Genomic DNA, 71,556 nt, shown 5'->3' on the forward strand with positions numbered 1-71,556 from the left:
CTGCCCTCCGGGACCATTTCCTTTCAGACTGGATTCTCACTGAAACCGTGCATGGCCCCTACAGATTCATGGCTGGGGACCACCCACCAGTCCACTGCCTGGGTCCCACCCCAATGCCCCAACTTTGGGGTGTCCGGTCTAAGAGCAGGGAAAGGGAGTGAAAATTAGCCAGACTTTCTACTTCCCCCCCTCCCCCCCAGCCTGGATATAAGAAATGAATCCTCTCTCCTCAAGCTCAGGAACTCTCCCAAGGAGAGTGTGTGTATGTCTTAAGCTCTTAGCAAGAGGACAGAAGGTAGGGCTGCCCGGGATCCCCGGTATTCTTCTGGGCCTGAGTGCCCTTCCGAGATGCAGCCATCCTCCTCACAATTACTGCCATCAAGCCCAGGGCTTATGGATTCCCAGGGGGAAGGGAGGGTCCTATCCCCAAACACCTCTATGGTTCACACATGTGTCTCCAACCACATCAGCCAGAAATATGCAAATCCTTCCAGCTACAAGTCAGGCGTGCTGCTTTTCACAGGGATCAAGACCCCAGCTCAACAGGGGACTTGGGCATGTCCTTCCCTTCCATAATTTCCAGGGTCACCGCCTATAAAATATCTTCTAGGACTGGGAAGCTGCCTCCAGCTCCACAGGCCGCTGACTCTGTAGCCTCTGTGGAGGAGGATGGTCACAGAATCCGTAGTTCTCACTGAGTCCCCTCACCTGCAGCCTAAATGCAAGTCCCTCTAAAGATCACAAAAAGGGACAGCCACAGAGGTCACCCCATCATCACGGGTCCCTCTCACACACAGCAGGATAGGTACCACCTTCCCAAAGGTAAGGTTCTGCCTCATCGCCCTGACACGATGCCAGAGATCCCGCCATTGGGAATTTCTTTTAATTAAAGTATTCTCCTCTCCCGATTCAATGAAAATGCCCCTGGGAGGGTTAATAGAGCAAGCCTTTATCAACCCTTAAAAACCTAAGGCAAATTAGTTGATCTTTTTTTTCAACTAAAGTAGTTGAAAAAAGTAGTAATTCACTCTGGTCTGTATACAAAGTAGTAATTCACTCTGGTCTGTATACAAAAGACCCCAGTGGTCGGGGAGGCAGCTCCACTCCTGAGAGTTGGCAGCAAAGACGCTGAGTCTGAGGGGGACACGGGGGCAGGTGACAGGAGCAAGGACCCTGGGAGGCAGTGAAGGGGCTAAAGACAGATCCCTCCAAGAACCTGGGAGTAGGCCAGGGGAGTCTGTGGAATCATGCCATCCCAGGGCCCTCAGTTGTCAGGGCCCTGAAGTCATAGACCCCTAAGGCCACCCAAGGACCTATGAGGTGACAGGCAGTGGCTGGGGACCCACCCAGACCCACTAAGGGAGCAAGGGTTCCTCCTTCCGGGCCCAGCCCTAGCCAAGGGTGACAAGGCCTCAGGCACATCGGAGGTCATCTGGAAAGCAGGGTCGGCACACCCCTGAGACATTTCCATCTCAAACCAGGGCTCCTTGATCCCCAGCAAGAATCTTCCGTCAAATCTAAGGCCGTTAAGCCTAAAGCCAATTAGAGCCGAGTCAGAGGGCAGACCAGGAGCAAGTGGGTATGCTGAGGGGGTGATAAGGACACTCCACTCCTCTGTATCCACCCTGTTCTCACCTCTGGCCCCAGGCCCCACCTAGGGTGTCAGAGGGAATTAAAATACCCTTACAATCCCAGACCAAGGGTTTCTGTGCCCCTTAGGAGGTCAGCACAGGGCCTAGGGTCACTGCAGCAGAGCCCCTCAGAGCAGTTAGGGACCAAGGCACTGCTCAGCCTGGAAGGAAGAGGCTGCTGAAGAAACCCGGGTACACCATCATCACATCCATACGAAGGCCCAGCCCTGGAGAACCCCAGGCCCCATGAACAGAGACCAGCCTCGAGGACACAAGACCTCTGTTCCACTAGGGAATGTGTCACCAAGGCCAGCTGTAGAATGGATTTGTCTGGACAGATACCCAATTGCCCAAAGAGCTGAATTAAACACAGGCCAGCTCTGGAGGCAAAAGAATGAACCAAATGACTTCTCACGACCCCAGTTCTAAGACTCTAGAAGATTCTCCGACACTTCACCCAGGGACCTGGCCCCTCGCCAGTGTAACTGGAGTAACTGTCCCCTCAAGAGAAGAGGGTTAATCAAGCATGTGCTTCAGGAACACCCTGAAATGGGGTGGGGTCTTCAACTCCAACAGAGTGACCCCCTCTGCTATGACCCACCATTGGACCGGCAGCCACGTGAGTCTTGAAGGATTATTTATCTTCTTGGTTTGACCATTAAAATCCCACTCCCCTGGGTCACATGGAAAGCCTTAACAGATATCACCATAGTTACCACATAATATCTTGGCAAGAAAGTCCACTCAACTCTGCACTCCTCGGGATGGCCAATGTATCTTGTTCATCACTGGGTCCACAACACCTAGCCCTGTGGCTGGCACGCCACAGATGCTTAACAGACACTTAACTAGCAAATGAACAAATAAATAGTTGCTGCCATTAGGCACTGGGAAGGAAGCCAGGTTGGTGGGGCCGTGGGGGGAGCATAAGAGAAAGGAAAATAGAGATGAATAGAGGAGTCAGCTGGGTGAGCCGCTATTTCATGATTTTGCCAAAAGCTAAGAGTAACCTGTCAAGAACTATCAGGGAAAGAAAAACCTGAGTGATGGCCCATTGGCCAGTGAAGCCTCCAGGCAGGCAATCATCCGATAGAGTCTGGAGGATGGTACCCCTGGGAGGTGCCAGGGAGGCAGAACTCGGGTCACTGCCCAACTATTCCAAGGTCACGGGCCAAAGGTCACATTACCCAGTCCACCTCACTTTACCCAGATGTCCTATCTTAAAAGCGCTTCTGCAGGCTACTTCCTCGGCCAGTGTGTGGGACAGAGAGCTCCTGAGGGTGGACCTGGGGAGCAGCCAGATGGGACCAGTGCGGTCACTCTGTTAAGAAGCACACTGACCCCTGAGGACTTTGTGGAAGGCCACCTGGTTTCCACACTTCGTTTCACCCAGACACATGCATGCAGAAGTTTTCCTTTGAGCATCACACGGAGAGCTGTATTTTGAAATTAATAAACAGGTCAGACACTGAGTCAGTAGCCAGAAGTAGGACAGGAAGTGGAAAATGTCTCCCACTTCCCGCCAGGTGTCTGGGGGCTCAGGGCCTCCCCTCCCCATTTCCATGACGTCATGGTGGCCCCGAAGGGCAAATGGGGCACCCTTTGAAGCTCTCCCGCAGAAGCCACATCCTCTGCAAAGAGGAGTTAAAAATACTGAGTTCGAGATAGCATCGCCCCAGGCCACGTGCCTGGGCCAGGCTGGCTGGGCCGTTACACCGCCACCGACCGCAGGTGCGACAGGAAGAGGGGAGCTAAGAGGGGCTGGCAGGCACCCAGCGGCGCTCGGGGGAGGTGCCGCATGCCCCGCGGCACAGAGGCCTCCCCGCCTCCGCCCCTGCTCTGAACCAAGCCCTAAGATCAAACCTTGACCACACCTGTTTAAATATTTGCTTAATACGGGGCAGGCCCTCAAAAGCTTCTGTCCAGCCCACCTTCCCCCGAGGTACAGGGGGCCACATATGCTTGGGCTGGCTGGTTCTCCGAGGAAGACCCTTACTTCAGGACGCGGCTGAAGTGCCGGGTGACGGTCCTGACAGACATCTGCCTCTCGGAGACCAGGAGACCAGGAGCCCAGGACCCAGGAGCCCAAGGGGCAAGAAAGGGTCCACGAACTCAGACCAGAACCCAAGAGGCAGAAAACGCGCCGAGTTTGCACGTCCCGCTCAGTGGTAGTATCCCCCGCCGCTCAGCTGGGGGCAGCAGCGCTCCACCAAAAAAGGCCTCTTCCCTTAGTCCGTTTATTCTGGGCAAGGAAAGCCCCCAGAACTTGGGGAAATCTCCTTCAGAGGAAGATAAAAGGGCAGGTGACTTTCCTTCCGCGAACAGAGCCCCTGCCCTTCGCCAGGCTCTGCACGGGGCTCCAGAGCTTTGGTGATCCTAGCACCTCCCATAGAGGAAAGTGGGGCCCCAGGTCAGGCCCCGCAAGCGGCAGGGGGCACCACCCGCCAACATCATCAGGCTCACCCACACAGAGTGCTGAGGGGGAGCCCGGGGCCGGGGAGGACAGGGCCGGGGGAGCTAGGGGGAGCCTTAGGAGAGAGGTGTGCACTCAGAATGGAGATCCTGGGCTAGCACCCAGGGTCCTCTGCTAGTACCCAGGGTCCTCTGCTGCCCTGGCCTTGTGCCCTGGGCAGGTCACTAACTGCCTGAAGCCTCAGTTTCCCAATGAGATCAGTGCTCTCTCCTAGGGTAGTTTAAGAACCAGGACTATCTTTCACGTTGCATTCCTGCCACGTGCCAGACCTTGTGCCAGGCTGTGAGATTGTCTCTGTACAACTGGATGATTCCACACAGATGAAGTTCAAGTTTAGGCAAAACTAATCACCCGTGATAGAAATGAGAACGGTGGGGTAAAAGGATTGACTGGAAGAGTGCATGAGGGGAGTTTTAGGGTGATGGAAATTACCTATCTCGATCTGGGTGATGGTTATGTGGGTGTACACTCATGTCAAAATGCGTCAAACTGAACACCTAAGACTTGTGCGTTTTATTGTATGTAAATTTGATCTCAATAAAGTACTGTTCCTATTAAATACAGTCTTGGTCCTTAAGGAGCTAACAGTCCAGTATGTGGGCATGAAAGATAAGATAAGCGTCTATTACTGTACTTGTATGATGGAGGTTTCGGTTATCAGATTTGGGGACGAGTCCTCAGCAGGAGTCAGGAGAACCAGTGGTTATCTGTAAGTATCTCACCACCCCTCACTGGTCTTTGACATTTGAGCCCCAATTTTTCATCAATCATGTGGATAAAATATAAAGTTGCCTCCCCATTTCTTGATGCCGTCAAAGGGATAAGGGTGTACATGCTTAGTAAACACACATGTTCAGAGAAATACCTGAGAAGAGGGACTGTGAGCCCACATGCTGATTGTCAGGGTGGCCCACCACGCTGACCAAGGCCAGCCCCTGGCCAGCTCCAGGCTCCCAGGCCCCACTAGTGTATGCTGTTTCCCACAGCAGCGAATCCTCTCCCTTCACCATGGCCCCAGGAACTTCTCACTACACCAGCAGGCCTATTTTCTTGTTCCCTCCATGGCTCCCAGCTTCCAGGAGAGCTTGATGGAGAGCCTGCCAGAGACAATGGCAAGGCTGCGGTCCCGTTTCTGACAACAGACACCACTCCTAGCCTCAGAGCACTCTAGGGCTCCCCAATCACCCACCCCAAATACTTTTGGTTCTTATCTCCCCTCTCACCTTCTGGGGCCTCTCTGCCCTCAGAAAGGTCACCAGGAGGCCCCGCAGGACACAAGGTCTAAAAGCATAAGGCAGACCTCTGCAGCACCCTCCCATGGGCTAGCTTCTCCGGGTGACCATCTTCTTGCAGGCCAGAACACCCTAAGGGGCTCCGGTGGGGAGCCTTTGGGAAGAGCCCGGTCTTCCTGTTTGCTCTGGAAATGGGAGCATGTTTCCATTCCAGAGGCAATAGTGTCCATGGGAGAGATCCCCCCCTTTCAAAATCCCAATGATGGAGAAGAGTGCCCATCCACCCTTTCCCTAAACCACCCAAGCACAATTCAGCCAAGGAGGAGAAAAGAAAATATTAGGGGAAACGCCCATAAATGCAAGACAAGGCTGGCAGGACTTAAGAGAATTTAAGTAGATGAATGTGGTTTAGAGTGGTGAGCAACTGTCTCCATTTCGTGCTTCCAGCCTTGATTGAGGGAAACTGGGTTAACCTTAAAAAGGACGTCTCTCCAAAGGAGACCTCAAGACACTATTTTTAGCAAGCTCAAGGGTGTCCTCACTTCTCCTGGCTCACCCGTTATTCCAGTGATTTACCAAGCAACATGGCGGGGCAGCATCCTTATCTAGGATCTTTTCTGCACACTGGCCTCTTCTGACACCAAAGCAAACATCTCCTCTGATCTTTATGGTAAACCTAAGCAGGAGGCAGAGTACATCTCCCCCTTTCACACGGGAGGAAGCAGGTAAAGTAGCTTGATTGCGATCACAGAGCACTAGGCCCGCAGCAGCACTAAACTCAAACCCCCTAGTTTTGCACGAAGCACTGTGGATGCCCAGTACCACCTGGTTCCAGATGCTGCCATCAGAAAGCGCGGGAAAGGCCTGGGGTCCCTGGACTTCCCCAAGGCCTGTCTTGTATTACGCCTGGATGTCCCTTCCCTCTACTGTGACTGTTTGCTCCTACTTGATCCCCACTTTAGGATTGGACTAGAAGGCAAAGCAGAGGCCTGCACCTTTAGTTAGTCCCCTGAGGCAATACTTTTCTGCACATGCAGACTCCACAACTCACTCATATGGCAACACGAGTAAGCAAAGTGATAACTAGGCTAGCCGGGCCCTCAGCTCTCTCAAGGGTCAGATCACAGCCTAAATGTCACCATCTCAGAGAGGGCTTTCCTGACCAGTGCTTCTCAGGAGCTCCCTCCCCGGCTCCATTTACAACTACCGCAGTCTCCCCCATAGAACAAGATTCTATTTATGTGCTCATATGGCTCTCCCCAGCTAGGACTTAGGGCTGAGAAAGGGAGGCACCTGATCTCTTCTGATCACCTCTGTTTCATACCTGACACAGAGAAGACATTCAGATATTTTTTAACTAAATAATGGAGTCATAGAAAGAAGGCACTCTCCCTCCAGATGTGTCTAAGTAATAGCCTGAAACTGGATTGGGGGAAAATGTTGCTAATTGTTGAAGCTGAGTGTTGGGCATCTGGGAGTTTATTTTACTAGTCTTATGTGCGCACATGCGTGTGTGTGTGTGTGTGTGAGAGAGAGAGAGAGAGAGAACATTTCAATAATAAAAAGTTAAAAGCAAAGCGGTTCATCCCTGTTACTTTAAAAAGCAGAGCAAGGGACGCCTGGGTGGCTCAGTTGGTTGGGCAGCTGCCTTCGGCTCAGGTCATGGTCCCAGCGTCCTGGGATCGAGTCCCACATTGGGCTCCTTGTTCTGTGGGGAGCCTGCTTCTCCCTCTGCCTCTGCCTGCCACTCTGTCTGCCTGTGCTCGCTCTCTCTCTGACAAATAAATAAATAAAATCTTAAAAAAAATAAATAAATAAATAAAAATAAAAAGCAGAGCAAGCCTGAACAGCTAGCTGACCCAATGAGGACTCCTAGCAAAGTCTCCTCTCCTCTAGGGAAAGAGGAAGGCCCACCCTGGCCACGGTAGTCCTGAGGCCCAAAGCTGAGGAAGAAAAATCAGTGTGTGAGAATGGTCCTCAGCATTTCTGATCACTGCCACGAGAGTACTGACACATTTGTGGAGCAATTACATTAACAAGGTACTCTCACGTACATTTTGCTGGGACATGTCAAGTAGTAGTATCCCTGTGCTTACTATTTTATTATTTCTCACAGCCAAAGCCTAATCCAAATGCTTTGGAATAAGACAGAAATAAGATTCAGACCCTAACCCTTGCGAACTGAATTTCCATTTCCTCCTCTGTAAAGGAACACCACCTCCCCTCCTCATGGGATTTATAGGGAAACATAAAGAGCAGGAGACCACTTCATGGAAGACACATGGCAGACACTGAGTGCTAGCCTCACTCACTTCTGGACAGTAATGGCCATGTCTTATCTTTTATAATCCCGTGCACTGTGGAGTGCAGTACTTGGGTGCCTATTATTCACTAAGTTTTTTGTTTTTTTTTTTTAAGATTTATTTATTTGAGAGAGAGAGAGCATAAGCGGTGGTGAGGGGCAGAGTAAGAGGGTGAAGCAGACTCCCTGCGGGGCAGGAAGCCCCAAGAAGGGCTGATCCCAGAACCCCAGGCTCAGAGGCAGAGGCCTAACACTGAGCCACCCAGGCGCCCCTATTTACTAAATTTTAGGGGCACAAAAGGTCAATACAGACAATAAATGGCAGAACGGATTCTTAAATCAACACTCGCCAATCAAGCAAAATGCTTTGCAAAACGCTTTCTGCAACACTAGGCTGCCGGGGGCAGGGCTGGAAAATATACCTCTTTTTCATCCCATTGACAGAAGTTTTGCAGTAAGTTTGGACCCTCTTATTAACACAATGTAACCAAATAAAATGTGTTTTATTTTGCTCTTCAGGAGCTTCCTCCCACTCTTTTCTCATCTCCTCATCTAAGAAACCTTGTTCTGGGAAATGCTGCCTTCCCTCACGGGAGAGATCCATTTTTGGTGTTTGATAAATTTTTAAAAAATTAAACATAGTTACAAAGTCATATAGCACTCAACTTTCGTCTAGACACTCCGAGCCTCTGGTAACTGGCCAGTGCTAGCTTTCTTGAGCCTCCACAACCAGGGAACAGGCCTCTACGACCTCGCTGCATATTTTCCAACCATCATAACAAAAGTATTTTGAAGCCTGAGATGAAATGGTATGATCAAAGAGGCCACAGGTAAAAGCTTCGAAGAGAAGAAAACACAAGAGATGGTTTCCACGTGACAGGGTACAGGAAATGTGTGGGCAGGAGGTGCTCCGGACTGGACTTCCCACAGCTGCAGAGAATGGCAGGGAACAGACTACGTAAGGTGGTTGTGGCAAATGACTTCCGGCCCCACAAAAGAACACAGAAAATAAAAATAAACCCACCTCATAAAGGGTGTCGAGCTAGAGGCAGCAGGAAATGCTGCTACTCTGTATACCATAGTACTCAATACCTGCTCGTTCCACATGCTGTATCGAGCACCCATGTGGAAGGTCCACGGAGAGGCATCATTACAACACAGATGGTGGGTATTCAGAAAGATCCAGAAAAAGGAAGAGGCATCTTATGAACAGATTACCTATTCTGGCTCAGTGCCTCTCATCTACCATGTCTTTAGCTACTTCAGCTAAAAAAAACAAAACAAAACCCACCAAAGAATCTAACTCAATTAGGGGAGTGGTATAGGGGGTAATAACATTCCTTTTAAGTTTAAAGGAATAGTTCCACAGCTAATTCTTCTAAATATACAGAGTTCAGAACCACTGAACAAGTCAACAGCAGCCTAAAAACAAATGAGTCACTTGTAATGAGCCTTTAACTAAATTTAAACTCAAACTCCAAAAGCATTCTATAGGCTTTTTGCCCTGCTACAAATGTGAAAACACATAAAAAGATGGTCACTGACTTGAGTAAATTATCTCTAGATAATCCAATAAATGCCCCACATATCTCAAGATCATTGAAAGACATTAACAAAACCTGTATATTAAAGGCTCTGAAAATTGTAATGTCTTCCCTGATAAACTTCTTTAAGATTTATTTGAGTGAGAGAGCAGGGGGAGGGGCAGAGGGAGGGATATGGAGAATAGCAAGTAGACCTCCCACCCCTCACTGAGCACAGAACCTGAATGCAGGGATTGATCCCACAACCCTGAGAACATGACCTGAGCGGAAAAACCCAGAGTCGGGCACTCAACTGACTGAGCCACCCAGGGCACCCTCCTTGATAAAATTCTTGTTCCCAGTTTACAACCCATTTGCCTCAGAGGTCAGACACTCTTTTTATTCAAAATAACCTGTTTAACAATCTAGACTAAAAATAATCTAGAAGCCTCCTGATAAAGCTCTATCTGTATATGATTTAAAGCAAATTATGTTGCACCGTCATAATTTTCATGAATTAGAATTCCTAGGAATTGTGAAATACACCAAAATTTGAGAACCACTGCTCTGGCTCAGTGCTTCTCAAACTTCAATATGCACACCAATCACATGGGACCATGTTAAAAATTCTGCTTCCACAGGGTCTGGGGTGAGGCTTGATAGCCTCCTTCTCAAGTAAGTCCCTGGGTGGTTCTGCTCATCAGTGAACTCCATTTTGAGTAGCAAGAATCCAGACCAGGGTCCTCCAGTCCGGCTGCACATGAGAATCAGCTGGGTAGCTGTACAAAGTATGGATGTCCCCCTCAAAGATCTTCATTTAATCGGTCTGGCATATGACCTGGGCATTGAGATCTCACTTTTAAGTTCCCCCAAGCGATTTTAATGGGCAGCCAAGCTGGAGAACCTCTAGAGCATAACCCATCATCTCCGAAGTCAGCTAAATTTAAATAGGGGAATTCTCAGCATAACTTAGGTCCTATATATAGCACCCAAGATGGAAACAGGGTTGCTAACATGATACATATAAATATGCCTTGACTTCAGCCAGCAGCTCTGTTGCTCTACACAAGCTGTGTTGGGACTTCTGATCTTCACCAAGTGACAAACCTCATCTTCAATTTCTTCGCATATCTAATGAGGATTAGACCCCCAGAGACAGTTGCATTAACAAAATAAGAGAATATTTGTGCAAGTGGTTTGGAGAGGACTGTTTCCTATCAACAAACAGATACACAAGTCTCACTTTTGCACTCGCTGACACTGCATATTACATATTTCACTTTTCACCACCAAAGCAAGTTGAAACACATGTAAATGTGGAAGCACCGGCCCAGTTCAATTCCTAACAAAGTGTTTAATGATGCAGTTCCAGGAATGCATTGTGTCACACGCACAAAACCACCTGTAACAAGTGAAGGATTAGTAAAGGATTACCAGCCTCAGGGAAAAGACAAAGGGCTGTCATTTCCCAGGGTTGTCAGCCCTGCCTTTCGTCATTAAACTCAGATATACTTAATGAAAACATGGAAGTAGATTCACAGTTGCAAGTGATCAACTCCTAAAGAGCTTTGCAGAGGACTGAAGGGAAAGAAGGATTTTAATACCAATAAAGAATAAAAACAAAAACCAAAAAAAGAGAGAGCCAGAGGCACAGGAAGGAGTGGCATGGAGTTTTTTTAATTTGCAAGGCAAAAAGGTTACATTTAATGGGAAGCAGAGGTCATGTTAATAAATGCTCATTACGAAGCTGCTCTAACACAGAAGCAAGGGAAATACTCTGGGCTCTCCATCTACAGTCCCAATCAGAGTCGGTAGGTCAGTATAAATCTGAAGAACACCCATATGTCCAAGTTGCCATCTCAAAAGCTCTCATCCAGGGGAAATCAAAAAGTGAACCTAAAACAAAGAAGCAGAAAGGTAAGAGAGGCATTCAAGGTTTTTAAAAATGTCCTACAATACTATAAAACAAGGTCCTAAATCCTTCAATCTAAATTCTGAACCCACAAAGATAATCATGGGGTTCCCAAATTCTAGACAGTAGTGAAGTCAGGCTAGAACAACCAAAACAAAGCAAATATTTTTCACTGAACATTTTATAATGGTATCCATAAAAATGAATGTTCCAGGGGCGCCTGGGTGGCTCAGTCGTTAGGTGTCTGCCTTCAGCTTGGGTCATGATCCTAGGGTCCTCGGATGGTGCCCCACATCGGGCTGCCTACTCAGTGGGAAGCCTGCTTCTCCCTCTCCCTCTCCCACTCCCCCTGCTTGTGTTCCCTCCCCGCCCCCTCTGTCAAATAAATAAATAAATAAATAAATAAATAAATAAAAATGAATGCTCCAATCTGAATTCCAGGCACATCAAGGCAAAACTTATTAGGAGGTGTAGGCATGGGTTCTAACTCCAGCTCTGTAATTAATAAAGTGCATGACCTTCTATAAGTCACTCCGACCTCTCTAGCTCACAAACTCTTGGAGGTGAGAGGGGCTGCAACTTAGCCTCAAAGGCTTTTCTGGATCAAGAAAGCATACAAAGAACTAAATTTTAGTTGGGAGAGTAGGGGGTAAAAGGAAGAAATCAGGAAAGGAAAAAGTAGAGAAAAATTCCCTATCTTGAATTTAACAAAGGGCCAAAATAGAAGAAATAATTTCATTTTCATTGCAAGATAAGGCTATTTTTGGCAAGAAGAAGGTGGAGGATAACTCCAAGGGAAGCAGCCACATTGCTGCAGGCCACACAAGATTGCGATCTGTGCCTAGTGAGACAGAGCGCTCCCCCAGCAAACCCAGGCTTCCTTTCTAGTCCCTCCAGGAGTGCTGCCGGCCTAGTGCACTACAATACGGGTGCGGCCAGAAAGTGACCCCATAGTCTTAGGGGTGCCAATATTTCCAGCCATCAGCAGCCATTTTTCCTGCCATCTGCCATTAAAAGACTGCAATCTTCTTTGGGTGTCATGATTTGAAAAAAAGATTGGAAAATACGTCCTTTCAGAAGTGCTGGGCTACCCTGGCAGGTAAGAGGGCACCACTGTATTTTGCCTACTAGTTCTGTTGATCTGCAGATTCTAGCAACAGAGCTTAAAGGAAAGATCTTATTAGACTTCTAGCCAGAGTGCTATTATTTTACTAACAACAGTACTCACAGAAATGGTACGGAACTGTAGAATATTCCTACATCAGAATTATGAGAAAAAGAAAGAACAAAAAACAAGGAACAAAAAGCGTTCACAGAGGGCGCCTGGGTGGCTCAGTGGGTTAAGCCTCTGCCTTTGGCTCAGGTCATGATCTCAGGATCCTGGGATCGAGCCCCGCATCAGGCTCTCTGCTCAGCAGGGAGCCTGCTTCCCCCTCTCTCTCTGCCTGCCTCTCTGCCTACTTGTGTTCTCTCTGTGTGTCAAATAAATTAAAAAACAAAACAAAAAACTTAAAAAAAAAGCATTCACAGTGCCAACCAAGAACAAACAGACCTATTAAAACTCACCTACTTACTCCATCAAATTTCTTTTTTTTAAAAGACTCTATTTTTTTAAATTAAGTAATCTCTATAGCTAACACAGGGCTCGAACTCACAACCCAGAGATCAAAAGTTGCATACTCCGTGGATTCAGCTAGCCAGGCATCCCACTCCATCAAATTTCTTAAAGCAAACTCCCTGGCTACAGACTATGTACTACGAGTGCTTCAGTTCTAATGGCCAAGGTGAGAGCAGACACACAGGGCCATTTCAGTGAGAAGCCTTGACAAAGAATTATAAAAGAAATCCTAGTTTAGTACAAAAGTCAAGTTTTGAGCTTCTCGGTATTAAAACAGTTAAACAAATCTCACATACTGGGGCTGGTCGAGTTAGAAGGCAAAATGACTCATGAGATTAAGTCTCTTTGATAGTGGTTTTCAGAAAATTCTACTCAACAAAGACGTGCTGCTCCCTTCTTTTAAGACAAAACTACATTTACCAGATAGTATTCTAAAAGCAGAGGATCTAGGTTTCTTTGAAATGTTAACTCAACAAAACTGGACTATGCAACAGCTCAGAAGAATGCTTCCACTGCAAACCAGGGGATAAAGGTTTCAGGAAACTAATAAAATTGCTTCCCATGAGACCGAGACAAGCAAAATGGGAGACACCTACTGAGAAAAGTTCACATGACTTCTTCAGTCTATTTCACCCATGCAGAAAAGACCATGCCATCTGATCAGTCTGTTCTAATAATCTTAAAAGAAAGCCAGGCACAAAACAAAGTTAAAAACAATTATTCTCTGTATAGATATAAAAGACAACGCCAGACAGGGTCATTTCTATTTGGAATCTGCATTCTTCTCCAGCAGTGTCTCTATTCAGACACCAGCACTAAGCAGATAACACTCAAATACTGATTTTCCTTCAAATCAATTTCATCCTGGATATCCTGGTCACCCAATTAACAATGAAATTAGAGAAAATGTGAATCAAGACCTTTCTGTAGAAATTCTAGGTTCCGAACTCAATCTGAATCATAATTTCAGAAGGCACAGATCATGTGTTTCAAAAGATGGCAGGAGCTTTTTGCACATGAGCTGCTGTGAGCCTCTCATTTTATAGATGAGGAAGCAATAACCTGTAGGTTAACAGATCTGACAAGAGCTGTGCTGTCTATTACTGAAGCCACCAGCCATACGTGGCTATTCAAACTTAGTTAAAATTAAATTAAATTAAAAATTCAGTGCTTCAGGGCGCCTGGGTGGCTTAGTGGGTTAAAGCCTCTGCCTTCGGCTCAGGTCATGATCTCAGAGTCCTGGGATCGAGCCCCACATCGGGCTCTCTGCTCAGCAGGGAGCCTGCTTCCTCCTCTCTCTCTCTGCCTGCCTCTCTGCCTACTTGTAATCTCTGTCTGTCAGATAAATAAATAAAATCTTAAAAAAAAAATTTAAAAAAAATTCAGTGCTTCAGTTGGTAGAATATTCGACTTTTTTTTTTTGAGCATTAACTTGATCTCAGAGCTGTAAATTCAAGCCCCATGTTGAATGTAGAGATTACTTAAAAATAAAACCTTTAAAAAAGCAAAACAAACAAAACTACATGACTAGTGACTACCATACTGGATGGAGCAGACTTAGAACACTTCCACATTGCCGAGTTCTAGTAGCAAGCACCAAGCCTATGTCATCCTCTCTAGATAAGGTCAGGTCTCCTGAGCTGCATTCTCTTGCATGTCTTCTGACCCCAAGATGACTGACTTTGCAGACTTTTTTTTAATTTACATATATTTGTAATCTCTATGCCCAATCTGGGGCTCAAACTCACGAACCCGAGATCAAGAGCTGCACGCTCTTCCAACTGAGCCAGTCAGGTGCCCCACAGAAACATTTTAGATAGCCTACCTTCATCTTTTCTTATCATCTCTCCTAAGTTTTTCCCATTGAAAAAATAGAAGTTTAATATTTTTAATGAAAACCTTTTTTTTTTAAGATTTTATTTGACAGGCAGAGATCACAAGAAGGCAGAGAGGCAGGCGGAGAGAGAGGAGGAAGCAGGCTCCCTGCCGAGCAGAGCCCGAATCGGGGCTCCCCCAATCCCAGGACCCCGGGATCATGACCTGAGCCGAAGGCAGAGGCTTTAACCCACTGAGCCACCCAGGCGCCCCTAATGAAAACCTTTTAACAAGATGTAGATACTCATCATCCAAGTCTCCGAACATAATAGAGGAGAAGGAATATAAATGTTCAGAATCAAAACGTCTGTTATCAAGTTCCCATTCGGTTACTTACTAGCTCCAGAGCCTAGACAAGTTAAGAGAAATTTCACCAGGGTTGGAAGCCTGGCTGGCTCAGTCAATGAAGCATGGGATTCTTGATCTTGGGGTCATGAGTTTGAGCTTCATGTTGGAATGCTGGGTGTAGAGATTTTTTTTTTAAGATTCATTATTTTTTTAAAGATTTATTTATTTATTTTAGAGAGAGATGCTAGTAAGGCAGGGAAGGGCAGAAGGAGAGGAAGAGAAAAACCTACTCCACAGTGCAGCACCCAATGCGGGGCTCAATCCCACAACCCTGAGATCAGGAGCTGAGCCGAAACCAAGAGCTGACACTCAACCGACTGCATCATCCAGGTACCCCGTTCACCAAAGTTTAATTACCTTATGTGTAAAATGAGAATACCACTATTCAACTACCTCCCTCACAGGGTGGGCAATGAGGATCACATGAGTTAACATTTCTGGGAGTGTGAGTCCCATAAACCTAGTAATGTGATAACTATAAAACATTTTATAAATGTTAATCTAATTTTGTAAAAGATCTTACACAAACATTGTGCATTTTGTTACATATGGCCACATTAACTTCCCACCCCCTGTGAATGGATGATGGAAATCTGGTAATACAGATAAAAAGCAACAACTCAGGAAAAAAAAGAAAAAAAGCAAAGCTCAACTGAGGATCCACACAAATGGCACGAATCGTCTCAAATACAGTGAGAGAACTATCATGAATTCTAATAATCACGGGCTGTAGCAGCTGTAAGAGACTGATGAGCATCCAGGCCAATTCCCTCACTGTGCAGACAGGGAAACTGGGCCTCAAAAACAAGCTTATGTGTCCAATCAACTAGTTAACAGAGCAAAATCTACAATGCAGGTCTTCCAACTTCTAGTCTCATACTTGCACCCCACCCTACAGCCCTTCATACGAATTTTTTCCTTGGCTCCTTTCTTCCACAGCATTTTCCATGTGTTAGCATCCATGTAACTAATGACTTAGCTATTTTCATAGCATTTTCTTAGGGCTGAAATTATTTATTCATACACTCATTCGACAAACATGCACAGTGACTGTTAGCCCTGTGCTAAACCTGCAGGGAATTCAAGAGTTCAGTGGGAGAGAAGAGGAAAGCTGATGAACAATTTCATAACTACTGTTAAGTGCAGCATTAGAGGTGTACACAGTGGGCCCCAGAAGAAGTCCTATACAACTTGGGAGCGGGGATGACATGGAGAAGGAATCATCTGAGCAGCAAGGATGGAGAAATAACACAAGGAATTAGGGTAGCAATGTACTTCATAACAATACTTGATGTATTTTTTTATGGATAGCTTTAAACAGACCAAATACAAAATAGAGCTCAATCACTAATTAGTCATTAATTAGTGGCTTTTTTAGTAAATAAAATAAGCAGACTCAGGGTTTTAAGAATAATGGCTTAAAGAATTCATCTCCCTCTCCAACTGGAGAAAAAGGGGGTAGTGAAAAAAAGATCATACCATGTGCTTAGCTCAAAAAACATTCCTCAAATTTAAAATAGTTCCCTTTTTGGGAACTTATTTGGTGGCTAGAACTAGTTCAACATAAGATGAAATGTCAAAGATAAAGTGGAATAAAAACTGAACAATTCCCCACAAATAAAAAACTAAAGATTATTACTAGTGGAGGTCATGTTGGGAGCAAATAAGATCTAGAATGAACCAAAAAGGGAACTCTTGAACTGACAAGATAAGAAAAGAAAAGAAAGGGAAAAGCTGTGGGTCTCCATGCAATTGAGGTTGTAACAAAATCCCTAGGCCCCTTTCAGGTTGAATGACCTTTTGTGCCTAACTCCACACTGCCCACCTCTGGTGAGAATATAAAGCAACCCCCACCAAGCATTTAAGCCCACTTGGACCTCTGCTGCCCTCAGGTGACTAGAAAGAAACTAGATATTATCACAAATCTAGTTTGGTGGTTTCCCCCCACAACTCAACTTTTCTTTTGCTTTGTAGTACATTCTCGGCATATGAAATTACAACCCCACTAGGTGGCAGTAGAGCCTAAAGAATAATATTTAGACTCCCTTCCGCAGGTAATTTTCTAGGCTTTACACAACAGTACCCCCGTATTCATAGTCACTGCAATCAATCACAGGAGAAGCAGATGATCCACCTTCTGACCTGTCAGGTCAACAGTAGTCTAGCACTAGGTCACAATGCCTACATCATTCCCCTTACTTTATCTCATCACATAGGCATTTTATCATCCCACATCGTAAGTTGGGTGAACACAGAACAGTAAGATATTCTGAGAACACATTCACAAAACTTTAATTACAGTATAATATTATAATCGTTCTATTTTCTTAGTAGTTACTGTTGTTAATCTCTTACTGTGCCTAACTGATAAACTGAACTTTACTACAGGTATATGTATATAGGAAAACCACTAGTGTACGTAGGGTTCAGGACTACTGGTGGTTTCAGACATCCACTGGGGGTCTTGGAATATATCCCCACAGATAAGAGGGGACTTACTGTACTTTACTGATAAATTCGAAATGTAAACAGCAATTGTTTGTAAATAGCCCTGCTTGTCAGAGTTCTGTTCTGCCCAGCCCTGTCAGTCCCCTTGTTCCAGCCAGGATTAAACACTATGAATTTTTAAAGATCTGTGGGAGAATGGCCTCCATTATAAAAACAAAGCAACACTAACAAGATTTTAACATGAGCATTTGAACATTTGGCAAACAAAACTCCCTCCAGGCTGAGCATATTTCCAAGCTCAGGCTTGTCCCTTTGTGCCTGGTTCACTTTTCCTCAAATCCAGGGGCCATGTATGTCATCAGGAATTTTCCTTCCCAAACTCTGACACAATGTAGCTATGTCCCTCTTCTCATTTCCCTTCAGAACCCCTTACATAAGCTGACAATTTTTAAAAAGAACTTCACAAAGAGACATGAAGAAACAACAGAAAATATTTAGATACTATGTAAATGTTAAATATTTTCAAATCTACTGAATTTCTGTGTCATACATTCATTCAAAACAGATACACAGCCACCTAAGTACCAGACACTGATCGGCAACTCCAAAGCGCATGAGGAGTGTTTCTTACTTCTGCATTTCCATTTTTATGATAATCTAAAAAATATCATGGGAAGGGCACCTGGCTGGCTCATTCGGCAGAACATACAACTCCTGATCCCAGGGTCATGAGTTCAAGCTCCATGCTGGGTGTGGAGATTGCTTAAAAATAAAGGGATCTCAAAGTAAGTCTCATTTAAAAAATAAAAGTATATACACACACACACACACACCCCATCTCATGAATTTACTCTTGGCCCTTGGGATAGCTACCTACATAAACCAGTGCTGCCAACTGAGCGGCTCTTTTACCGCAGGATGTGTTTTCAGGAGACCACAAAGGCTGAAGGTTGGAAAAGGCTATGTTAACAGACCTAGGTTTTACATCAGGCCTGGGTGAAAGAAACTCATGAAGCTCAGGTCTTACAGCAGAAGGAAGGAACAGGGACTAGAGAAGGACTCAAAGGGAACTTTAGCTGAATCTACAATGTCTAATCTGTTCAAAACCCTTTTTTTTTTTTTTTTAAGATTTCATTTATTTAGTGGGGAGAGAGAGAGAAAGTGCACGCACAATCAGGGAGGGGAGAGGCAAAGGGAGAAGGAGAAGCAGACTTCCACTGAGCAGGTAGCCAGACACAGGGCTTGATCCCACCCTGAGCTTAACCGACTGAGCCACCCAAGTACCCCTAATCTATTCAAATCTTAATTCCCTGTAGTGGTTGGTTACATTATTCTCTGTATTTTTCTGTATTTTTTAAACTATCATAACAAGAACAATAAAGAATAATAATGAGAGAACAATAACTTTTTAAACATTTCTTTAACACTGAAATTGTCAAATACTTTAAAGTAAACAAACTGGAGCAAAAATGGGGTATAAAAAAATTTTTTGAAGTCAGACTGGATTATCAGACTTTCTTATCGATGAATGGAATGAGCAAGCCTATCCTCATGAGGTTATTTTGAAATTAAAGACACAGAACAATAAGCATTTAAAGTCTGACCCATGGTGAGCTCTCACTGTTAATTTATTTGCTTCTCCTTGAATAAATTTATCTTTTCAACTCAATGCCATTTTCTTTTGATCTGCCTTTTTCAGAGTAGCTGCTGGTTTTAAATGTCATCCCCCAATTCATGCAAGAGCAGTACATTACAGATGTTTATTCTTTTTATACCCAACCCTCAATGTACTTGGCAGGTATGGAGAACGTTCAATCTGTTTTGTTCTACCTTCTAAGTTAGTATAAATATTGACAACTCACTTGGAAATTATTTTAAAACTGTTTTGGCACACTACATACACAGCTGGGTTAGAAGCACATTAAGAAGGGCAAAAGGATGTTATGTTTAAGAATTAAAAGCAGCACAGTGTAACCTATGTCAAATGAAAGATCTCAGTGAAAAACCTTTTGGGCAGTGTCCCAGAGAGAAGGATTTTTCAATGAGCACACGCTCTATAGAATGATTTAACACTGTAATCTGGCACTGGAGGATTTTGCTGTACCTTGGGCCCGTAATTCCCAGCGGAACAGGTGGCTTTAAGTTGTTAATATGGTCTGCAGTACGCAGTTCCTGCTGAGCCTGCTTTTTGGTCTGTTTTTGTCATAATTTTGAAATACTGCAGCAAAGTCCTCCTCCAATCATGACAGTCCTAGGAAATCATTTTCCATGCTTTGGTATCTCCCTGAGCCTAGAGAACATCCTTGAATTGTTTGTTCTGTTCCCTTCCTAAGCACACACGACTCATCTAGAAAAAATAATCTTAGTAATCTAAAGTAAGGCAGTTAGTCCTTAGGACCTTTCCAGCAAGGTTACTATCAGAGAGCCCAAAAGTGACTCATGAGGTTTGCCAAGTGTAAGGTCAATGTTGATTTGGTTTTCTAGCTTTGCTCAAGGAGTTATCATTCTCAGACACCTTGTCTGCTGCTTCCGCTCCCAAAGAGCACATAGCTCCCTTTTCTGGACTCCCACAGCACTGTGTTCGGACTCCCACAGCACTCTGGTGTGGCTTTACCTATGCCAAATTTTAACTGGTGTGTTCATAGGCCTTCTCTCCTACTATCCTGGTAACAAGGCACTGAATGGCACATAGAAGGGGTGGTAAGGGGAGGGATGGGGGACAACTCAAGTCCTGATCAGGTGTCCAAAGAGCTAAATTTTATGAGAATAGTAGAAAGAGGGACACCTGTGTGGCTCAGGATATTAAGTATCTGCCTTTGGCTCAGGTCATGATCCCTGGGTCCTGGGATCAAGCCCCATATCCAGTTCCTTGTACAGTGGGGAGCCTCCTTCTCCCTCTCCTTCTGCCGCTCCACCTGCTTGTGCTCCCCATCTTAGTTAAATAAATAATTTAAAAAAAAAAATAAAGAATAGTAGAAAGAAGTACTTCTCAAACTTCTTCACTGAAATAAACCATTTCTGTTAACTTGCCACTACCAAAAACGAAACCTTACATGAATTAACAGAACTGCTTTTGAGGCAATTATCAACAACAGAAAGAATTCATATAACATTACCAGTTAACGGATTCATTCATGCCAAAACTGATGTACAGTCCTTGTCACGTTACTGCATACACTTTGTAAATGGTTGCTAATTCATGTGTTATATTACTAACTAGTACAAAAATGAAAGATTTTTTTTTTTAAGATTTTATTTATTTATTTGACAGAGCTCACAAGCAGGCACAGAGGCAGGCAGAGAGAGAGAGGAGGAAGCAGGCTCCCTGCTGAGCAGAGAGGCTGATATGGGTCTCGATCCCAGGACCCTGGGATCATGACCTGAGCCGAAGGCAGAGGCTTTAACCCACTGAGCCACGCAGGTGCCCCTAAAAATGATAGATTTCTAAGTAGTGACAGAAAGAAGAAAGAAATTCTTCCCCCAAAAAAGATAACATTTCCTAAAGTTCTTTTTTTATTTGCCACCCAACAGCAACAACACTAAATTTTGTAGCGGAAAGGCACAGAAAAGAGCACATTCATCATCAGTAAGTTAGGTGGACTACTAGAAGAGCACTAGGCCAAGAGCACCACTGTCTAAGGCACTACTTTGCAACCACTTAGCTGTGTGGCCACAGAAGGCCTCTGTTTTCTCATATGCAAAATAACAAGGTCAACATACAGATTGGAAAACACTCACGTACTTCTTAGAGATTTAGGATTCTGCTTGGAAGGGAGGGATAAAGGGAAGGGCATATCACCCCTGAAAGAGAGGCCAAGCACAGAGGGCTTCTCAGCTATAATCAATGAGAACAACTTCAGCTCCACTGCTTGTTTTATAGACTGAGATTCTACGAAAGAGTTTATTTAGAAAAAAAAAAAAAAAAAGGAACTCTACTGTGAATAAAGGAAAATGACAAATGAACCAAATGACATCTCATCGTAGATTTTTTAAAGTCTTCTCCCAAGCTAATCCAAATTCCCCATTTATTTCCACTTTAGCACACACATTATTAGTAAATGGCCACAGTCATTCATTCATCATGTACTGGATGGCATGTGCACCAGGTATAAGCACTAGACTAGTTACAAGGGTGGACAACGGCCCCACATTTTAAGTTATCTGAGATCAAAATCAGAAAAAAATATGGAGCAAATCTCCAGGAAGAACCTACAGTTTACGTCTCTTCCAAGATCTTAGTTGTTTTCATGGAGTTAGTGATGTAGAAATTAATGTATTAGCTAGAGGCAAACTTATTTTCTGTTATCTTAATGATTTGCAAAACAGTGAGAAGGGAAGGCAATGACCAAAAGAGGCAGCACTGATGAATCATGATGATATTATGCATACTTTGCATTCTGATAGAAAATTCTGCCAAGTGTCTTATCAGCAATATGGGAACCTTGGTAACCATAATCAAAACCAGCCACACTCAATTTCTATTCCTAAAATCAACATTATGGGGCAAGGGATATGATCAGTACTTACATTCTTCTAGTCTCCTACTCCCCAATTAAGTAAATGGGAATAATTCAGCCAACGAAGTTCATTACAACAAGGTGCAGGATGGTGCTGGCGAAGAGAAAATCAGCAAAGGCTCGCTCTGGGGAGATGCCTTGGAAATCTGCCTTGTTCTGTGGGTTGATCTGTATCCTGAGGCAAACTGCACAAGAAGCAAAACATGAAAATGATTATCTAGAGATATAAAACACATATACTGCGAATGAACACACCCCTACCCTATGTTTCAATAATTCTAACAGTAATGATACATAAGTGCATCCAAAGGAACGATACCCATGAGAGTCCCAAACTAGAAACACTCTAAATGTCTCTGAATAGTAAACGGGGTATTGTGCGACATATGCACACAATAAAATACTATACAGCAGTAAAAAAGAACTTCAAAACATGGATGCATTCCACAAATATGTTAAGCAACACAATTCAGACACAAAAAAGACATGCTGTATGATTCCATTTATATAAAGCTTAACACGAGGCCAACCAATCTATAGTAATACAGACCAAGATAGTGGTTTTTATCTTTCAGAGGAGGAGGAATGACTGTGAAAGTGCAAGGAGAAGACCTCTAGGTGCTAGGAACAACCTGTAGCTTGCTCTGTGTGCTGGCTAGATGGGTAAATTTAGGAATTCATGATTGTACACTTGTGTTTTTATGCTCTTGTTAAAGTTAAAAGAAAAAAAGTATGACTTCTCAGGCTAAAAACCAAAAGCTTACTCAGAAAAAGATAGATATAACCAAAATATCTTCAGAACTATCTTATCTCCTGATTTCAGTTTCTAATTATACCTCAATTGGGATGCAGGTGAGAAAGTAACAAAGGGGCTGGGCTAAATAACACAATGTTGTAAAACTGTGTATTACTTTCTAATAAAATGTGTATAATATTGGATAGCACACAGTATAAATATAAGATTGCTTATCTATGAGGACCTCATAAATATAAGATTTGATCTTAAAGTTCTAGCAGCTGCTCCTCCCAAAAAATGCAAGAGACCTAAACTATATAAACTTGACCGAGAACTCTCTCCTGCCTCATTCTACATCCTTGAAGATGCCAACCTGATACATTCATTAGCCATGGTCACCATTTGAGACGAAAAGCAAGCTCCAGGAATACATTTCCCCAAAATATCTTTATGCCTGTGTTAAATAATTATGCCACTTAAGAAAACCCAAATTTGCTTCAGGCTAGCATCCGCTCCATCACCAACCAAGAAAGAAAATGAACTGAGATCTAACCCAAAGATCAGAAAACTACCAGACCAGCTCTCCAGAGGCCATCACCACGGCAACAGTTTTCATTATGCTTAAGTATGTAAACACTGTGGAAACACCACTGATCTTTTCAAGCACCTGGACCCTTCAAAATAATGAAGGATATTGACTGAAGCAAGGGCAACCAATTAAAATCCTGCCGTGGAGAGTACAGACTGGTTCATCCATTTGGGAGAACTGGCAATACGCATTAATATTTAAAATGTTTTTACTTTTTGAATAAGGAATTTATCTTACAGAACAAAGAATTTCTAACAGCATGTTCATAAAGTTGAAAAAAAAAGTAAAAACAGTCCAAATGTCACCAAGAGGATTATTTCAATAAATTACACTAGATATGCAATGAAATCCCATGCAATTATTCAAAAAAAAAAAAAAAAAGACAAATTCTCTACAGCAAAGATATCCAAGATATATTAAGTAAAAAAAAAAAAGACAAAAAATCATTCCATTCCAGAGGCGCCTGGGTGAATCAGTCATTAAGCATCTGCTTTCAGCTCAGGTCATGATCCCAGGGTCCTGGGATCGAGCCCTGCTTATGAAGCTCCCTGATGGGTAGGAAGCCTGCTTCTCCCTCTTCCACTCTCCCTGGTTGTGTTCCCTCTCTCTCGCTGTGTCTCTATCAAATGCATAAATAAAATCTTTTTTAAAAAATTACTCCATTCTGGGACACCTGGGTGGCTCAGTGGGTTGAAACCTCTGTCTTCCGCTCAGGTCATGATCCCAGGATCGAGTCCCGCGTTGGGTTCTCTGCTCGGCGGGGAGCCTGCTTCCCCCTCTCTCTCTGCCTGCCTCTCTGCCTACTTGTGATCTCTGTCAAATAAATAAATAAAATCTTGAATATATATATATACATATATATATTCACAGTCACGTAGAGGACTAGCATTGAATTGAGGTAAAAATGTTAAAATTTGGATTTTAGGAAGATTTTGAAATCACTTGATGCTTTGATAAATAAATATATTGATAGAAATAAATAAATAAATAAAATCTTTTAAAAAAATTATTCCATTCCATATTTCTCTTAAAAAAATAGGTATCATTATTTTCTCATTTCTTTTAGTTGGAACCTAGGAAAAATTTGGAGAAAGAGATACCAAACTATTAACAGTGGCTATTGAGATGGAGATAAGGGATAGAGTAGTGTCTCAGGAAATTTAACGGAACAAAAGAGAAGCTCCCCATGAGGGTGAATAAGGTAATGAACTGAGATGTATGGTTACCATGGTCACAGTCACCCAGCTTATTTTAATGACAACATAAGAATAAGAGATCGATGGAGATGGAAAAGACCTTCCAGTTATAAAGACCAACACCCATTTTGATACATAATGCCCAAGAGGAGGTGGGGGTGAGCATCCTGGGGGAGGCTGCATGATCACCCGGGAGGTTTTCCAAAGTACACTCACCACTTCACGAATCTGACAAGCATCCCCAGGTGGAGAATTACAAACCTTCCAGAACCTGTGTTACTGACAGGGGTGTCTTATCCCTCAGACACACTGGGATACAAAAACGGCCAAGAACATCTGTTCAAAAAGCTCCTCCACAAATGATCCTTCATTATCTCCCTAAACACTTCCAAAGATGGAAATTTACTACCTCCTAAGGCAGCTTGCTTCATTTAAACATCCTAATTTAATCTATCTTCTTAAATGTTCATTCATCCAGCATAATATTTACTGAGCATCTACTATGTGCCATGCATCATCCCAGGTACTGGGGACATGGCACAATAACAGGAGTCTGGCTCCCAAGAATCTCACACTGTAGTAGAGAAAAACAAATAAGTAAGCACTAAACAAGGAAGTATCATTTAGTAATAGGTGCTATGAAGAAAATAAAAGAAGGTAATAAGAAAGTGACCAGGAAGCCATTTTTATTTGGTAGTCACAGAAGATCTAAAAGATGTTACTTAAGACCAAAATTTGAAAGATAGGAGCCAACCATGCAAAGATCTGGGGCCAGAGCATTCCAGGTAGCAAGAACAATCCTGACATAATCTAGGTATAGATCAGACTAACTAGACTATAGTGATCAAGAGCAAGAGGGAGACAAGGGCCAAATCCTGTGGGGTTGTGTAAGCTTCAGGAAAGAGTCTGGATGTAGTCTAAGTGCAATAGAGCATTTCAGAGTTTTGAGCAGATGAGTAAAATAATCTGATTTATAATTGTTAAGGTTGTTAGAATAGCACCAGAGAATGGTTTATGGAGTTAAAGGAGCATAGGAACCACATAGGAGCTGAAGAGTCATGTAATGGTAGTAAAAATGAACAGAAGTGAAGAGAGAGACTAATATTTTGGAGAAGACAGGGCTTGCTGATGAAATGGATGTGATGTAGGAAATAACAGAAATAAGGGATCAAGGAAACCTAAAGTTTTGGCTTCAACCAGTGTACTGACTGGTGAAGACGCAGATGGCTGGGCAGAAAGGTTCAATGTGGAGTTTTATATATCAGACATCAAGTGAAGATGTCAAGTGGGCAACTGGATTTACTAATCTGGAATACAGAGAATGGGTCAGAACTAAAAACATAAATGTGGTAAATTACAGTTATATAGACATTATTTAAATTCACCTATGGAAAAAAAATTAGAGACCAGAAGAGGTCTAGCACCATGTCCTCAGACTGCGAAGCACCCAGCACAAAGAGTAGGAAGGAAAAACCAATGCGGTGAGAAGGAACAACCAGGAGTGCTATAAAAGCTTCAAGAAGAAAGTCCACACAGAAGACAGCAGCCAACAATATTAAATGCTAAATGCTGCTGGGCATTCAGGCAAGGTGAGAGAGATGGCCATTAGGTTTGTCAAGATGGTAAGTGTAGTTGAGCCAGAGTGGTGACAACAGCCCACCACAAGAATGGGGTGAGGAACGAATGGAAAGTGAGAAAGCAGAAACAGCAACTAGACTATTCTTTCATAGTATTCTCTGAGGATTGGAAAGAAACAGAATGGCAGCTGGATGGGCATCTAAGACCAAATAAACACTTTTTATTTTGGCAATATTAGAGCATGCTTGTACCATGGGAATGATCCAGCAGAGAGATATTAATAATGCAGAATGGAAAGATGATCACAGAGGTTGAGTCCCTGAGGAAGCAAGAGAACATTGGTTCTTCTGCCCAAGTGAAGGTGTTGGCATTGGACAGGAAAGGGACACAACAACCATTATCAGGGGAAGTAAAAGAGTAGAGGTACAGGTGCAAATGAGCTGCTATATGACTTCTCACTGGGAAGATGAAAGGATTCCAATGTCTACCTTTTTAGTAAAAAAATTAAAAATTAAAATTAAAAAAATAAATAAAATTAATAAATTTATAATAAAATAAAATAAATAAAATAAAATAAAAATAATTAAAAATTAAAAATTAAAAAATTAAAATTAAAAAAATAAAAATAAAAAATAAAAAATAAAAAAACAAGATTATCAACTGAGAACAAAGGAAGAGAGAACATATGGAAAGGTCAAAAGAACTTATGATGCATATTTTGGAAAAGCTAAGATATTAGAGAAGTATTATAGGACCACTGGGCAAAGCTATTTTCACCAATACTTCTCCATCACAGCACTATAGCCAATTATCTGTATCTCCCACTAGATTACAAACTCTGGAATGGCAGAGACCGTGTCTGTGTGTCTCACAGCTCATCCTCAGTACCTTGGCAGAGAATCTGGCACATAATTGCTTAGTATTCATTTACTTATTATAGGTGCACTCACAATTTAACTTTCACGGTGTTAAGCAGTTAACAATGCAGAGATGAAAAGACAGCCCCTATCCTCGAAGGGCTGACCTTCCAGAAGACAGACAGACACAAAAACAAATACAGCACAGTATCAACGTGCCAAGCCTCCCTCTCTCCCACCCTCTTTTCCCCCACAGACAGGTAAAACATATAGAAAAAAAGACCCAGATCTGCTGGAAGAGTCAGGGAAGGGTTCCAAAAGGAAGCAGCGCTTGAGCTGAGCTGTCTAAGAAGTGAAGGAATTTCCCAGGCAGTCAAGCCAAGGTAAAAATAGCTTAAGACATCACAGTATCTTCAGAGAATACCAAGTTAACTCAATAAAGCAGGGGTATAAAGTACAGAGGAAGCAGAGGTAAGAGATGAAGCTGGAGATAAGAGCCTGGTTGTCACAAAAAAGATTTTTAATTTTTCACTGGGAACCACAAGACTATATTTCCTCAGGGAGTGGCATGACCAGATTTGCAAGTCAAATCAAGCCTGGGGGACGAATGAGAAGGATTACAGTGGTCTCGACAAGAGGTCGTGAGAGCCTGAGACACTGAGGATGGAAAGCGAGCAACAGCTATGGAAGATTTAGAAATGAAAGATTTATAAACAGGACTCTCAGGCACAAGGTTAGCAAACTTCCAATCTCTTGGATAGCAGTTATGATAGATATTACGGCCCATAAATCTGACAGATAATGCCCAAAGAAATGCTGGAACCCCAGTCCACATGGCCCAAGAGCTCCCATGAGAGAAAACACTCTGGATTAGACGTCCTTGCCTTTCAAATTCAAACTGCTTTCAGATTTGTAAATTGGAAGAAACAAAACTTTTTTTTTTCTTTTTAAATCCAAAAAGCCTGGATGGCTCAGTCGGTTAAGCACCCAACTCTTGATTTCAGTTCCGGTCCTGATTTTAGGGTGGTAAAATCCAGTCCCACATCTGGTCCCTGCTCAACAAAAAGTCTGCTTGAGATTCTCTCTCTCTCCCCCTCCCTCTGCCCCGCTCCTCCTCTCAAGCGCACATGCACTCTCTCTCTCTCAAATATATAAATAATTTTTAAAAATCCAGAATTAGGGGCACCTAGATGGCTCAGTGGGTCAAGCCTCTGCCGTCGGCTCAGGTCATGATCCCAAGGTCCTGGGATCGAGCCCCACATCAGGCTCTCGGCTCGGCAGGGAGCCTGATTCCCCCTCTCTCTCTGCCAGCCTCTCTGACTACTTGGGATCTCTGTCAAGTAAATAAATAAAAATCTTTAAAAAAATAAAAAATAAAAATAAAAATCCAGAATTGTTTCATATAGAAAATAAAATAGACGAAGTTGTAAAAATGACTTAACTGATTTCCAGATCAAAGACTTATTTAAAAAAGTCTTTGTGTTTTCCACTTGTCTCTCCTAAATAGCACTCTGAATGATCAGAAAGAGGGATTTCACTTAGGTAAAAAAGGAAACTAGAAGGGCTGCCAACACGGGAATGTTACTCTACCAAAGGGACAGATGTCCTCAGCTAGAGATATCTAACCATAAGATAAACAGTCTGCTGCTAAGGAAATTTGAAATTTGTCTTTTAAAGCTTACTATACTTTACACTGTTGATCCACAAAAAAAAAAAAAAAAAAAAGATTTCTCAATGGCAATTTTCTATCTCTGGCTCCTTCTTAAAATCATGGTAAGTCTCCCAGCCATAAGGGAATAGAAGAAAATCATTTCCACTGAGACCAAATAACACCAGGCTTTTTAAAAGTGTTATTGCATTCTATATGGGTTAAAAATATACTGATCAATTTTCAAAGAGCATATGCTTAATTAACACATGCAGAAGGAATGTAAGAAAAAAGACTGCCAAAAAGAAATTAGGAAACCAAACTAAATAACTTTTCCCTCCAATTCATCTAGTGTAGGCTAACACCAATTCTAAGTCTCTCCCTTACTCAAATTTAAAAAAAAAAAAAAAGTTGGTGGGGGTTGTAGGGAAGGCGCCTGGCTGGCTCAGTCAGAAAAGCATGTAACTTTTGGTCTCAGGATTGTGAGTTCAAGCCCCACGTTGGGTATAGAGTTTGCTTTACTAAATAAATAAACTTTTAAAAATAAATAAAATTAAGGGCGCCTGGGTGGCTCAGTGGGTTAAGCCTCTGCCTTTGGCTCAGGTCTTGATCTCAGGGTCCTAGGATCAAGCCCTAAGGCAAGCTCTCTGCTCAGCGGGGAGCCTGCTTTCCCCTCCCCCTCTGCCTGCCTCTCTACCTACTTGTGATCTCTCTCTGTCAAATAAATAAAGTCTTTAAAAATTAACTAATTAATTATATTTTTTAAATTTTTAAAAATCCTTAGAAGCTTTCCTATTACCTACAGAATAAAATCCTTGGCCTGGCCCTGTCAAAGCTCTAGCATCCAGCACTATCTAAACCATTGTTATCTCCTACAATTCCCATTCTCCAGCTAAACAGGCCTCCTCCCTTCTCTTCCACCAGGAAACAAACCACCAGAAAATGAGAAACCCAGCACCATAAACAGGTACAAGGCTTCCCTTCCCAATAATCACAACAAATAAACTCCAAATTTCAAATTTCCCATTAACACATTCCCTGTTGAGCGTCTGAGCTAACAAATGGCACAAGAGTTAGGACCTAGTAAGGGCAACGCTGTCAAAAGAAATGCAAATGATACCCTTTGATGGTTCACTATGAATTGTCATAAATCCTTCCTTTCCTGGAGCAACTTTCATTTCTCTGGCCAAATTTCTCTGGCCTGTTATCTAACAGCTTTGGAAATCCCAATCCCCCTTACTGACTCCACTATTACTGTGCCCTTTAACTAGACATTGTCTTCAAAGACAAGCTAGGACCCTCTCACTGGGGAGGAGGGAAAGGAGTCTGCCAACTCATTTTTAGCTACAACAGCCTCAAAAACAAGACTTGGCATAAGAAAAAAATAATTTGCGGGCGCCTGGGTGGCTCAGTGGGTTGGGCCACTGCCTTCGGCGCGGGTCATGATCTCAGGGTCCTGGGATCGAGCCCCACATAGGGCTCTCTGCTCACGGGGAGCCTGCTTCCCCTCTCTCTGTCTGCCTCTCTACCTACTTGTGATCTCTGTCTGTCAAATCAATAAATAAAATCTTTTTTTTTTAATTTTTTTTTTTAATTTGTTTGACAGAGATCACAGGTAGGCAGAGAGGCTGGCAGAGAGAGAGGAAGGAAAGCAGGCTCCTTGCTGAGCACAGAGCCCGATGTGGGGCTCGATCCCAGGACCCTGGGATCATGAACTGAGCCAAAAGCAGAGGCTTTAACCCACTGAGCCACCCAGGGGCCCCAATAAATAAAATCCTTTAAAAAAAAATTATTTGTTAAAAAAAGATCTTCTGGTTTCATCACACTAATAATTTACAACTGTAGTCCACACCCACTCTTCAGTAAATCACACTCTCTCTTGTTGCCCTGAAAAGGCATTCTTAATCTTAAAAGGCTTATAAAGCCAGGGTGACTTCAGCAAGAAACTTTCTTTTCAAACAACTTAGGCCCCACCCATTCCTACCCCTGCAGACATGGAAGACAAAATCGTCAAACAAAAGTCACTGGAGGTTCTCAAAATTCCTTCTCCAGTTTGAACAATAAAATTCTTAGTCTTGAACAGTCTGGAGGGTGGGGGGGAGTCATGGGGGGGCGGGATAGGAGATCAGAAATCTGGAGCAAAAAGGGCAGTGTATCTAGTGTATATGGCCATAGTAACATTTGAACTCCTGATATTCAGGATGCTGCCACAGAGAACCAGGTCTTGGTCATCTAGGACAAAACTCAAAGATCATAATGAAATATCCAATTAACAGGCTAGCGCACAAATTATTAAGTCCTTAAGCTTATTTTAAGTTCTGAGAGAGAAGGCAGAGTACCTTTGGTATGAATCTGAACTAGTATTTATATAAAAAGCATCCTACAGATATACAGACAGAGACCACTATAATGAATGATTCTAACGCTGTATTTTGTCTGTGCCCCCAACTAGACTATAAACTCACTGAGGACAAGAAACACAAATCTGATGCACCCCCCCCAAAGATAGTACCTTGTATTAAGACTCAAAATGCAATTGATGGTCTGACTTATAACAATCACACTGGAAGGAAAAAAAAGAAAAATGAGTTCTGGCTTGTTCTCAAAGTCAGGGGGAAGGCAATACCAGTGACCAGAAAGGCCCAACTGGTGGCAACCTATAAAGTGGACTGGCTATCTCTCACGGGCCAAGCCTGAACTTAGCATTCACTTGAGTTCCTACTGGGCCAGAAAGGTCAGATTTGGGCAAAAACTTTATGGGACAGGGGATCCTGCATGTCTGTGGTTAAGCATCTGCCTTCGGCTGAGGTCATGATCCCAGAGTCCTAGAATGGGGTCCTGCATCAGGCTCCCTGCTCAGGAGGAAATCTGCTTCTCCCTCTCCCACTCCCCCTGCTTGTGTTTCCTTTCTTGCTGTTTCTCTGTCAAAATAAATAAAATCTTTAAAAAATAAAAAATTTATGGGACAGTCAGCTCTTGTTAAATATGGCAGTCTACAAGGTATCAAATGCTGGGATTCAGAATAATACTGCTAAAATAGAGTTCTGTGAATAAAAATTGAGTTGAGCACAACAAAATAAAAGCTTCATACACACACACACACACACACACACAGTAGGAGGGGCGCCTGGGTGGCTCAGCCAATTAAGCATCTGCCTTCAGCTCAGGTCATGATCCCAGGGTCCTGGGACCCAGCCCCTCATCTGGCTCCCTGCTCAGCAGGAAGCCTGCTTCTCCCTCTCCTATTCCCCCTGCTTGTATTCCCTCTCTCGCTGTCAAATAAATAAATAAAATCTTTAAAAAAAAAAAAAAAAAGGTGAGTCAACAAGCAAACCACCTATGTATTTCTTACGCAGTTCACAGAATCGTTTCACTAGCTGTTAGCAGTGATTAGGCTGAGGTGAGAGAGATGCTTCAGAGTTGGGTTTTCCATTTTAAAGGTCTACCAACTTTAAAGGTTATGTTAAGGCTAAGTGAAATGGGAGTTTTCCAGGACCAATATGAAGTGAAGTGGATCACCAAGTTGAAGAGCAACATAAAGAGGGTTTCTCCAGAATTCCAGCTGTTTGACACTGGGCTTGTGGCAACCTTTCTGAGCCTCAGTTTTCCCGTTCACAAAAGAGGGCAGTGCAGGCTCCTCTCATACCTTCACATGACGGTTATCTGATATAAAGGAGGGTGCTGTGGGAACAAAATCAGCGCACCAAAGTAAACATTGTTACTGCGATTACGTATAGAATCATTACCCGCTAGGATGAAGCTCCCCACACAAGAGATGAAGCCCGAGAGAAAAGAGTTGAAGGGGAAGGTCCCCACGAGGAGACAATAACCGAACTGCAGCGCTCCAGTCAGCAGTATGTACAGGAGGTACGCGTCAAGCAACTTCAGACGCTGCGGAGTGGAGCTCAAGTACTCTTCTAAGAACCGCGAGATGACCGACACTACCGACGCCGACATGACTACACACTCGGTTCTCCGGCCCGCGATCCCCGAACACCGGTCCCAACGACGACCACGCCGGATGTAGCCTTGGCGCCTGCGTACCACTATAACCCAGCTCCACCCTCCCCGATTTGCTTCTTTGCGCAGGCGTATACGCGGTCCAGGGCGCGAAACAAGTAACGCGCAGACGCAGAGTACTTCTACGGAAGAACGCTGCGGCCAGAGAAAATTAAAGCGCCTGCGCTATGGATCTGTCCCAGGGCTGAAGACGTGTACTCTTTTTGTCCTACTTCCGCGGTCAGGTTGGTGACGCCCACGGTTGTCTAGCAACAAGATACTGTAGGAGGAAGAGGGGGACAGGTTTTACAACGGACTGCGTGGCTAACCAAGGGTTCCGGCTTCCTTTGGTCCACCCACGTCTTCAAAGATTAACTGTTTTGGATCTGCTGTGAGGCAATTCCTCGCTCTCTCCGGGTTCGGTACCTACGCAGCCCTGACTCTGTTAGGGGCAGATGCCTGTCCCAGATCATTAGAGCAAGTTAAGTTCTCCCGCAGGGAGAACCACCGCTGCTAATCACCATGCAGGCACCAGTTTAGACTTGGTTATGGGGGGAGGGAAGTGTGGAATGGATGGAGGGAGGAATCTTGACCTCTACCTGGCCCTGAATTGGACTCGGGATCTAGCCTTGGGAGAGCTAACGAATAAGCGCGGTAGAATCCACAGGGATTCATTAATTTAGCATTTATAGGGCGCCTCCTCAGGACGTTGTGCCCAATTGTGGGTACCGTCCGGGAAATCAGATTCGGTCTTGAAAGGCCCGGTGTTGGAGGTGGGCACTGAAAGAAAACAGTCGATTAACATGCATACAGTAAATGATCAAATTTAGCAACCTTATACTCAACAAGCTGGCATCCTGAACCCGGTGAAAGAAAACAGTCGATTAACATGCATACAGTAAATGATCAAATTTAGCAACCTTATACTCAACAAGCTGGCATCCTGAACCCGGTGTAATATTCCGGGATATCAGTGCTGGAAGGCCCGTAAGAGCATTTTCTGGTTCAAACCCTACTCCATCCAACTCATTTTGCAGAGGAAAGTGAAGGTTTATGGTTTTGTGTTTTAAATAAATGGAATTACCTATTTATATTTAAAGTTTTAACTTAAAAAAAATAAGATCCACTTTAATTTCTGGCTTTCGCTGTCCTTTTATTTTCACATTAATCTGACCTTCCAGCCCTACTTCTCTCATCTTTTAGTTACATGTCCCATGTAACCATGTGCTTTTTAAGCTTATTAACAACTTTGAGCTATCCTAGGTACTCAAAATTCCTAAAGCATCAAGTGAAGACAAAGGTCCTTCATTTTCACTTTTAAGATTTTATTTATTTGACAGAGAGAGATCACAAGGCAGAGAGGCAGGCAGAGAGAGAGAAAGGGAAGCAGACTCCCTGCTGAGCAGAGAGCCCCACCTGGGGCTAGATCCCAGGACCCCGAGATCATGACATGAACCGAAGGCAGAGGGTTTAACCCACTGAGCCACCCAGGCACCCCTCATTTTCACTTTTTATTTGTTAAAGTAGAAACTACATCAACGTCAACAAATGTACTGATTAGCAGTGGTGAGCAAAACTTTGCTTAGGACCTAGAAAGAAGAGAAATAAATCACGTCCTCAGAAAGCTTTAGAATCTATCTGAAAAATAGATTCATAGTCACACCCACAGAGATTTGTGCTGCTATATGAACTTAAGTTCAGCCTAAACTCTCTTATGTTGCTGAGAAGGAAAGGAGGGGGAAGTGAATAACCTGTGGGTTCCTATTTCAATATAATAAGGCAGGAAGCTTCAGTTTTTCTGACAAGTTGAACCTTTCTCCCTGCTTCATCAGCAAGTTAGAAGGTAGCTTCCTTACCAGTATTCAACTTCAAACTTTAAAGTCTAGGCTGATGCTTTTTAGTCATTCAGGAGTGGATTCCTCAGGGGCTTTCTATTCCATCAGCCAGGCTCCTTCCAGTGGTTTCTCCCTTATGTTTTGTCTGCCTTTGATCCATGTCAACTATCATCATTAACATCTCCACAGTAACTCCCGAAGGGGGAAAGCAGAAGAAATGAAAAATATCAAATTCACTTACTGAACGCATCCTTTTCTGAGACCTGCAAAGTCAAACACCAATATAATAAACTAAAGTTTTTCTGGACTACTTAAAACAGCAAGAAAAAGGTCTTGTTCTTTGTGCAGTTTATGATTCTATAATCACTGAAATATTTTTGACTGATCTGTCAATAGGAAATTGCTAATACTAGTACTGATTTCAATAGTTTAAATCAGAATATATGTAAAAATTCACATCCAGAATAATGGATAAGAGTGCTAGCTCTAGGGTCAGAGGGTCATGGGTTTGAATCTTGATTCTGCTATTTACTAATTGCCTAATCCATAACAAGTTAGTCCCATTTTTCTTTTCTCTGAAATAGAAATAACAATGCCAGGATGGCTGGAATGTTGTGTTAAAGAGAAAAGCACAGGCCCAAAATAGCACCTTAGGCTGAGTCCCCAGACCAGGAAATTAATATATAATCTAACTGCAATTTCAACCTCTCCCAGAAATGTAGTCTTAACTAGTCAGTCAGAAAATTTTCAGTCAGCACCAGTGAGTTTGCCACATGGGCCCTCTCCATGCACCTAGGGAAGATAAGACCCCTTGCTTTAACTACCACGGAAAAGTGGTCTGAACAATCCTTCCCTTCGGCTTATAACTTTCTTGCCCTACCTTCTTTCTATAAAAGCCCTCCATTTTGCAAAACTCCTCAGAGTTCTCCTCTATTTGCTAGATGAAATGCTCCTCAATTCATGAATCATTTTTTTTAAAAACCAATTAATCTTTAAAATTTACTTGGCTGAATTTTTTTGACAATTGTGAGGATTAAATGAGATGTTAACACTCAGCACTTAACATAGTATTTGACACACAGTAATGTTCTATAAACATTTGCTCTTAACAATCATTAATACTGGTAATTAACTATGCTTCCTCTGTATCTCTGACTAAAAGTTGGGCAAACCACAGAGTCCCAATATTTTGGGCATGCAAGAAATGGCACTGAAAAACTGCCACTCAGATGGCTCAAAGGGGCAAAACAGATTTATAAATTGAAGATGGAAGTCAGAATAGACCTTAAGAGTTTTATTATTATTATATTATTATATTATTTATATTATATTATATTATATTATTATATTATTTATATTATTATATTATATTATTATAATATAAAATATTATTGGAGAAGAAAAAATTCCCTGTAACCATCTTGGTTTTATTGACCATGCAAATTAGACTTAAAAAAAAAAGATTAACAAGAGAAAATAAACAACTTTATTAACATATGCATCACATAGACACATGGGAATACTCAGTTATGAGTAACTCAAAGGGGCGGTTAGAACTTGGGCTTAAATCATGGTAAGAAACAAAAGTCAACTGAGTACATTTTAAAGATCTTACTGGCTTTATTTAATACTCATGAATCAGGCATATTCAGTCTAATAGAAAGGATTTCTAAGAAGCTATATAAACTGTAAGACTTTCATAGGCAGATGGGAGAAAGAACTAGGAAGTTATACTAGATAAAAAGCAGATTGGTGGGTGACTGGGTGGCTCAGTGGGTTAAGCCTCTGCCTTCAGCTCAGGTCATGATCTCAGGGTCCTGGGATCGAGGCCCGCATCGGGCTCTCTGCTCAGTGGGGAGCCTGCTTTCCCCTCTCTCTCTGCCTGCCTCCCCCTCTCTCTCTGCCTGCCTCTCTGCCTACTTGTGATCTCTCTACATACAAAATAAATAAATAAAATCTTTTAAAAAAAAGCAGATTGGTGATGTCAAGGTCATTTTCCTTTGGGGGATGGCAGGGATCTATCAGGCACATTTCCCGATGAAAGCTAATTAGGTAATTCCTGATTGATTCCATTTCTGGGAAAGCCAAAACTGTAACATTTGATGATGTGGGACCTATTATAAGTGACTCTATTTGGGGACTGTTGTCTTGTTTGTAGCAACAGCATTTTACCAAAAAAGGAATACACTTTTGAAGAAGTAACAACACAAAGGACTTTGAGTTTCTAGGGCACCAAATTGTGGAAAGGTAAAAATGTATGAGGGAATTAATAAAAATAAGGTTTAGTTAATAAAGTTTGTTAGGTAGATTCCTCTGGTGCCCTCTCTGGGTTGATAAGGATCTAGAGTTCTTCTTTTCTTCCCTTATGAAGGCTGGAGGGGGGGAGGCACATTTACAAAGTTATGTCCCGCTTTTAGGCAAACAGGAAGAGGGCAGAGAGCTTTTCTTTTATCTGCTTCTCAGTTACCTTCAGCTCAAAATAATGCTTATGCTACAGTGATACATTTTGGGGTGGCATGTTCTGCTATTCAACACTCAACATTTTAAAACAATAGGAAAGTAGAGGGGCAAGAGAGTCCCCCTACAAGCAAAGGCCACAACTTTACAGTAAGAAATGAAACCCCCTTTCCTTTTATATTTTAATATAAGAAATGTGTAGTCTTCACTTCTTTTCCTGTTGCAGGGCTCCTAAAACCCTAGTAATTTCTTAAGTGATGATAAAAGCACTAGTGTTACAGGATTTCTTTTCCTTCAGTGCCTGCTGTTCTCAGTCAGACAGCTTCAAGGAATGAAGAGGTAGAGCACATAAAGGGTGATGGGGAGCAGAGCAAAGTTTATCGAGCCATAGTAAAGTTTATTGGGTGATAGTACAAAGCTCCCAAAGAGGGAGGGGACCTGAGAGGGTTGCCCCAAGTGTCTAAAGTTTTGGTTTTGTTTTTTTTTTTTTAAGATTTTATTTATTTATTCATGAGAGACAGAGAGAGAGGCAGAGGGAGAAGCAGGCTCCCTGCTGAGTAGGGAGCCTGATGTTGGGATGTGGGACTGGATCCCAGGACTCTGGGATCATGACCTGACCCAAAGGCAGATGCTTAACCAACTGAGCCACCCAGGCACCCTAAGTCTAAAGGTTTTTATGGGCTTGTTGGTGAGTTATTTTAATCTGATTAACCCTCTGTGCACCTGTCACCCAATAAGGTTTTTGTCATCTATCTATAAAGTGGGAAAGGGTAGAGGACACCTTCCAGGGTGGTATAAAATCCTTTTAAGGGTGGTCTCTTTTTGGGGGTGGGGGGGTGCCACTTGTCACTGCCTGCCTCTCCTTCCAACTATCCTTCATTACAAGGAGCATCATTTATTATAATATTTGGTTTTGTTCCCAGTTCCTGAAATAGCTCCAGAACAATAAGGTGAAAGGAATGCCATTTGTTATTCATAACAAGCCCTTTTCAACCACATTTGAATATAAGTTAATAAAGTGACTTTTGGAAAGTCCTTAAGGGTAGGGACTGGTTGCCTGGGGAACCAACTCTATGATTTCAGGCTAGGTACTTTAAGCCACAACCCAAGAGGAGAGAGACGCGCTGGAGATTGAGTTCAATCACCAATGGGCAGTTGTTTAATCAATCATACCTATGCAATAAAGCTTCCATTTAGAAAGAAGGAAGGAAGGAAGGAAGGAAGGAAGGAAAGAAAAAAGGAAGGAAGGAAGGAAGGGAGGGAGGGAGGGAGGGAGGGAGGAAGGAAATGAGAAAACCTAACTAGAGGAGTTTGGAGAATTTGTGGGTTGCTGAGCACATCCAGGTGCTGGGAGGGTAGTACAACCGGGGAGGACATGGAGGCTCTGTGCCCTCCCACCCCATACCTTGCCCTATGCATCTCTTCCATATCACTGTGCCTAAGTTGTGTCCTTTTATAACAAATCAGTGTTAAAAAAATTCAACTGAGTAAATTTAAAAAAATATTTTTTTTATTAAACTTTATGCCCAACATGGGACTTAAATTCACAACTCTGATATCAAGAGTCGCATGCTCCACTGCTTGAGCCAGCTGGGCCCCCCTCAACTGAGTAAATATAAAGATCTAGAGGTGCCGGGTGACTCAGCCAGTTAAGCCTCTGCCTTTGGCTCACGTCATGATCCTGGGGTACTGGAATCCAGTCCCATATTGGCCTCCCTGCTCAGCAAGGAGTCTGCTTCTCCCTCTCCCTCTGCTCCCCTCTGTGCTTGTGCTTTCTCTGTCAAATAAGTAAATAAAATCTTAAAAAAAAAAATCTCCTAGGCGTTATATGATAATTTTTGAATCACGGAGCATCCCATTTAGCAAATACAAGTGAGCTCCAAGGAGTCGTACAAAAACAGGAAGGTTTTTTAGGCCGGAGGACAGTGGGACAGGAAGCTAAAAGAGGATGATTTCAGGTAAGGTTACTTTCCCATAGGTGAAGCCCCAGGGTCTCAAGCAGATTACCTCACTGACCAGGAAGTTCCAAAGACAACAACTGCAGTTAAGTATTAAGTCTTGGTGGGGTTTTAGCAAAAGTAACTCCATTTTAGATCTTGTGTTTCTTTTTAACACCAGTAATATAGTAAACTGTCTTCCTGGGTTCTATGAGCCATTTTAGCAAGTTACAGAACCTGAGGAGGGGGTTATGGGAACCTTCAATTTGTAGCCAGTTGGCAGAAGCACAGGTGACAACCTGGACTTGATTTTCTCCTGTTAATTTGTCCTGTCAGTTTGATTCTTTGTCCACCTAGAAGGTCAGAGGAAATTCTTCCTCCCTAACATAATCTTTGGGAGACCCAAAAAGAGAACCTCTCAGTCTTTCACCCTAGCATCCAGAATCCAGTATATGTCTTTTGCAAGGGCAGAGCACTCCCCATGGTGTCATGGGAGACTGAACCTATCACTGCATGAGCAACATCATCCAACAGAATTTTCTGTGATGATGTAAACGTCTTGGTGCTGTCCAGTATGACAGCCACTAGACATACGTGGCTATAGAGCACTTCAAATACAGCCAGTTGTATCTAAGAAACTTTTTCTTTTTTTTCTAATTTAAATTTGTTGTAAAAAACAAAAACAGAGACACAGGCCCAAAATGGTTTCACTTAGACCAAATTCCAAACCCAAGCCTTAATATCTATTCTAGTTGCTGTTTCATCCTCTCCCAGAAATGTAGTCTTACTGGGTTAAGAAAGAATTTTTCCATTAATCCCAAGGAATCTGTCACATGGGCCCTCTCCCTCCCCCAAAAGAAGATAAGACCCCTTACCTTCCCTACTGTGGCACAGTGGCCAGATTAGTGCTTTTGCTAATAGCTTTCTTGCTCACCCCCTTTCTGTAGAAGCCTTCCATTTCATAAATCTCCTGGCATTCCCCTCTATTTGCTTGATCAGATGCTGCCTGATTGATGAATTGTTTATTAAAGGCAATTGGACCTTCAACATTTAACTAGGTTAAATTTTGTTTTCTAACAAACCTAAGTAGCCACATGTAATTAGTGACTATCATGTCGGACAGAACTACTTTAGAACTATTCCACTCAGTTCCCATGTTTAATCTAAGTCTCATGTCTTGTTAATAGTTCATTCAAAAGGCAGTGACACTCATTCGAAACTGAAGAATGCTCTATCCCTGCCAGGCCTGAGGTATCAGGTTACCAGCTCCACCCACTTCTAGAATATTTAATGTGACTTACAGGTACAGAAAAGAGGGTTTGTCAAAATTCATTTCCATCAATAAAGATCATATTAATACTTTAATCATCCATAAAATCACACATGATGGCAGTAGAAGGAAAATCTATTCTTTTGTACTTAATGTGTCTTGTCTTAAAGATAAGGAGAAAGAAATTACCTTACATTTCTTTCTCCTCAGAGGCCTGCCAAGAGCAGGCACTGAGAGCCTTCTCCACTCTATAATTCTAGCAGATCCAGCCCAATCCTAAATTATCCCAGCTCTGGGGACACCTTAAAGGACCTATTAACTTTGGTTATAAAAGGATTTTCCATACATACACGTTTCCTACTTCTGAGCGACCTCTTTTGTAAAGAATGGTTTAGCACATAGAAACATAATACACCACCTCCTGAGATGAAGTCTAGAGAGATACAACCAGTTCCAGTCAGGTCATCCTTGCTGCAAAAAATTCTACATCTTACAGGTTTTCAGTAAAGGGAGAGATTTTGTTGCCCTATCTTGGAATGATGTAGCCCAGAATTTCCTATATGGTACAATTCAGAATACAGCTCCCCAAGCCCTTGACACTTAGCATATTAGTTTATAGGTCACTGTTCACAGTATTAGTTTATAGGTCACTGTTCACACGCCTGCCTCCTAGCTAGACTTTTTATCCGTGTAGTCATCCAATAAGTAGACCCATGTATCTACTCTGAGCCACATCTACCACTCTGAGTCACCCTGTAGGTGCTGGCATCAGAGCAGAGAACAAAACAGACAACCCCATGTGAACCTTAAGTTCTAGTGGAGGGAAACTGATAATAAATGAGTAAACAAAAAGTCACAATAATTTCAGATGGTGATCAGTGTTACGAAGAAAATACAATAGAATGGTGTGATAGAGTGACTGGAGGTCTCTTTTAGACCCTGCGGTCAGGAGAGGCCTCAGAAGGGGGGAGGTCTGACCTGAGCTCAGAATCTAAAGTTGCCAGTTCTGCAAAGGGACAAATAGCCTTGGGTGGCAGCAGATGGTATTCTTAGAGCCTAACATAATGCTTGGCTTTGAACAAATTAATAATAATAATAAATTTTAGCTTAAATGTACTGTTCATTAGAATTATCTTGGTTAATCCTCACAACAAGACAGAAGTCAGGGAAAGAAAATTAAGAGACACTAAGTAACTTACCCAGGGGCATGTGGTGGGTATGTGGCAAAACCAAGATTACCCTTAAGCCAGACTTCTGACTCTAGAAACTATGCTTCTGATTAACCAATGAGTCTCACTGAGCTCCAGCATCTGAAGGGCTTCCTAAAAATACAGTTTTTAGCATCAAGCCAAACCAACTAATTTAGAATCTGAGAGGTTAAGGATTAGAAGCCTGAATTTTTAACAAGGCCTTCAGATGACTTTTATGCACACTAAAGTTTAGAATCACTGTGCTCTGTTGAAAGAATAAAATGAGACAAATCCTCTATTTGTACCGCTTTGCCCCACATCTTGCAAATTGCTAGGCCCCTAAACTCTATAAATGCCCATTCTCTTAAACTTTGAGCTCTTAGAGTGGTAATCAGAGCAATTTAACACTTACAAAACAGAAGAAATCTCAGAATCTAAGACCTGCAAGAGGGTTAACCAAAAACACTTTGACAAACCCTTCCCCACGAGGATTCTCCCACCCACCCTTCACCACAGTTTGGTTTCAACCTAAGCAAGGGGATGACCTGAACCCCAACAACTCCAGGGATGTTAGGACTTGTTTACCACTTCAGGTAAGTTCTGGAGCCAGCCTCAACATTTGGCTCCACTGCTGAGCAAGCCTGAAGTACACTCAGGACCTAAGAGATAAGCCAGACGCCCCACACTCCATTCCAGCAACTTAAAGCAGCTAGGGCTTATAGTTCAGGGCCATTGATCCTCCAAATTTGGAAGCAGGAATCCTCCAAACAGGGACAGCTAGGATCGAGTCCATTATTTCCTGGGAACTAGGTTGGGAAATCTCAGAGCAGAGGAACTGCATCTTGACATCTGTCGCTAAGGTTTAGGGTTGCCTGATAAAATTTCAGATGCCCACTTATGTCCCAAATATTGCACGGGATGTGCTTATTCTTTTTTTTTAATTTACTTTTAATAAGTATTTATTTATTTGACAGAGATCACAAGTAGGCAGAGAAGCAGGCAGAGAGAGAGAAGGAAGCAGGCTCCCTGCTGAGCAGAGAGCCCGATGCGGGGGCTGGATCCCAGGACCCTGAGATCAAGACCTGAGCGGAAGGCAGAGGCTTTAACCCACTGAGCCACCCAGGCGCCCCGGGAAGTGCTTATTCTTAAAAAAAAAGGTGAAGTTCAACTTCAACTTTAGGCATCCTGTTTTTTATTTGCAAAACCTGACAATTTACTTGTCAGGCCCCCAGCCCCTTTGTAAGAAACATTCAACCAGTAGTATAGTTTCCACAAGCAACTTAAACATCACATTACGAGAAACTCCAGGAGGAGGCTATCAGAGGGGAGGGAGCTCTACGGGGAAGCCCAAACAGTGTTTGTGAGCGTGCAGGGGTAGTGGGGTCACTTTTTAACTATGACAGACTGGAGGGCTGAAGAAGGTCCTGTGAGAGACCCAGCTCTCTCAGCACTGCCCGTCTCCCTCACTGTCCCCCCAAACCTGTGAGCAGGATTACCGTCCTATTCCGTGAGCCCCCAGAGCCCCCTCGGTGGGCAGGCGCAACGGGGCTGGACTACCAGCCAGGTTCAGAGCCCGCCTCCGCCCCCCGGCCCTGGCCACGCCCCACTTTGTTATCCGACCCTTTTCTGGGTCAGCTGGTGCTGGCGTCAGGCGGAGGGATGGGCTGGATCAGCTCGACCCGGCAGGGCTTGTTTACTATGGCTGATGATCTGGAGCAACAGTGAGTTAATCCTGTGTCTTTCTCTTCCTCTCTCTCTCTCTGGGCCATGATCCCGGGACTGTCGGTGACTGAGGAACAGTTGTAGACACCTTCCCGCCTTTCCTTTTTCAGGTCGGCTTCATGGGAGGGCCGGGGTTTGCGTTTGCTTGCTTTGCTTTTGCCCAGAAGAGGAGGCAGCAGAGCTCGGGGAGCGATGGTAGATAAGCTTGCCTACAGCTGAGTGACTCTGACTTGCCACGGTAGTCTTCGCGATCGCTCCTCGCTCCTCTGGTCGCGGTACAGAGGGGATAGACTTAGTGGTGATGGCCCGGATCCCCCGAGGCAGCTCGTGGGATGCGGGCGCGGGGGTAGCAGTCAGCAGTCCAGTCTGCTCGTCGAGATTCCCCCCAGGACTGTGGTGGGGGCCGGGGGAGGAGCGGGGAAGGGCCTCTCCTAGCCGGGCAGGGAGAGGACATGGGAAGAAGAAAAGGCTCCCGCGCTGGGATTGTCTGGAGTAATGGGCACGCAAGTTTCTTCGGCTCTCCACCGCTGAGACACTTAGCCAACCGCTTGCGATCCTCGTTGATAACGTTTTTAATCACAAGATCCTTAACGCCGTGGTTTCAGAATTACAGTTTTTGGGATTTGTTTTCACTCTCTCAAGGGCATCAGGTTTGGGATGCCACCTGTAGGTGGTGTGACTAGCAGTTCGCAGTCTGATAGAAACAAGGAAAAGTTGCTTCCAGAAGAATGACTCAGCTCCCAGCCAAGCCTAGGTTTCACCAGAACAGGGCCTTTCCTGGATCCTGTGTTCCTGCTCCTCAGAGCTGCAGAACTAGCAGCTTGCAGCACTAATTAACTTTATGGCCATAATAGCTTCCTGGGCTTAAAGGAACTGCTTAGGAAGAGTTTTGCTTTCTAAAGATGACCTTCCCAAACGGAAATTTACAATGGCTACAATGACTTAGGGAAACACAGCTTAGAGCTGGTAGAGATGCAAGTAGCTCAGCTCCTTTTTACATGTGAAGAAGTCGGTGCCCATGAAAGTTAGAGCAGATTGCCCAAGTCACAGAGGTCCAGAACAGGCTTCTGACCCAACACAGAACCCCTTCTGCCTCACCCACCACCGGGATAAAAGCCCTCTAGAGGGAAGAGACCACTCTGGCCAGGCTAAGTTCATGGCTGAGTGGCTTCTCTGCCTCTTGCCTCAATTTCCCACCCTAGCCCTCACCTCTCCAACAGTACTGGGGAGGTAACAATGCGGCAGGGACTATTTCCAGTGCTTTAGCTGTAACATTTTTGGTGAAGAGAGGAAACTAAAGCTCCTCCCTGAAGAATATCTGCTGAGCAGCCCGTGATACTATTGGCATCGGACATCTCGCCTCAGCACTCCTTTGGGCAGGTACAAGGCAAGGTAGGGTCCACATGTCATGGTCTGACTTGTCACAGCCTCTGATATAGGGAGAAAGTTCATCTCTTAAGACTGGCAAAATTCTGCAGTTTTGGTGCCCATGCTTCGAGTCTATGATAAGGAATTCCAGTAGAGTACTTCATGGGTTGAGTATCTTCATGGAATTGGATTGATTGCTACTGACAGCTCTCGTCTGGCTGAAGTCACAGAGACACCACTCTTAGCCGCAACCTCAGGATTTCTTGCAGTCGTTGACGAGTTGAATGGATGTAGGCAACTTATGACTTTGGGGGAAAAGAACATTTGATGGGAGCTTCTCTTATGTTAGGCTTCATTCTTTGTGTTTCAGGGGCATAAACTCATTTAATCTTTATAAAGACCCTATGAAGTAGATACTGTTAACCCCCTTTCTCTTAAAGATAAGAACACAGAGGCTAAGTAATGTGCCCAGAGCCACAATGCTGGTAAGTGGCAGTGTCAGGATTAGAACTCTGGTCTTCTGATTTATTTCACACTTCCTTTCAGAAAACAGAGCGTGAAAGTGTGGTCATATACCATGGGTTTGAAAAGCTGAGCCTGGGGGCCCTGGCTGGCTCAGTAGAGCATGTGACTCTTTTTTTTTTTTTTTTTTTTTTTTTTATTTGAGAGAAAAAGCATGAGCAGGAGGGAGGGGCAGAGGGAAAGGGAGAAGCAGACTCCCTGATGAGCAGGGAGCCCACCTGGGATTCAGTCCCAGGACCCTGAGATCATGACCTGAGCTCATGGCAGACATTTAGCCAACTAAGCTACTCAGGTACCCAGGCATGTGACTTTTGATCACAGGGTTGTGAGTTTGAGCCCCATGCTGAGTGTAGATATTACCTAAAAATAAGTAAATCAATAAATAAACTTTTAAAATAATTCTCCTTTGAAAAAGAAAAAAAGAAAAAGCTGAGGCTAGAACTTCCAGAGGAACGGTACAGAGAAACCTGGATTTGAGATGTGGGCTCTAGCTCTGCTTCTTTTTCTAACTAGCCACTTAGCCACCTTAGGCCTCAGTTTCCTTATCTGAGAAATAAAGAGGCTGGACCAGATGACTCCTAAGGAGCCATCCTAATCTAAAATCCTGTGCTTCAAATGATGTATCGGGATGTCCAGTGTGTGGCAAGAGGGATCGGTAATGGTTCCTCTCATTCCCCCACAGAACACCCGGCCTGACTATGTTCACAGACCCTTCCCATAGCTGGTGGTATCCATTCTGTAATCCCCTTTATTCAGGCAGAGTTCAAGAAAAGAGAAATATCACATATGATGGACAAAGAATAATAAACTCATTTAGCACCAAATTTGTCCCAGACACCTTCTGACCTGCCTTACATATCTAGATGCTCGAAGACCAGTTACGGTTATTTATCACACCAAAGCCATTCTGCTTGTAAATGACCATAGTGTGATGCGGAACCAGAGGGTTCCCCCCACCAAAAAAACCCTGGTGATTTCAAACTCTGCCCTGAAACCTTAAATTTTCTTGGGAATAAAAAAAGACGACAGAATGGATTATCATCATTTTACTGTGTGCCATTGGAGGTGAGGACATATGTGAACTTTTTACACATTTTGTAATCTGGAAAACAAGATCAGAGGCAACCTGGCAAGGCAGTCCCAACAGAATTTGAACCCAGGTCTCCTGCCTCCGGCTCCCTTCCTGTCCCATCTTGTTGTTACAGGCTGGACTGATTGACTGCCTGAGAGCCCAGCTGGGTACTGACCCCACTGTACTTCCAGGGGCTTGGAAGAGGGCACGCACAAACCCCAAGGCCCTGCCAGGAGGGCAAGTGGCATGGGAATTTGTCCTACCCTAAAGGAACATACGGTCCTGGGCATGGCAAAAGATAAAGATAACGGAAACATTAGTTAATAGTTGGCTTTTTTTTCCCCCTTGTGATCTTGAACATTATGATAACCCGTAACAAAGGGGAGTTATAAAGCCCAAATGAGATAATACACGTGAAAGAGCTTTGCGAACTGTAAAGTGGGATTCACATGGTGCCCTGAGTATCTGTTGAAACAAAGGGCATGTTGTTAATTGCCATTTGCTGGGGAAAAGGAGTCTATCAGACAGCAGGGAATTGCTGACTGCCAAAGAGCTGGTCTCCTAAGCCTGGGGAACACCCTGATAAGTCCTGTAACTGTCAGCAAGGCTGGGAGCATCAGTGTTGCCAGTGGGTATCACTGTGTTTCTTTGTCCCAGGCCTCAGGGCTGGCTGAGCAGCTGGCTGCCTGCTTGGCGCCCCACTTCCATGTCTCAGCTGAAGAATGTGGAAGCCAGGATCCTCCAGTGTAAGTAGAAGGGATGGCTGATCCCACCTCCATCAGGAGGCCCAAGGAGGATACAGGATCTCCCCAGAGGCTCCTACACTGAGCCCACTGCTTCCTGACTATCAGCGCTTGGGGTGGAAGGAAAGGATGTCAGTGATCTGAGAGAAGATATTTGCATGGGGGACACCATATTGTACGATACTGTTTCTCGACAGCTCCTGCCCTATCCATCATGCTAATTCCTGACACATCTCACAACTTCACTTCAAACCCAATACCAGCTATGTCCACAAAACACACACACACACACACACACACACACACCCCACTACGCATTCTCCTTCTCTCCTTCTCCTCTGTTCCTCCCTGCTTCCTATTCTCCATCTTCTTCCAAACACATAAGCACTTCTCAGATTTACCACCTTCCCACCTAAGGCCCAGCAGCAGTCCTGTATTCTCTAATATGACCTTGCTTGTGTACCATTCAGTTAGGCCCACCACTTAATCTGGCTGCTACGGTGACTTGGGATTCCCACGGGCCAACTCTCCTGGGCAGTATTATGTTGGGGCAGGGCATCCCATGATTGGCAGCAGCCACAGGCTCAAACAAGACCCTGGGGCCAGGTCTGCCCATATCTCCCTTATGATCCTCCCTGCCCCGGACCCAGTGCCCCAGCCGTGGATACCCTCTCTTCCTATGAGCCTGCGTGAGCACAGCTGCAGAACAGCCACAGCTTTCAAGCCTCCTCCCGGGGTCCAGGCAGCTTCCCCCAAGCTGCGCGGTCACGTAACTGTTATCATGCCCGCAGAGCAGCCACTGCCCACTGACTGTCTCTGAGAGGAATAAGCCTATGGCTCGTCCATACCCATCTCCCCCTCTACCTGCCTCAGCTCCAGTCAGAAGCTATCCCCGCAGACACCCCCAGGGAGGATGCTTCTGTCCCTCTGTTGAGCCCCAAGCACATACAGGTACGAGAGTAATGGATACAGGAGCTCTATGAGGTCAATGGGGTCACTCCCATACTGGGCCTGAAAGGGGCCAGACACACAATCTGGAGGAGTAAGATGGCTCCTCTAATTTCCTAGAGACTAGATAGCCTACAAATCACACTTGGAGTTGATCTCTTGGGGCATGTGGTCAGAGGGTTGTGAAAGGAAGGAGGTGAGGACGGTTGGGACAGGTTTGGCAATGGAGAGAGGAAGCTGAAGGACACATGACAGTGCTGTCAGAAAACAGTCTTCTTGCTCTGCCCTGCGTTCCCCTCTCTCCAGGCCTCCAGAACAAGTTCCTGGCCCGATATGTGTCCCTCCCAAACCAGAACAAGATCTGGACAGTCACCGTGAGCCCGGAGCTGAGGGATCGCACCCCCCTGGTGATGGTGCACGGCTTCGGGGGTGGCGTGGGCCTCTGGATCCTCAACATGGATTCACTGAGTGCCCGCCGCACTCTGCACACCTTTGATCTGCTTGGCTTTGGGCGAAGCTCGAGGCCAACGTTCCCCAGGGACCCCGAAGGGGCCGAGGACGAGTTTGTGACATCCATAGAGACATGGCGGGAGACCATGGGGATCCCCAGTATGATCCTCCTGGGGCATAGTTTGGGAGGATTCCTGGCCACCTCTTACTCTATCAAGTACCCTGAAAGGTAAGGAGTCACCCCTCTTGCTCATGACCTAATTCCCACCGGCAACCTGACAATATTAGTTCCCAATGGTTCTCCTCTTCCTGGGCAAGTTAAGGGCTATGGTTCTTCCAAGCCCATACAACTTGCCTTTTACTTTTTCTTCCTTTAGAGTTAAACACCTCATCCTGGTGGACCCATGGGGCTTTCCTCTTCGACCAACTGACCCCAGTGAGATCCGTGCACCCCCAACCTGGTTCAAGGCTGTGGTGTCTGTCCTAGGGCGTTCCAATCCCCTGGCTGTTCTTCGAGTAGCTGGGCCTTGGGGTGAGTAGCCTGCAGATAAAGAAACTTTCTCCTTACACCAAGGCTGTTCCATTCTAGAAGCCCCACTCTGTCTAGACTCCCACCGTGCCCTCTTGTCCATGAGAACTAGGAATAGGCCTAGCATTGTTATTTAAAGCTCTAAATCTGGACCAGATCTCTTTGTCTACAGTTTCAGAAGGTTCTTTTTTCCTTCATCCACATGCAAAAAGCTTTCCTATGTAGGGGACAGATGGAATAGAACTAGGCAGAACTGTGTCTTGGCTAGACCCCCAGAGAGAGAGAACAGGGCCATGAAGGGACTCTTCCTCTGCTGAGGTCTTAGAGTACATGTATGAGTTTATGGCAACCTGTTGGTGACTCACCATGGTACCCGCCCCTATCAGATCTCGTCTCTGCAGCTCACCCAGAACCTGCAGGAGCCAGAGCTCCCAGCATAACCCAGAGTGCTAGGCAAGCCCCTCTAAACCGTGCCTACTCCAGTTCTGTGGGTGAGGAAAGGGAAGGAAGTTGGGGGGAGCCAGCCAGAGTAAGTAAAATTAGGAGGTCTTGGCCTTCTGACCTCATACTGCCAGCACTCCTCCTTTCCGGGGGTCAGGGGAGGGGTACTTTTTAATCTGATGAAGTAGAAAGCAGATTCCCTCTATAGAAAAGATAGGTGACCTCCTATCCTGTAATGATGGCTTTTGTATACATAGTGATGTATATGTAATGTAGCCAGTTACTGCAACTTAATTACCAATGGCTGCATAAGAGTATCTCTCAAGGCCCTTCAAGAGAAACAGAGTAACTCTGGAAAAAGAGGAAAAATGGATTTGAGGAGAAGGTAGGAGTTTGGGAAGAAAGGAAAGTTATTGAGACACACAGGTGCCAAAGAAGAATGATCAGAGAGCTGACCTTCCTAGCACTGCACACTCCAGCCAACCCTCTGTAGTCCTTTTCCAGGGAGCAGCCCTGCTCTAAGCGTTCTCCCCTTCTCAGGACTTGCATCAGGCCCGATTCATGCATGGGCCTCAGAGCCAGGATGGTTGAGCAGCTGGCTGGCAGCCACGGAGGAAGGCCAGGGCCCAGGGGATCCCAGCTATGCCTCCCTCTCACACCTCAGTCCTCATGCATGGAGAGAAGACCAGGAGAGAGATCAGAAGTTGACCATTAGGCCCAATTACTAGTCCATTGTGGGTACCCTCCTGCTTGTATGTGTGCTAGAAAGGAAGGTGAAGGGAACAGATTGCTCTAAAACCGCAGCCCAAGTCTGAGATGCTGGAGTTCATGTCTCCACTCGCATTCTATTACAGGCCTGCACTTGAGAGGACTCTGGGCAGGTAGTCGAGCTTCTTCTGTCACCTTCAGAAGAGTAAAAGGCCCTAAGGGTCTCAGAGTGCCCGGCTGACTCAGTCGCTAGAGCATGCAACTTTTTTTTCTTTTTTAAGATATTATTTATTCATTTGAGGGAGAGGGGAGCACAAGGCAGAGGGAGAACCATACTCCCCACTGAGCAGGGAGCCTGATGTGGGGCTCCATCCCAGGACCCTGGGATCATGACCTGAGCTGAAGGCAGACGCTTAACCAACTGAACCACCTAGGCGCCCTGAGCATGCAACTCTCGATCTTGGGATTGTGAGTTCAAACCCCACATCAGAGATATAGAGATTACCTTTAAAAAAAAAAAAAATGCCTAAGGGTCCTAAGGGTCTCAGGGAGAGGCAACATAGCTCAAACTCTTTAAAAAAAAAAAAAAGGCATCTCGGCCATGAGCTCTTTTCTTTTTCTTTTTCTTTTTTTTTTAAGATTTTATTTATTTGAGAAAGAGAGTATGTGCGGTTGGGGGAAGAGGAGAGCGGGACACAAGCATTCCCACTGAGCACAGAGCCCAACGTGGGCTAGTCCCACAAACCCAAGATCGGGACCCAAGCCAAAATCTAGAGTCAAAAATTAGACATCCAGCTGACCGAGCCACCAAGGCACCGCTCAGCCAGGGCCTCTTACAGGGCTTGAGATCCTCAGAGGAAAAGAACTTGGAACTTGATGGAGCTGAGACTAAGCTGGTTCCATTGGGCTGTTTGCGGTCTTTGGTAACCAGCTGACTGACTCCCTTGCAGTCCTCTGGGGCTCCAGATAGCTCACACAGTCTGTACGCCACTATAAAGTTAAATGTACAGAGCACACAAACCCGTAGAGAAATAACATTTGGTGTAAGTTGTTCGAACATGCACATGCAGAGGGGCGGTCTTCCCGCACCACCACCACCCCTGTCCCCCAGACTGGCCACTCCCATGTTTTTCTCTCCCCTTCCAGGGCCTGGCCTGGTTCAGCGATTCCGGCCGGACTTCAAGCGCAAGTTTGCAGACTTCTTTGAGGATGATACTATATCTGAGTATATCTACCACTGCAATGCTCAGAATCCCAGGTGAGGGGCCTCCCAGAGCCAGCTCAGAGTGGACGGGTGTGGAGATGAAACTCCAGCTGCTGGCTACACTCCAGAACTGTCCCAGGACCATTCTCTGCGGCATTTCTTCTTGCACAAAGCTCTCATTCAATTAGGGAAACACGGGCGCTTGCAGGCTCCATTATTTCCAGAGACCTCCCCGGGGAGAGGCACAAAGGGATGGAGAAGATAATAGATTGCTTAATCATGCTGCCCATCTCTAAAGGAAGACTCTTAACTCTTCCCTGGAGATAGGCAGTTAGCCTGGCAGGGAAGAGTCTGGAAAACATTTTAAAAGTTTGGTTTGTTTGTTTGTTTTAATTGAAAAAGTGAAATGAATATGGTATTTTTTTAAAAGTCAGGAAAAAAAAAGTCTTCTCCATTGCAGCCTGAAGTTCCACAAATTCTGTTGCTATTTCCAGTCTGAGATACTATGTGACACTGCTTCAGAGAACCTCTTTGTGTATCTTCCTTCACACACATACGTGACTATATCTAAAATACCTTCCTACAAATAGAACCGCAGATGGAAAGAGTGTGCATCTTAAAATTTCATTATGTGCACCTTGAAATACTCACTATTGGGATAGGAATTCCTTCCATACCCTTTTGGATATTGGGAGGTGTCCCCAAATCTGGAGAAGTTTCAGTCTTTGTTCACACAGCAGGCCCCACAAGCCCGCTGATCTGCAGTCTTGGCAGCTGAGAGGCAGGGAGGTCGTCTTCTACCCCAGGCAGTGCCCTGTGAGCGGCTGACTCGGGAGGCTGTGTTGGTGGCACTCCTCTGGAAGCCTCACCCAGCCTGCTGGGAGGCGTCTGGGGGAAGTCAAGGTCACTGGAGCAGCAGCCCTACCCCGCCTCATTCCAGGCCTGGCCAGGTCACCCGTGGTGAGCCCAAAGCTGTGAAGACAGTGGGGGTTGCATTGCAGCAGGTGCTGTCTGAGCACTAGCTTCAAACCCAGCAGGCTTTGGGGCAGCGTGGGAACTGTGTCCCCAGCATCCCGCAGGAGCTCAGCTAATTGAAGTGTCCCGCTTCAGCAGCGGCATTGAGACTCCGCTCAGCAGTCGAATCAGGTAGCCCCTGCTTCCTGCTCTCGACCCCTGTCTCAGCCCCCACTGGGCCCAGTGCCAGTCTTCCTACCCACTCAAGGCCCAACCCCAGCTCCCTGCTCAGAACTTCCCCAGTCCCAGACCTAGTTGTGTGGAATGAATGGCCTCCTGATGTCAGCCTCAGAATGTATAATCGTGCAACTCCTTCGGGTCCTGGGGGAAGCAGAGATGACATCAGCGGTCATCAGGCCTCTCCCCACAATGCCATCACTCAATTTTATAACCGCCCGAGTGTTTGTGAGTTGTAACCCTGGCATGCTCATGGTAACTCTTACCCATTCCTTGGAAAGCATGAAATCCAGCCAGAGAAAAATATTTGGAGTTACCTACTTGGCTTCACCTCACCTTAGGGGCCTTGTGCATATTTTCATTTTCCTCAGTGAATAAATAAAGAGGATATAATTCTCTAATTTGTAGATAAAAAAATTAAAGTGTATTCTGGTTACCTGGCTTGCTAAGAAAACAGGTAGGATTTGAATTCACATCTCTCCGACTCCAAAGTCCATAATTCTCCAGCATGCTGCTATGTCCTATAGAGGAACTCTGTTTTTTATGGTCTGTGCAAAACTTAAGCTCACCTTCATCCCAGGGTATGATACAGGAGGCTGGGAGACAATATCCAAACAGGCTGGGCCTGGAAGGCAGCCGTCTCCCGAACCTCCCGTCCCTCCTGCCTCCCACAAAAACTGCAGAGCAGCCCAGAAGGTCGGCTTTCGTCTCAGCCTTGCAGATCCCTCCTGCTGCTTCTCAGTCAGCGCTGCCTAAGGAAGTGGCCAGGGAGCAAAGTAGATTAGATCAGCCCCGCTTCCCCCCCTGGGTCCTCTGGAGACCAGTGTTCCATTCCAGAATCTTGTCAGGAAGCCCTTGGCACTGCTCGTGTTTGCTCCTCACAGTGCCCCTCACGTGAGCCCCTCTCCTCTCTCTTCCACCCCTAGCAAGCTAAGCCCCCTTTGTCCGTTCACCATCCTTTCATAATTCTTGAGAAATATGAAGTTAAATAACCATATCATTAGCTATTTATTTATTAAAAGATGTATTTATTTGAGACAGAAATAGCATGAGTGGGAAGGGCAGAGGGAGAGGGAAAGAATCTCAAGCAGACTCTGCCCTGGAACAGGGAGCCCAACGTAGGGCTCGACCCCAGGACCCTGAGATCACGACCTGAGCTGAAACCAAGAGTCAGACACCCAACTGACTGAGCTCCCTGGGTGCCCCTTTATTTGCTTATTTTTAATGATTAGCTACGTAATGCCTACCTCCCCAAAGCATGAGAGAGTTGTGAGCACCGGCAGGGCCGGCACCACCTCTGTCTGACTCGGATGTCCCCATTCTCCACCCAGGGCACGACATGGGAATATCTGTTGAGTAAATGTGAACCCATTGCATCTTTGGACAGTTGTCAGCGTCAGTTTTCCCAAGTGCGTCCCTAGCTGTCTCCTGCGCTGGGAGCTCTCCGCAGCTTGGGACCCGTCTCCTCATCCCAATATTTCCTGAGCCAGATGCAGGGTCCCGGGAGGAGTACACACATGCCGGGGGTCCGTACCCCCGTCCCCAGCCTCCGAAGAGCCCGCACATGGGCACCAGACGCGGCGGGGTTTACTCTCGGCGTGGCCTCACTGTGTTTTGCTCCTTCAGCGGGGAGACGGCGTTCAAAGCCATGATGGAGTCCTTCGGCTGGGCGCGGCGCCCCATGTTGGAGCGGATTCACTTGATTCGCAAAGATGTGCCCATCACCATGATCTACGGGGCCAACACCTGGATAGATACCAGCACAGGGAAGAAAGTAAAGATGCAGCGGCCGGATTCCTACGTCCGAGACATGGTATGTTTGTTGGCCAGCCAAGGAGCAGGACTGAGGTAGAAGTGTGCGGTGATTGCTGGCACACAGCAAGGAACTCTGGGTCTAGAAGAGCCTCGGGATGGGGACGGGGGAGCCAAGAGTCAGGGGCAAGAGGAGCAGGTGGGTTCAGATTGCACAGTGGATTTGGAAGGGTTGACTCTGTGATACTATGATTAGGGGGTTCTCCCTTCTGTGGCGTCCGGTTCAGCTGAATGACAGGTTCTTGTTCAGTATTACCACACTGGACCCCCTGGACCACCCCAAAACCAGTGCCATGAACAGTAGAGCAGGTGGTAGAGGCTGCCTTCATGAAGCCTTCCCTTTTTCTTGCCCCTCTCGCCCCTCATTGCTAAGGAGTGTGCTTAATGAGGCTGGGGGCCACCTACGGCCCTAGTGTACCAGACTCGTGGATGAAATGGGATGGCAGTGGGGCCGCGTTGAAGGAGGTACAGTGAACAGTCAGAGGAGAACCAAAATGGGATGCTGGGATTCGTTGACCCCCACAGGAAAGTGCTGAAATTCTAGGAGAAAGGTGGAATGTTATTTCTGATAAGTGCTCCCAGGTGATGGGCAAGCAGGTCTACAGGAGAAAGAAATGGTGTGCCAGCTGCCCAGTGCTCGGAATAAAGGGCCTTCCCATCTGTGTTGGGCTCCTTCTCTCCCCACAGGAGATTGAGGGTGCTTCGCACCACGTCTATGCGGACCAGCCACACATCTTCAATTCCGTGGTGGAAGAGATCTGTGACTCAGTTGACTGAGCTGCTGCCCCTGGAGGAAGAGGAGAAAGCCAGAGAGCCGCTCTCGCCTCCCTGTCCGCTTACTCGTCCCTGTGTCCTTTCCTCACCAACTAACATGTGCCATCCAGGCAGTCTTGGGCTGTCCCCAGGGCAGGACCACAGTGAAAAAGAGCACTCCCGAACCCACACGAAGGGTTGGAGGCTGAAGCCGCACGAGGCCTTGAGCACCCCACCCCGGGGAAGAACATAAAGGGTTGCATAGTGCCACCCATTCTCTCCATGCCAAGTGTTACCCAGATGGTGGTTGTGACAGGATCGCACTGAGCCACATTCCCTCCCCGTGCCAAAGGTGGGGGGGGGGGGCGGCCTCTTCCCCTGGGTGAGGGAGAGGCTCCTGGCAGCCTTTCCCAGCTCTGGAGTGTTTGTGGGGATAGGTTCCAAGCAAAAGCATCCTCCTCCATCACCCCAGCCTCCATTCCATGCCAGTTTTGTCCAGAGTCTGGTTGGGAGCTAACTACCAACTAACTACTAACTTCTTAACTACCAAGAGCAGGTCTCAGAGCGCCCTTGACCTGTGAGGTCCCTCCCACGACCTAAGAAGTCCTGTCCAAAGCGCTCATTAACGGATGAGGAACAGGCCAGGGCAGGACATGGCTGGCCCATGGTGATACAGCTCTGCTCCGGGAGAGCTAAGGCTCGAACCCAGGTCTGCTGACACCCAGTACTCATTGCAGACTCCATTTTGCTAAAGTTCAAGGCAGACACCATTGCCATGAGGCTGGTCCTAGTCACTGGCCGAGGGTAAGCCCATCCCTGTCCCACTTTCTAGCCCCATTGTGCAGGCGTGCTGTTGTCCGGCCGTGTGTCTCGGCCCTGGCTGCCTAAGCGGGGGACACTCAAGTGCTTCCTTCCCTGCCCCCTCATCCTCCCAACTGGGAGGCCTCTTGGCCTCCCTCTGTGCCTTGGGCCCTAAAGCCCCACCTGTAGGATAGAGCAAAGATGGCCCCTGGTGGAGAGATAAGGGAAAGGCCCTTTAACCCCAGGGCTGTGTCTGGATTCCTTGTTCCCACTAGTATCCATGGAGTTTTTCTACCCTGCCCATGGTCTGATGGAGAGCCTCAAGCCAGCAGTTCCCTGTCCTCATCAGCCACAGGATGGTTCTCACTGCCTGGCCCTCTATCCCTGCCATCTGTCCCATGGTCTTCAGCTCCTCCCACCCCCAACCTACCAGTCACTGTCTCCCGGGGGCTGGTTCCGGGTGCTGCTCTGAGGTTCTGGGCCGTGGGCTGGGCCTGGCCCCAGAACCAGGGCAGCGTCTGTCTGCCCCTTGAGTTTTGTAAAGCCGACCCTTTCACCAGAATAGTATTAACTCCTGGTGCTTTGTACTACTGGTCCAGCTGCCTTGGGCTCCTTTTCTATATTAATAAAGAAATGAGTAAAAACTGGAGGCAGTGATGTTTGAAGCTCTGACAAGAGTGATGGGTGGTGCCTGAGTCAGAGAAGGGGGCCAGAGAGCTACCTGCTTCCACGCCACCCCCTCCTGTTTTTTTTTTTCCCCAAGATTTTATTTATTTATTTGGCAGATAGAGATCACAAGTAGGCAGAGAGAGAGGAGGAAGAAGGCTCCCCACTGAGCAGAGAGCCTGATGCAGGGCTCGATCCCAGGACCCTGAGATCATGACCTGAGCCGAAGGCAGAGGCTTAACAACTGAGCCACCCAAGCGCCCCTGAAAGTTCCATTTTCTGCTTACTCCAGAACCACTTCTCTTTGGCAACCTGCATAACATGCTGACCTGATTTTCTTGAACCCAACACAACGCAGACACATTCCTCAGGACCACAAGCAAGAAGAGTCTGAGAAAGGGCCCCCACAGTACCCTGTTTACATTCCCAGGCCCAAACACACGTATGCACGTACACACACACACACACCACACACACACATTCCATCTGACTGGGTCATTCCTAATGTTCTCAGGGCTGGGACTAAGAAATCACTATGACTCTCCCACTTGTCTACACCTTTCCTGGTGGGTTCTAAGGATTTGGGGTACTGTTCATTCTATAACTTGGGTTGCTGAAAGGCCTAGCAGTCTGCAAGGAGAGATTCCACAAACAGACATAGAGGACTGAGAAACCCAAGACTGGGGAGGTCCTGCCCTATTCAGTGGCTAGCAGGGAATGTGCTAAATTTATCTTCCTTCTTGGGACAGACAACAAAATATGCGTGCTAAAAATGCAGTCTGGTTTCATTGCCAAAAACATGGTGAAATCTTGGTGAATACATCCATCTGCTCTGACTATCACACGGTCAACCCATGAGTGCAGGTGCATGCAGTTCAGGACCAGAAAGAAAGTAACCCCACTGGCTGATAGCAAGCACAGGTTGCCATGAGCAGGAGAAACGTCACTCCTCTCATCATGTGACCTTCCAATTCGTACAGGGTCCTCCTGGATAGGGTCTGGAAAGTCCTTTTTCTCCTTATCCCTCCCTTCTCTGCCTTCCCCCCAAAGTCTTCATCTATCTTGCAGAAGCAAGCCAGACATGAGATTTTTGAGGGTCAGAACTGAAGCCCATCCGGATGAAATAGCTCAAAACAAACCATCTTTTCTCTTGTGAATGTCGACTATTCTTCATAGCATAAATTCAGCATTACTATGCTAGAAAAGTCTTTGTCTTTATCCTACTAAATATCACTCTTCAGGACAGTTGAGAAGAAAAGACAATCCCATCCTGACATTTCCACGGGAATAATGCGTCCTTCGGTAGAGTACCCAGGAGGATTGAGTTTCATTGATACCAACAGAGGCACACAGCCCTCCCTCCAACCCAGAAGGACGAGACCCCATCCTCTTAGTTGGTAACTCTGTAAGAGGATAGGAGGCCAGCCCTGGCCTTGTGAATGATTAAGTTCCTTCCCCAAGTGTACTCTGAGGCCTGAGATAGAGCTTGTTGTAATTTGGCAACCTCGTATTTTAATTGAGCCATCTGAGAACAAATTACACAAGCAAAAGAAACCTGGGACATGCTAGTTACTACAAAGGACTCTGAAGGACTTGTGGTTGTGGTGATATTTTCAACTACCCAATTCGAAGAGTGACTGGAAAAGAAAGAGCATGAGGCTGGACAACCTGACAACTAAGGCTAATGTCACAGAGCAGGATTGGGGGGACTGCTTGTGGCCTGTGACAGAAGATTTATGGGCCTCTGATAAATGACAAGGGAACTAACACAAAGCCTGGGCATCATAGACCTCCTAAAATTTTGGAGGAAAGGGAAAAGCGTCCAAAGAGAACTGCAAAACCATATATTCTAGCTATGGTTTCCCACATGGGTCTGTGGACTGGAGCTGGTCCATGACAAAGGATTTCAGGTCTACAGTGAAATAACACTTTTTTTCAATATTACTAAATTTTGAAATTAAGTCCTTTCTAGCCTTTTCAGGATGAAATTATTGTTCTTCTATGAAAAGATGATGATATTCTAAGATTGCGTGGGGGTGGGAGGAACTGTCATTTCTTGTTGCCAAACACATTAATTTGGGGGATTTTTCTCCCCGAAATTTTAATTAATTTTAGTAAGATCCTGAAGTCTGGGAAGTGCTATATTATAGAAGACCAGAATGGGGGGCGCCTGGGTGGCTCAGTGGGTTAAAGCCTCTGCCTTCGGCTCAGGTCATCATCTCAGGGTCCTGGGATCCAGCCCCGCATCTGGCTGTCTGCTCAGTGGGGAGCCTGCTTCCCTTCCTCTCTCTGCCTACTTGTGATCTCTGCCTGTCAAATAAATAAATAAAATCTTAAAAAAAAAAGAAGAAGAAGAAGAAGAAGACCAGAATGGGAATTTGAATTTTATCACAAGAAAATAAATAGATTATAAGGAGCTTGTGACTGGTGGATGACCCAGGAAAGATAACAGGGCTCAGAGGAAGTAGATCTAATTACAGTTTTCAACAGTAGTGTATATGTCAAAAAGGAAATCACAAACCTTCCAAAAAGAAGCATTTGGCTGCGGATAAAAGAAGAAGCAAACAGGAAATAAAACCTGGTAGGAGTACAGAATAGATGTTAAAATAAACAGAGGACATGGGCAATGCTTTTTTAATTCAGATGGTAAATGTGATCTAAGGCAGGATACAGCTGTGCCAGAGGTCACAAGCATCAGGACATCAGCTCTTTTTGCTAGAAGCAGAGCACCTAGTACATTTTTGCCCTGCTAACAATTTCACTTGCTAGAATGTTGAAGGAAGATGGCCAGATGCAATTTTTACGGATTTTGAGAAGTCGGATCTTAAAATGTTCCAAGGAAAATTACCTAAGGGGCCCAAAAGGGACAGCAAGTTCTCAAATGTGAAGTTCTAGTAGTTTTCTCCCAAAGGATCCTGCTGAGGAAGGAAGGAGAGCTTCACCAATCAGGAAGCAGCTGCACACTCTGTCTTCTGATGTGATCAAACTGTGGGCAGAGATGAAGGTCACATCTCCTACATTAAAAAATGAACCAAACAAGCAAAGCAAGGACAGTTTGTATGAAAACATTCAACTAAAATGAAGGTTTTAGTGAGCTGGGCACTCTGTTTGAAGCAGTAAAGAATGAAGCTGCCAAGAACCCTAACATAATGGGAGGTAAATGAGACCTGCATTCGTGGGGGAGACTCAGTTAGGAAACCTCATTACTCCCTGATCTGAGTGGAGATTCAACTCCAAGAACATTTTGCCTTTTTTATGAAAACAAAACATTTTCATTGTTAAATAAATAAATAAATAAATAAATAAATAATACTTTTTAAAAAAACCATCCAATGCTTGCTTCGGCAGCACACATACCAAAATTGGAACAATACAGAGAAGATTAGTATGGCTCCTGGACAAGGATGATAATGCAAATTTGTGAAGCAATCCATATTTTTAAAAGAATTAATTAATTAAAAGCCATCCATAATTATACTATGCAGAAATAACCACATAAACATTTTGGAATATATATATTATATACACACACACACACACACACACACACACATACATATATGTCCCTAAATATTTTATCTTTGTGTATAGGATAAAAAATATGAATAAGCAGGGGCACCTGGGTGGCTTAGTGGGTTAAGCCTCTTGCCTTCAGCTCAGGTCATGATCCCAGGGTTCTGCGATCGAGCCCCGCATCAGGCTCTCTGCTCAGCGGGGAACCTGCTTCCTCCTCTCTCTCTGCCTGCTTCTCTGCCTACTTGTGATCTCTGTCTGTCAAATAAATAAATAAAATCTTAAAAAAATATATGAATAAGCAGTTCACAAAAGATATACAGATAGCCAATGAACATATGAAAAGATTTCAACATCTCTAGTAATACAGTAAATACAAAATAATAATGAGATACTATTTTTTACATGAATATTGTCAGAAGAATTTTAAGACTGACAGCATCTGGCAGCTGAGTGGCTCAGTCAGTTAAGCTTCTGCTTTTGGCTCAGGTCATGATCTGTGGGTCCTGGAATCAAGCCCTGCCGTGGGCTCCTTGCTGTGCAGGGTGTCTGATTCTCCCCCTGCCCCCCACCCCCTGCCGCTTGTGCTTGCTCTCTCTCTCTCACACTCTCTCTCCCTCTCAAATAAATAAATTAAATCTTTTTAAAATAATAAATAACTAAATAGATAAATAAAATGGCATACACCTTGAGCCATGAGTCCTAATAGTAGGAATTTATGCCAATAAATGTTAGCACCATTTAACAATCTCAGTGTCCACTGGCTATAAAAGTGACATATAAAATTATATTATATGGTTTTATAGGTACTGACATGGAAAGACATTTTAAAACATCAAGTAGTAAATAATTCATGTAACCCCATTCCATTTTTGTAAAATAAAAGCTACTTGTGTATGGATAAATAGATGTATGTCCTATAAGCACAAAATATATTTAACAATTTTTGCTGTTACAGAGTGGATGGAATTGGCTGGTGAGATTCCCATGTTTTACTTACACACTTCCGTCCAGGCTAAAATTTGGCAATGAGTGTGTGTTTTTACAATTAAAGACAAAAAAAGCTCTCCAGTCAAAGGTGATCCTAATTTTGATTTACATTCATGATGTCGGTTTCAGGGGTGAGCTCCCTCAGGCAGGAAGCAGGTCTGCTTGCCTGGCTTTATACATGGTCTAGCACAAATACGTACCTGGAGTTGACAAAGCATTATGGAAGCAAAGAGCACTGTGGGACTGGGCTCCCAGGGCCTGTTGTATTAAGACAAATGCCAAAAAAAAAAAAAAGGCTTAAGTCAATCAGAGAAAGACAATTATCATATGATCTCTCTGATACAAGGAATTTGAGAGGCAGGGCAGGGGGTAGTAGGGGGTAGGGAGGGAAAAAATGAAACAAGATGGAATCATGAGGGAGACAAACCATAAGAGACTCTTTTTTTTTTTTAAGATTTTATTTTTATTTATTTGACAGAGATCACAAGTGGGCAGAGAGGCAGGCAGAGAGAGAGAGAGGAAGGAAGCAGGCTCCCTGCTGAGCAGAGAGCCCGATGCGGGGCTCGATGAGGGGCTCCATCCCAGGACCCTGGGATCATGGGATTATGACCCGAGCCGAAGGCAGAGGCTCTAACCCACTGAGCCACCCAGGTGCCCCCATAAGAGACTCTTAATCTCACAAAACAAACTGAGGGTTGCTGGGGGAGGGGAGTGGGAGAGGATGGTTGGGTTATGGACATTGGGGAGGGTATGTGCTATGGTGACTGCTGTGAAGTGTGTAAGCCTGATGATTCACAGACCTGTACCCCTGGGGCAAATAATACATTATATGTTAATTTAAAAAAAAGAGAGGCTTAATTTTTGCTGCTGCAAATAAACAAAGAGACTTCTTCCCTCTCTCTTTTCTTAGACATTTACTTGAAAGAAATTATAAGTTCTTTCTCAGTCTTTTTGAAATACATTCTATAAATCTTTTAGAAATCTGAATGAGCCTCTGGCCATTTTTGTAATCCATGGTGTCTTTCTTAAGGACCTGAAAACCATCTCCTTGAAGTGCCATCTTCAAGAAAGTCAGCACGCTTCTCTCCTTCGCTCCCAAACAACCTCCTGTTATTAAAGTCAACTAGCTGGGGCGCCTGGGTGTCTCAGTGGGTTAAAGCCTCTGCCTTCGGCTCAGGTCATGATCCCAGGGTCCTGGGATCGAGCCCCCCGCATCAGGCTCTCTGCTCCGCAGGGAGCCTGCTTCCTCCCCTCTCTCTCTCTGCCTGCCTCTCTGCCTACTTGTGATTTCTCTCTCTCTGTCGAATAAATAAAATCTTTAAAAATAAAATAAAATAAAGTCAACTAGCTAACAGATGCTCATCCCAGTTACCGAGTGAATATGGGATGAACTGGGCAACAAATGGTGCTATCAAGCCCTCTTACCTGAGGGCTAGTTTTTGATCTTGACAAAATGTGTACAATTCTTCTTACCTGTTGGAGCGGTAGAAAAGGGTGGGATTTCTTCCTCTCTCTGCAGTTTCTGTAGAGGGTTGCCTGGGATGCTCAGCATGAACAGGGACGGTACAGGGCTGCTAGAGCTCCTGACTCCAAGGATCCCGAACAGACCAGGTTCAGCCACTTGCTGCTGAAAAAATCCAAGGTCAGAGAACCAGTGGTGGTGACACAAGAAAGGAATTCATTTCAGTGAGGCCAACACCGGGAAGACAGTGAACTAGCGCTAGTATCTCAAAGACTGTCTCCAAAGTGCCGAAAATCAGTTTATATAGGGAAGGTGAGGGGCTGGGGGGTGGTGAATAGGTGCAGGTGGGCAGTGAAGACCCGATTGATCCTTGTCTTGGAGTCAATCACAAGTGGGATCTTGCTGGTTCAGGACAGTCCTCATTGCTTGAGGGGGTAGTCTTCCCATGGGGTGACTTTGCCCTCAGGGTCTTCCATCTGAGCCAAGAGCCGAGCTGGAAAGAAGAACCCAACTAGAAAGTTTGAGGTCAAAATGGAGGCAGCCGAAGTCCTCCTCTTTTAATCACATTCTTACTCTTATTAGTCAAGTTGTTTTCTTTCTCTTCTGCTTCTGGGGAGAGGTTATTGGGCTTGGCAGGGAACCTGAGCTGGAACCAAGAGTCAGATGTTCAACTGACTGAGCCACCCAGGCACCCCTTTTAATTTTTTTTTTTTAAATTGGGCCCAACCCAATGGCTTAAGTCCAAGCTAATATTTCCATTTTTAAAAAGAATTTGCTAAACCGAACACAGTTTCACTTTAATAACATATTCTGGGCATATCTAGTAGGAGAAAAACTAATGGAGGTCCCTGGAGAAAAAGGGCTGGGAACCCAAAAAATTAACACCCAGTCTTCTGTCCTTAGTGGCATTTGCTGTTTCTTGGGGAAGACAGACGAGCATGCCAAACCCACAAAGGATGAAGAGGCCTAAAAGAAGGAAGGTTTTCTACTGAGAATGGAAGTGCTTGGCTAAAGGTTCCCAGTAACGATTTAGAAATATGTTGCTGATGAAGGATAATGGGAAGAAAGGCAGGCAAGGACAAGGGGCCCCCGGCCTTAGGAGAAAACCACCCTTCAAAGGATTTTGCACCACCCTGGGAAGCCCTCTACCCTTTCCCACCTGATAGATAGGTGACCAAAAATCTACTTGGGTGACAGGCACAGGGAGGGTTCATCAGATTAAAACAGCCCACCAACAAGCCCATAAAACCCCTAGACCTAGAAACTCTGGTGAAACCCTCTCCCTCCTCAGGAGCTTTGTACTATACCTTAGCTATCCCTCAATAAACTCTGCTCCCCACCACACTGGTCTGGTCTATCTTATCATTCTTCCAAGCAGCATAACCAAGAACCTCAGGTACCAATGGAGGAAAAAAATCCCGTAACATTATTACTTTTACATCCAAACCCTGTCTGCTTTGGGAGGATTGTCTGTCAGTTTAAATTTTTAAAATGTGAGAACTTTCAATGCAATTAAGAGCTGAGATGCTGAATACAGAAATGGCCAACAGCCAGACCACATATGATAGGACAACTCGGGCCCACAAACTCTGAAGCAGCTAAGCAAGGAGAACAATCTACAAGCTGTGCAGCAGTCAGCCCAGAATGGTCAGGAAGGAAGTGATAAACAAAATTCTGAACAGTGGTTATCTCTGGGGTGGGAAGCAAGGCATAAGAATCGATAGGAATCAGTATCTAGTGGGTAGTGAGCTCAGTGGCATTCAGTATATTGTAAAGTTTTATAATTTAGATTCCAATAAATATTGTGTTAAGTGACAAAATTTCAACTGAGTAAATTTTAAAGATCCAGTTGTCTTTATTAAATGATTCATGAATCCAGTAGCAAGTAGACAGGAGTCTGAGGGGATGCACAAAATGGAAGGTTTTTATAGAAGGAAGGTGAGGAAAGAAAGTTATTAGCAAAAGCAAAGGATTATTCCAGGCAAGGCCACTACTTCTGATGGGGAGAAGCAAGGGGTCTTGTCACACAGATTACCTCATCCTCCTAAGAGGGATGGAGAGGGCCCATGTGGCAGACTCATTGGTGCTCATTGAAAAACTCCTGACTGACTGGGCAAGACTACATCTCTGGGAGAGGTTGAAACTGCAATTAGATTAGGTATCAAGCCATGGTTTGGGAACTTCATCTAAATGATACCATTTGGGGTCTGCAGTTTTCTTTTTAACATGTTAAGTATATTCTTTGGTGTATGCCAGAATTTATATTTAAAAAGATAATAAAAATATAAATGTATGTGTATGTAAAGAAGATAGGGAATATGCCAAACTATTAACAATGGTAATTATTTTTTTAAGATTTATTTATTTTGGGGCACCTGGGTGGCTCAGTTGGTTAAAGTCTCTGCCTTCGGCTCGGGTCATGATCCCAGGGTCCTGGGATCAAGCCCCGAGTTGGGCTCTTTGCTCAGCGGGGAGCCTGCTTCCCCACCCCCACCCGGCCTGCCTCTCTGCCTACTTGTGATGTCTCTGTCAAAAAAAATTAAAAAATCTTTTTAAAAAAAAGGGTTATTTATTTCGAGAAAGGGAGAGAGAGAGAGAGAATGCCTTCATGTGAACAGTGCGTGAGCAAACAGAGGGAAGGGTAGAGGGAGAGAGAATCCTGAAGCAGGCTCCTTGCTGAGCGGGGAACCCAGCTCAGGGCTCAATTCCAGAACCCCAAGACCGTGACCCAAGCCGAAATCAAGAGTTGGCCACCTAACTGACTGAGCCACCCAGACAGTGGTTATTACTCTAAGCTAGAGTTATCCTAAAATAATACGTATGTGTAATTTAATTGTAGCTCTGAGGGGTGGGGGGGAAATGTATATGAGCAAGCACATAATGACAGCTGCCTATGTTGCAGGGTCTACAGTTGATTTGAGTCTTTGGAGATGACAGGAAAGCATTTGCCCTTGAACATCTCTTGCTCTTCAAGACAAGTGAAAGAACCTGAGTTCAGGGAAGTCACAGAAACAGAGGAAAAATTAAGGGAGAGCAAAGTTTCTTTCATAGGATATCTGCCCTAGATCATTAGTCTACACAGCAAACCAAATGCCAAGGAAATGGGTAGATTCCAGGGGTAAAGTCAAATAGGGCTCAGATAACTAGGTGGGCAGGGCTGAACACTAGATAGAAGGGACCATGTGCTTGCCAGTGACCAAGAGGCCTAGGGACTGGACAGGAAAAACAGAGTACATCTGTAAAGGAAAGACAGCAAAAGTCCTGACGACTGAAGTAACTTCTGCCCATCCCAACCAAACCAGAATTCTGTATCAGCCACTCCCACTTGGAATCTGTCCCCAAGACCTGCCCCCACATCCATGCAGCCATGTCACATGGACAATCTCTCCAGCTAACTCGCTATGCACAAGGATCTTTCTTTTTTTGAAAGCTTTATTGAGATATAATTTATAGACCATACCATCCATCCACTTAAAGTATGCAAATCAATAGCTTTAGTACATTCAGAGTTGTGCATTCATCACAACAATCAATTTAAGAACATTTTTTATCAACCCCCTCTAACCTCTGATAACTATTAATTTACTTTTCACATCTGTGGGATTTTCCTAGAAATGGATCATATAACACATGGTCTGGCTTCTTTCAATTACCGCAATGTTTTCAAGGTTCATCCATGTTGTAGCATGGATTATTGCCAAGGATCCTGAAGAAAGAATGTGGAAGAAGAAAAGGCCATGGCCTCAGGGAGAAGCCCTGACCCCCCTAGGTATGGCAGACACACTAGCTTATACACACACACACACACACACACACACACACACACACACCAATTTATAAAAAAATATATATATATATATATATATATATATATTTTAATATTTTACTTATTTATCTGAGAGGTAGAGGAAGAGTGAGCATGAGTAGAGGAGAGGCAGAGGGAGAGGGAGAAGCAGATTCCCTGCTGAGTAGGGAACCCAAAGTGGGACTTGATTCCCAAGATCATGACCTGAGCCAAAGACAGAGGCCTAATTGACTGAGCCACCCAGGAGCCCCTCTGGATAGTGCTTTGTCCCCTCTCCTGCTAGCATATTCCCTGCCCCGTCAGTCGTCTGTCCAATACCTGTATCCCAGTCTTCATTGCTTCTTGGGAAGAGGAATGCCGCATTCACCTGATAGACAATGATTACCATTCTGCTTCTCTCATTTACTCTTTCCATGTCCCCTCAATACAACATGTATCACCTCCCCATCAGATTTCATCAGAGACTGGAAGGCCAAGTGTCCCTAGGGCTAAACTTCTTCTGGAAGTAGAATCCTGCCAAGGGGCAATATCACTAGTGCACAGAGAAAACTCTGGACTTGGAGCCAAGAGAGCTGGTGTCAAGTCCTACCTCTTACCATCCTTGAGACTCGACAAATCACCTCATCTTTCTGGACATATGCACATGAATCCTCACATGATAATCAAGGATAATACTATTTTCCCCATCTTTCTCATAGCCTGGTTGAGAAATCAGAATGGAAAATAATTCATATGAAGTACCTTATAAAATCATAAGATGTTGCCATTATTTCTAGAAGCTCTGCTACTTCTGTAATTTTAGCAAAGAACAGATTCTGTTTTCCTTGTCTCTACTGAGATATTGACCATCCCACCCAACCTACCAATACATCTTGTCAGGCCATAGTGCCGCCTCAATCAGTTGTTTTCTCCTTGGACAGCATACAAAGGGAAGATACTCCTATACAGGGGAATTTTGCTTAACCCTGCTTGCCTAGGATTCCTGGAATAAAGAAATCAATGCCCTGTCCTCCACCATCTGCATTCTACAAAAGGATCAGTAATACTCAGAACAACTCTCACAGATGGAACTCAACAATACTCACATTTGCCTAAATGAGGCAGACTGGCCAGTCCCCAACACGTCGTGCCCACAGGGTATTCCCAGGCTTGGGCACTGTCATGCTGAGGTTTCTACTACCACAGGCAGACTCTGCACTCTCAGGGCCAAAAGGGGCAATACAGGGGAATGGTCTCCTGTTTGGGGTCATGCTTGGACCCCTTGGTGGGGGGGGAAGTAGGGCAAGTTTGGCTCAGGTAGGAGCATGCACTTCCTGAGAAGGATGCAATCATAGGGAGTCTTCAGGGATACAATTTACAAAGCTATCTCTGAACTGCCACTGCCTGAGCCTGATGACCTTGAAGCCAATGTAGGAAAGAATGCAAACCTAAACATGTGTACATGAGCAGGTACCAGAGTAGGAACAGAGCCAAGATCAATACCACCAGACATATCTCAGAGAATCTCACAGGACACAGTCCTCCATCTGCCCCATCTCTAGTCCCATCATGGGAACATCATGACAACTGTTTCCAACTACCACTCCATGCTCCCCAATATCCTCTTCTGGAACATTCTAAAATACTGCTATCACTATGCCAAATGTTAAGTGACTTTCCACCATCCAAAAGAAAAAATGCAAGCTACTGATCCCGGCACTCAAAAGCGCCACTCCTGGACGCCCCCAGAATTACCTCCTAGCCTCAGCTCCCACCTGATACACTCCATACACACCATTTACTTCCATCAAGCCATTATCTTCACCCTGCCCCAAATGGGCCCTGGGCCCCATGTGTCTTACCACTGGGAAAGTCTTCATACACCTAATTTCTAGAGCCCAGCTCTTGTCCCATCTGCTTAAACCTAAGCCAGGTTGTCCCTCTTTAGACATACTTCTTTTGCACTTGGAATCAGGAATCTGCAGTGTAGAACTTGAGTGTTTTTAATCTTTTCTTATTTAAATATAGCACATATGCAGAAATGCACAGAGAGCGTAAGCTCAATGGATTACCATAAAGTAAACACTCTCATGTGACCACCACCCAGATCAAGAGACAAAATTGCACTAGCATCCCAGCTGTTGCTCTCAAGCTGCCTCCCTCCATCCCAAAGGTAACCTTCAACCTGATTTCTAACACCATGTGTTAGTTTTGCTTGTTTTTGAAATTCATATAAATTGAATCATATAACATGTGTTGTTTTGTGTTTGACATCTTTTGCTCAACCTTATATTTGAAAAAATCAACCACATTATTTGTGACATAGCTTCAATGCTATCCACATGCACACTCACACATGCACATTGTACACACACACTCGCACACACATGCACATTTAGTTATCTAGCTTGAATAGGCCTCTGTTTTTTTAATTCAAAGTGTGATGGCTGAGGAAACAATATCACTTTTCTCATCAGAAAGTGATTTTTTTTAGAGCATGCATATAAATGAGTGGGGAGAGGGGCAGAAGGAGAGGGAGACAAGCAGACTCCCCACTGAGCAGGGAACCTGACTCTCTCCACTCTAATCTTGGGGCTCCATCCCAGGACCCTGAGACCATGACCCAAGCTGAAACCAAGGGTCAGATGCTTTAACCGACTTTCCTATCAAGAATAGGGACAGGGACAATCACAGAAAGACAATTGTCATATGATCTCTCTGATACAAGGAAGTTGAGAGGCAAGGTGAGGGGTTTGGGGGGTAGGAAAGGAATAAATGAAACAAGATGGGATCTGGAGGGAGACAAACCATATGAGACTCTTAATCTCACAAAACAAACTGAAGGTTGCTGGGGGGAAGGGTAGGGAATGTGTGGTTGGGTTATGGACATTGGGGAAGGTATGTGCTATGGTGAGTGCTGTGAAGTGTTGTAAGCCTGATGATTCACAGACCTGTACCCCTGGGGCTAATAAAACATTATATGTTAATTAAAAAAAAAAAAAAGAATAGGGACAGGGAATCATTACCGAAGCCTCCTAAGGTGCTGATGCCTCTAGCATTTGCACAGCCCAGCCCATGTGGGTTTGCTTCTGCTCCTTTCCACTCAGTAAACATTTATTGACACCGCTTATATCTCAGGCACTTTTAACAAGTGGTGATCACACATCAGAGAACAAGCCCAGTCCTTGCCCTCCAAGAGTTGATAGCCTAGAGCAGAAAGCCCACAGATGAAACTCAGGTATTCTGGGAAATCCCGTACATCAAATGCAAACTAGCATGTCTATTCAGCTTAGGAGGGAAGTGGGAAGAGTCAAATTCTCAAATGGTTAAAAACTAGTGATTTGGGACCATCCATTCCTTCATTTCTAAGCTCTTGGCAGGTACCCAAGCACTTACAGCACCTCTTGCGTGTCTAACCTTTTCCTATGTGCCTGACTCGCCTTCCTCGCCAGCTCGTGGCAGACTCCTGGCGGTAGAGGAGGGAAGTACAACTCTTGATTGCCATCGTCTCCTAGTTACCAGGAGGTAACCAGGGACTCAGCCCCATCCAGGGGCTGACTGCCCCTAAAATTTTGGATAACTTTGGGCTCATCCAGCAGGCAGACCACTGTCTACTCCCTGACAGGCAGCATGACTGGGAGGGATTTTCATCTCTTTCTAAAGTACTGTCTGCTTCCCTAGACTTCTGCAGTCTAAGCATACACGGACTGGCAATGGAAGAACACCCTTCTTGGTTATGAAGGGTCAAAGAAATTTCAACAAGTGGTTCAGATGAGGAAGAGGACAATGCACTGGGTAGAACATTTCTTGCCTCACAGTCTTATTTCTCAGAGATATTAATAAAATGTCTTTCTGAAATGTTCATCATTCAAGTACATTTCTGTTAGTGTGACTCTCTCTCAAGCATGACCCACGCATGCCTAGACACACCAAAAGTGGGGGACAGATCTCCCTGGCCTTCACTTGGATGACACCACCATTCTCTTCCTAGGTGCTTTACTGTTCTGATGATTTCTGTAAGATATAAAACACATTTAAAGTAAAAAAAAAAAAAAAAAAAAAAAGCCTGTTCTAATAAGCTTGAACCACAATTTTTTTAAAAAATATCTAAAGTAATGTCTAGAAGCCAAGATAAGTTATTTTAAAATTACCAACAATTTTTTGATTCAACTTGGGGACTAAGGACTAGACTGTGTTTGTTAGTGTGTTTGGGGAAAACACTTCAATGGCTTTATGGCTGTAAAGCCAAGATAATGGCCTCAATAAGTTAAGACGATGCTGAGCTATACTGCTCATGATGACAGTGAGTCGGCCTACACTGGGGAAAGAACTCCAACTCCGCTGAACAGAATGTGTCCTTGGGCCCAAATGGGGTTTTCACTTCCCACTGGCCCTCAGAGATCAGGACCCTGCATCTAGCGGTGAATGGAGAAGAGATATGGGAAGGACACTACATGGCTGAAGGCAAGTTTTGTAGCAATGGTGGCAGCAGAATGAAGGATGAGGAAAATGTAAAGGAAGTAATTTTTTTAAAAAAACCTGTGTAGCTTTATGGTTAGTGGACTCTAAGAAAAATAATTTCTTCTTGTTCTTTGTATCTTATTCCATGGGATCCTCCCCCCCATCCATTTTCTATAATGAATTTCCTCCTATTATCCCAAAGCTTTCTGTGAAGTTTGGGAAGTTGATACAACTGGTCTCTCATGTACTTGGACAGATAACTGAGGGGGCCTTTGTTTGCACATGGAGTGGGAGATCTGGGAAAAGAGTGACAGTTGGAGAAGGTGGTCACAAGATGGCCAGAAGACCAGCTGAACTACAGAACCAGCAGGGATAGGCAGAAAATGTAAGCACCCCCTGGGAATTACGGGAATTACATGGGATCCAGTAGGCTCCTGAACTTTCAGGTTGTTCATCAGGATCCAGGCTTGGTCTGTTGTGACTTTAAGCACCAAAGGGAGGGATGCCATTTGAAGACTTTGGAGAAGCCAAAAAAAAAAAAAAAAAAAAAAAAAAACTTCTGAGTTTGTTACCTGAGTTTCCCCATTTGTTCATAGCTAAATCATAAATTGTGAGCAGTAAGACTTAAAGGAGTTCAGAGGGAAGAAGAGGTGTTCTTGCCCATGATGACTGGGAAGGCTTCACAAAAGAATTTGAACTGGTTCTTGAAGAGGGGGTCATAACTGGAAAAAGGGAGGAGTGGGAAGAGGACTCCTGATAGAAGAAATGACAGGAGCCATAGCATGGAGGTGTGAGAACGCTTTAAACAAGAAATGGTCCTGTCTGGCTGGAAGCAAGTCTATATTCTTGAGTACCCATCCTCCACATTTCTTATCACTGTAGGTCCCATTCTTGAGGCCCGGAGATGAGAATATATTAAAGCAGTCTCAGTGGAGCAGTCAAAGGTGCTGAAGGCATCTTGAGTTAACTGGTGCTGGTTTTAAGAGAGAGACCAATCATCCCAAGAGGACTCAAATTAGCCTAAATGATTCACCTTTGGTTTTCTCATGCCTCACATCCCCTTCTCAAAAGGGATCTTATGCCCCAAACTCTGCAAAATGCTGCAAAGTGTGCTCATGCCTCCCCTTCTGACCATACGTACCCCACAGTTACTCTGTTCCATGCAAAAACGTCTCTGGGCAAGAGGTGTGTTGCTGTCTGTTTCACAAAAAAAATTTTTTCAGCCCCTACTCTCTGTCAAGCACT

The 71,556-nt window shown here is 44.7% G+C and overlaps 2 protein-coding genes across 3 annotated transcripts; one reads left to right on the forward strand and one right to left on the reverse strand.

The window, feature by feature from the left end:
- Positions 1–10,816: 10,816 nt before the first annotated feature.
- On the reverse strand, positions 10,817–32,540 carry LOC111160849 (defender against cell death 1). The gene is made up of 3 exons (XM_022524241.1): positions 32,230–32,540; positions 21,890–22,064; positions 10,817–11,057 (listed from the first exon to the last, which is right to left on the reverse strand). Exons 1-2 carry the CDS (start codon positions 32,438–32,440, stop codon positions 21,934–21,936), a joined length of 342 nt encoding a protein of 113 aa, XP_022379949.1. The 5' UTR covers positions 32,441–32,540; the 3' UTR covers positions 10,817–11,057; positions 21,890–21,933.
- Positions 32,541–42,830: 10,290 nt separating this feature from the next.
- On the forward strand, positions 42,831–56,073 carry LOC111160417 (abhydrolase domain containing 4). 2 transcript variants are annotated; one of them, XM_022523525.1, is made up of 7 exons: positions 42,831–42,892; positions 46,513–46,601; positions 47,853–48,225; positions 48,374–48,528; positions 50,821–50,932; positions 53,696–53,882; positions 54,569–56,073. In XM_022523525.1, exons 1-7 carry the CDS (start codon positions 42,831–42,833, stop codon positions 54,656–54,658), a joined length of 1,068 nt encoding a protein of 355 aa, XP_022379233.1. In that variant the 3' UTR covers positions 54,659–56,073. The 2 variants fall into 2 exon arrangements, with proteins under 2 accessions (XP_022379233.1, XP_022379242.1); XM_022523534.1 differs by lacking the exon at positions 42,831–42,892 and adding an exon at positions 43,032–44,285.
- The last annotated feature ends 15,483 nt before the right edge of the window (positions 56,074–71,556 follow it).

The sequence above is a fragment of the Enhydra lutris genome, unplaced genomic scaffold, assembly GCF_002288905.1.
Source record: "Enhydra lutris kenyoni isolate GAN:26980312 unplaced genomic scaffold, ASM228890v2 scaffoldscaffold4, whole genome shotgun sequence".
NCBI classification, from domain to species: domain Eukaryota; kingdom Metazoa; phylum Chordata; class Mammalia; order Carnivora; family Mustelidae; genus Enhydra; species Enhydra lutris.

Bases quoted from the DNA above. Each gene is read 5' to 3' on its own strand.
- LOC111160849 (XM_022524241.1), bottom strand. From the start codon at position 32,440: ATGTCGGCGTCGGTAGTGTCGGTCATCTCGCGGTTCTTAGAAGAGTAC. The intron at 22,065-32,229 runs GTAATGATTCTA...CTTCTTGTGCAG, and splicing joins GGGGAGCTTCATCCTAGCGG to TTTGCCTCAGGATACAGATC.
- LOC111160417 (XM_022523525.1), top strand. From the start codon at position 42,831: ATGGGCTGGATCAGCTCGACCCGGCAGGGCTTGTTTACTATGGCTGAT. The intron at 42,893-46,512 runs GTGAGTTAATCC...TCTTTGTCCCAG, and splicing joins GCTGATGATCTGGAGCAACA to GCCTCAGGGCTGGCTGAGCA. The intron at 48,529-50,820 runs GTGAGTAGCCTG...CTCCCCTTCCAG, and splicing joins TCGAGTAGCTGGGCCTTGGG to GGCCTGGCCTGGTTCAGCGA.